A 70,693-nucleotide genomic window follows, 5' to 3' on the forward strand; every position below is an offset into this window, starting at 1 on the left:
GGGATCACCCTAAAACAGTGTTTCTCAACCTGGGGGTTGCGAGCCCCAGGGGGGGTCACGGGCAGAGCCGTCCCTTGGGTAGGGCGAATCGGGGCAACCGCTCCGGACCCCACGCTTTGGGGGCTCCGTGGGCTGGTGCAATTGGCCAGCACGGTCGGTCCCAGAAGGTGAATCTGTCACTTCCACAGGGCCCACCATCTTGTTGGCAGTTAGCAGAGACAGCGCCCGGCTCGGCCGCCCGTGTTTTGATGCAGCGAGTCCCCTCCCTCCCCCCCCCCCCCCGGCCGGAGCCCTGAGCCACCGTGGCGCTATGGCCAACAATAGCGCCACAGTAGCAGGCGGCCCAGCACCAGGCCGGATCCATCCCACCGGTCCACCCACCAATGCACAGGGTGACTAGATAGCAACTGTGAAAAAAGGGGACGGGGGTGGGGGGTAATAGGCACCTATATAAGAAAAAGTCCCAAAAAACGGGACTGTCCCTTTAAAAATGGGACATCTGGTCACCCTACCAATGCAGAGCAGGGCCCCTAAGCCGGTGAGGGTTGATTTGTCCCAGGCCCTGCACCGCCCTAGGGACGGCCCTGGTCGCGGGATGGGCTTAGGAGGTCACAGGTGCAGGGTCAGTGTTAGGGGGTGGCACGCTGGGCAATTGCCCATGGCCCCTCCTGAAGGGGGCCCCACGAAACTAAGTTACATGCTTCCACCCTGGGCGGTGGGGCTCAGGGCTGAAGCCGAAGGCCGAGCCCCACTGCCGAGGCCGGAAACATGTAACTTAACTTCATGGGGCCCTGGGCAATTGCCCTGCTTGCCACCCCTAATGCCAGCCCTGAGTCGTATTCATAATTTACTTAATGATATTTAAGGGAGGGGGGTCACCATTTTTCCAAGTCCTTATTTAAGGGAGAGGGTCACAATTTTATTTTAAGTCCAAAGGGCGTCACCAATACAAAAAGGCTGAGAAACACTCCCCTAAAGCAAAGATCATTCAATAGCAGTACGTGTTTCGAAATACTTTCACTTTTACTACTGATCTGAATCGCAAGCGATGCAAGGGGTCCCTCCCCCGCCCCCCGGTCTTCTCTTCGGTCTGAAACTGGTCGCAGTCCCCAAAAGAGGCTCAGGTTAGTAACCAGACCTGGCTCATTCCTATTCTTGGTGTCAATACTGCCTAGTACACCCGTGTGCGCTTAGATCATCCCCTCCCCCAACCCCTGTCTCTCCCCTCTCTGTCCCTCCCCGCCCCTCAGCTAAATCACCCCTAGGCTTTGCAATATGATTCAAATCCCCCTCTCCCCACTCCCTAAATAATGAACAAGTATCAGAACCGGGCGCCTGCTCCCCACTTCGCCCTGATCCCGGAGAAGTGAACTCACCAAGTCCGGGGACTGAAAGAGAAAGAACATTGTGGGTACTGAACTATATGTGGGGAAACTCCACCTCTGTGCTGGCGTATGGCCAAAAAAGCAGCAGCAGTGGATGGAGTGGGAGTTGCCTGCTGGGGAGGGGAGACAGACATCAATGTTATTTGTGGGGAGAAAGGGACAGCAGTGGAGTGAAGCGCAAAGCTGGTGCTGTGAGTAGGGAACTGGCCGGACACCTGGATTTGGGTCCCAGCTCTGTCCCAGACTCCCTGTGTGACCATTAGCCCTCTATAAGGACAACAGCCCTGCCCTGCCTTGCAGGGTAAATACAATAAAGATTGCAAGATGTCGACAGTGGCAAGAAAAGTACTATAGATGGAGAATTGTGTGGAGGATCAGGGGTTGTCTAAGAAGGAATGTTGTGACACAGTCTCATCCTTACTTGTTGGGAACAACGCAGTTCAGTGAGGAAACCTAATGGGGGAAAAGCAATTTTCAATTCTCTCTTCCAAAAACACCAACACAAATCCTGCATCAGGGCAAAATCAGGAGCTACGGCAGATGCAGAGCGCATGCTTATCACAGAGCACCGAGGCCCTGGCTGAGATCAGGGCATCACTGTGGAAGGTGCTGAGGTCGTGCAAAGCGAGAGGCGCTCTCTTCTCCAAAGAGCTTACAATCCAAACACAACATTGTCTCTTGGCAATAACTGCAAGTAGCAGATCCCCTCGTAGATTCCAAAGCCAGGAGGGACCATTGTAATCATCTAGTCTGACCTCTTGGATAATGCAGGCCAAAGACCTGCTCCGAAAATAATCCCTAGAGCCGAGCTTTTAGAACAACATCCAATCTGGATTTAAAAACTGTCAGTGATGGAGACGCCCACAGGACCCTTGGTAAATTGTTCCAGTGGTTAATTACGCTCACTGTTAACAAATGTCCTGTTATTTCCAGTCTAAATTTGTCTAGCCTCAACTTCCAGCCATTGGATCATGTCACACCTTTCCCTGCTCAATTGAAGAGCCCATTGTTATATATTTATTCCCCATGTAGGTACTGATAGACTGTAATCAAGTCACCCCTTAACCTTCCCTTTGTTAAGCTAAATAGATTGAGCTCTTCTATAAGGCAGGTTTTTGAATCCTTCAGTGATTCTCATGGTTCTCTGAACCTTCTCCAATTTATCAACAACCTCCCTCAATTGTGGGCACCAGAACTGGACACAGGACTCCTGCAGCGGTCACACCACTGCCGAACACAGAGGTAAAATAATCTTCTGCTCCTACTCGAGATTCCCCTGTTTATATCTCCCAGAATCATAGAATCATAGAATATCAGGGTTGGAAGGGACCTCAGGAGGTTCTAGTCCAACCCACTGCTCAAAGCAGGACCAATCCCCAACTAAATCATCCCAGCCAGGGCTTTGTCAAGCCAGGCCTTAAAAACCCTTAAGGAAGGAGATTCCACCACCTCCCTAGATAACCCATTCTAGTGCTTCACCACCCTCCTAGTGAAAAAGTTTTTCCTAATATACAGTGTCATACTGGGAGCTTATGTTGGCTGATTATCCACCATGACCCCCAAATCTTTTTTCAGAGTCCCTGCTTCTCAGGGTAGAGTCCTCCATCCTGTACGTATGGCCTGCATGCTTTTCCCAGGGATATGACTTTACCTTTGGCCATATTAAAATGTACATTGTTTCTTTCATCCATTTTACCAAGTAACCCAGCCCGCTCTCTATCAGTGACCCGTCCTCTTCATTGCTTACCGCTCCCCCAGTGTTTGTGTCACCTCCAAACTTTGTGAGTGAGGATGTTATGTTTTCTTCCAGGTCACTGATAAAATTGTTAAATAGTGTAGGGCCAAGAACTGATCCTGCAGGACCCCACAGGAAACAGATATGATTGGTGACAATTCCCCATTTACAATTACATTCTGAGACCCGGTGGAGGAGGTAATATCTTTTATTGGACCAACCTCTGTTGGGGAAAGAGACAAGCTTTCAAGGCACACGGAGCTCTTCTTCAGGGCTGGGAAATGTACTCAGAATTAAAAACTTTGAGATCTATCATAGAAATGTAGGACTGAAAGGGAACTTCCTAGGTCATCTAGTCCAGTCCCTTGCCCTGAGGCAGGACTAAGTATTATCTAGCCCATCCCTAGAAGGTGTTTGTCTAACCTGCTCTTAAAAACCTCCAATGATGGAGATTCACCACCTCCCTAGGCAATTTGTTGCAGTGCTTTGTTCAGTTAGACAATCTCCACCCACAAATGCTTAAGGAGACTCCGCTCTCAGGTCAGTGCAAACCTGGAGTAAATCAGAGGGAGCCGAGCTGATCCAAGTCCAGCACCCACCGGTCCCTAGTGAAAGGAGAGATGGAAGAGGGAGCAGAGCCCTCTGAGGAGAAACAGACGTTGGAGCAGCTCCTTAAGGGAAACAGACTTGGAGAGTGGAGGAGAACCAGCAATCAGAGCTTCCCTGCTTAGGAACAGGCTGGAGAGAGATGCTTTTGTTGGTAAAGGTGTGGGCAGTCCTTGCACACCCCCTTGTGGCCTAGTGTGGCACTCTGGGTGTGCCCCTCAATTTCCCTTGATTGGCAGCAGTACATTTGCTTTAACAGCCCAGGGCACGGAGAAGCCAACACTAATTAACAAAACAGCACATCCCTTTTTAATAAGGCTTCAGGACAGGAGCAATTACAATAAACAGCGCATACAGTCCTCACCTCAGGACCATGAGTCAGGGATCCCAAAGTTAACCCCCATAAAACTGACTGGTCTCTAGCGCTTGAAAAAGCCTGCTACAGCCTACATGGCTTCTGCTCTCCTCCAGCTCCCTCTTCCTCTTTATAAAGCCCAGGCCTAGGGTGGGGCGGGGCCTCCTTGATTACACCCCAGGCTGTCCCAGCTGTAGCCTCCTGCCTGTCCCTTAAAGGCATAGTTAGCTCCTTTCCCGTGTCCTCTTTGTTTCCTAACACAAGAACAAGGGGACATTCACTGAGATTAAAAAGGTGAGAAAAGAACCATTTTCCCAGCCAATGTATAATTAGACTGCGGAACTCACTGCCACAGGAAATTGAGAACAAGAATGTAGGCATTTATATGGTTAACATGAATATCCAGGGCTGTCATAATTAATAACAGAAGTTTGGAGGGAATTTTGGAAGAGAGCCTCTGGTCCAGGGAGCGTGAATCCAGGGAACCCCTGTGGGAGTTCAATCTTAGCAATACTCATGCCCAGCACCCAGAGTCACATTTCTGAGGGCATGATAAGTGCACTGGCAAAACACAAGTGAATGCGCTGTGGCCACAGCAGCTACGCCTGCTCCTCGCCCTGCACCGAGGCAGGGCTCTGCGTGTGTTAGGTGTGTACGCCTCACCCTGCCTGCTGCTCACACACGGGAGGGAGGATCTGACCCTTACAAAGAAACAGAAGGAAAGAGCAGTGCCAGGAGCGACCCAGGGAGACGTGAGCCAAATGTTCAAGGGGATACAACATGTGCAGTCCTAAAAACTCACGTGCAACAAAAGAGCAGCTGCAAGTACGAGTTGAGTCCATTGGAGCAATTAGGCCCCTGCTGTACGGGGGGGGGAGGAGGGGAGAGGGGGGTGGGGACAGTTACACCCACCACTGAAATTCTGCATCAGGAACTTTAAACATTGCCAGGGATTGCTCAGAGGTGACTTTCTTTGTAGTCAAGGGGTTAAATTTCAGGGAGGGACTTCGAGTGGTTTTGTTTAACCTTCTCCCTGCTGCTTTACCTCGCAAAAGAAACCTGGATCAAGGTGTAAATGATCTTTGGGCGCAAAACCCTCAGCGTTAAGGCCAGCAGGTCACCCGCAGTCATGGGGGTCTGATTTCCCCCTAGTGGCCATTCTGTGGAATTGACTGAATTACACACCACTCTTAAACCTCTTCCTCCCTCTCCTGTTGCATAAAACATGTAACTAGCAGCCTTGTGCCCAGGGTAACTCACTGCCACAGGCTATTACTGAGGCCCAGAGCTCAACAGGATTCAGAAAAGGATGGGACCTTGACATGGATAATGAGACCATCCAGAGTTATCCTGGAGAGGGTTCAGTGTCTCAGGGGTATGAACCCTCCTGCTTCAGGCCGTGAGCCAGCCACTGACAGACAGAAGTGTCCTCCTGACCCCTCCAGGCAGGTTATTCTCTCTGAATCAGGGTATGAATAGAAGGAATATGACCCTTCCTGCTTTGGGGCCTAGCCAGCCTCTGACTGCATTTTGGAGGAAACGTTCTCTGGAGCAGGCTCTCTCACCACTGCCCATGAGATAGGGTTGCCGGGTGTTGGTTTTTTGACCAGAATGTCTGGTCGAAAAGGGTCCCTGGCGGCTCTAGTCAGCACCCTGACTAGGCCATTAAAAGTCCGGTTGATGGCGCAGCAGGGCTAAGGCAGGCTCCCTGCCTGCCCTGGCTCCGTGAGGCTCCCGGAAGCGACCAGCATGTCCTTGTGGCCCCTAGGGGAAGCTCAGCGCTTTGCCCCCGCCCCGAGCGACAGCAGGAACCGCAGCCAATGGGAGCCGCGGGGGCGGCGCCAGTGGGCACAAGCAGTATGCACCACAGAGGACTGCCTGGCCACGCCTCCGCCTAGGGACTTCCAGGAGCCTTAGCCGTACTGCGCCACCAATCGGGAGCTGCCTGAGGTAAGCACCACCTGGCTGAAGCCCGAACCCCCTTCCACACCCTAACTCCCTCCCAGAGCCTGCACCCCCTCCTGTACCCCAACCCTCTGCCCCAACCCAGAGCCCCCTCCAGCACCCTGAACCCCTCATTTCTGGCTCCACCCCGCAGCCTGCACCCCCAGCTGGAGCCTTCACCCCCTTCCTCATCCCAAGCCCAGTGAAAGTGAGTGAGGGTGGGGGAGAGCAAGCGATAGAGGATGGGGGCCTGGAATGAGCAGGGCCTCAGGGGCGGGGCAAGGGGGTTCGGTTTTGTGCGATTAGAAAGTTGGCAACCCTACCATGAGAGGGCGTCTTGCCATTTCCTATGAAGCCCCTGGCACTGGCCACACTAAGAGCAACCCATCTAGGCCACTAGTCTGGTCTGGCACTTCCTGGTCCTGCTTGTTCTCCACAGAGATGAGATAATCTCTCACCCTGTGTCTTTTCTCACTTTTCTTTTTTTCCATGCCCCCCTGCTGCCTCCTGGTGCCCAGGCTGGTTCTGGAGCCAAGCAAAATCTAACTATTTTGCTAAGGCCGAAGGGAACTGAACCTCCAGCCAATAAATAAATGTGGATGCTCCGGATGGCAGTGGGGCGCACAGGCCACTGGCTGCATGGAGGTGGGAGGTTACCAGTGTTCCCTCTAATTTTTCCCAGACATGTGCAGAATGAATTTTATGTGCACCAATATGGAGGTGATGTGTGACACATCGCCTTCATATTGGTGCACATAACAAAATTCATGTGGCGGGGGTGGGGCCGAGGGGTTCGGAGTGTGGGTGGGGGCTGAGGGTTGGGGCAGAGGTTTGGGGTGCAGGCTGGGGATGAGAGGTTTTGGGTGCAGGAGGGTGCGCCGTGGCTACAGCGGGAGAGAGGACTCCCCCCAACTTTCTCTCCCCGCAGCAGCACCTGGGCTGTGGGGGAGGGGCGCCTCTCCCCACTGTGGCAGCTTCAGTGCTGGGGCCGCAGGATAGGCACCCCTCCCCCAGCCGTGGCAGGTCCGTGGCTGAGTTGGGGTCGGGGGAGGGGCGCCTCAGCAGGTCCCGGCCAGGTGGGTTCCCAGAGCACCTGCATAGTGCTAAATAGGCTGCTGCGCGGGCGCACAGCTTACAGAGAATTTAGATCAGCCAGCAGCCCCCTTCCCCTCCTCCCCCAGGACACAGATGTACCAGTGAGGCTGCACCCGACCCTGACAGTGCAAGGGTGGGCCTGCCCCAGAAACACCCTAGGGTCCTGCCCCCCTGCGCCGGGTGTGGGGCTCAGCCCAGCAGGATCCAAGTGTGGAGTGTGTGTGTGGGGGATCTAGAGGTTTCTGTGTGGGACAATCTGGGTGCGGGAGGGAGCTGGATGCACAGGGGCTCATGGGGGGGGGTTCTGGGTGCAGGGGCAATGTGACTCTGCAGGGGCTCCAGGTGAAGGTGGTTGGGGCCAATCAGGATGGTCCAAGTGCCAGGGGGGTAGGATTCATTGGGGTGGGGATCCAGGCACGGGGCTCGCTGGGGTGCAGGACTGGGTGTCTGGATGTTGGGGGAGCTCAGTGGGGGGGATCTGGGTGTCGGAGTCTGAGGCTCAGTTGGGGGAGCTGAGAATGGAGGGGTCTGGATGCACAGGGCTTGGTCGGGAGGGGGAGCAGCTCCCTGTACAGTGATCCCTCCCCCTGTGGCTGGGGGACAGAAAGTGGGGGTTGGGGGTGTGTGCGGCACTTCCTGCTGCCAGGGGACATTTCAGGGGGTGGGTCTGACCTGGCCCAGCTCCTCTGGGAAAAAGGCTGTTCCGTGCAAGGTAGAGGAAGGTGCAAGGTAGAGTTCAGTCTGCAGTTCTAGGATAACCTGTCCCCAGGGGAAGGTCCCTCCTAACCCCACTCCACCACCTCCTCCCTCCTTGATCCTTCATCTTCTCCCCCTTGGGCCTACAGGATTTTGTTCATGCAGCCCCCAGTGTCTGGATTGGCCTCTCTCTCCCAGGGCTTAAAGGAGCCTCTCAATCCACCTTCAAACCCCACTTCGCTGGGCCAGCTCCCATCACCTCCCTTTGCTCTGCTGCTACCAGCTCCTCCCCCTGGGCCCAACCTCAGTCTCGGGTTTAATGACCTGCCCTGTCATGCTACACAACTCTGGTTTGGCATCTTCCTGTCATTACCCTTCGCCGATCCCCACCCCCATTCCCTGCAGCCCTGCCTGTACCAGCAGTGACCAGTGGGTGAGGCTGGTCTTTGGGCCACAGGCAGAGCCTGGGGAGTGGGAGGTGAAAGCAGCAAATGGCAGCACCTAGCACGGACAGGAAGCGCTGATCTGAGCTAGCCTGCAGCACCAGAGGATGCTGATGGTGTGAACAACCCGCCCGGGGACTACGCAATTTCTTGACCAAAGGCAATTTCCTGTGAGAGCCCCTGGGTCCGGCTCATGCTCGTGTGTTTGATGAAGTGGCTACAAAAATTTCCAGCGAGCTCTCTGGCTGTCTGCAATTCTTCCTACTGTCGAACTGCCTGCACTAATTCCCAAAACCTCTCTATTGACCTGTTGGATTGTAGCAGCACGAGTTAGTCAAACAACATTCTACCAAATGAACGCAGGTCACTGATATATAAACACTGAGGGAAAATCCCCACCCCACAACACAACCTTAACTCTGCCCTCTTTGAGCCTTGCCCCAGCCTGCCACTAACACACATACCAGCACTCTGCCCTCACACGTGCTACAGGACACGCTGAGCACAAAGCCCAAGAGCGCAGTAGGACAGAGAACTTTGGGGGTCATGGTGGATGATCAGCTGAACACGAGCTCCCAGTGCGACCCTGTGGACAAAAGGGCTAATGTGATCCTGGGGTGTATAAACAGGGGAATCTCGAGTAGGAGCTGGGAGGTTATTTTACCTCTGGCTTTGGCACTGCTGTGACGGCTGCTGGAATCCTGTGTCCAGTTCTGGTGCCCACAATCCAGGAGGATTCAAGGATTGGAAAACGTGGGCGGGCGCATGTGACAAGCACCAGCAGGAACTGAACCAGACAGCTTGAGAGCTAAAAGCGTGAGCCCCTCCACAGTGTGAACCAGAGAGCCAGGGGCTGTACGTGGGGCTGTAACAGACCCACATCCTCTGCAGATTAAGCACAGCTGAGGCTATGGAACAGTGATTTATACAGGTCCATACATCCCCTCCCACTGCTGCCCCTCAATGCTCGGGGTGGGGTGGGTCTGAGTTTCCCAGAATGCATTGCTTCCGGGGGCTGAGCTGGGAAGAGCGGGATCGGTACCCAGAGGACATTGCAGTGGAAATGATTTAGGAGGCCGCTAGTGCAGACATAGGGCGAACTTGCATCAGTTTGAAACCCAGTTCAGCACGGCTAGCCGCAGGGCCCTGACCCGCTTGTATTCAAAGTCGTTCTGTCCAACCAGTGCAGGTCTCCAGCATAGTCCAGGGGAGGGTGGAGAGAGAGATGTAGCTAAGACCACACATGCGCTTGGTACCTGCATTTCCTGTGTGGTTTCCCTTGAAGAACGGTCAGTGCTCAGGGAAGCCCTGAGCTGCACAGACCAAGTCTGATGGCGAGTTAATGGGGGGGTGCTCCTTTCCCCTCTCTGAGCACCTGCTGGGAAATCAAACCAGGGACGCACTTGGCCAATGGAGGACGAAGAGGGCTACACGGTATTAAACCTCCGGCCGAAGGAGAGACAATCAGGCCGCCCCCCGGGAGCTGGGCCCCAAAGTAAGTGACTGAGCATCCTCCCGGGGCATCTACTTTCACAACACGGCAATTACAGGGTGCGGCTGGGGCTTCACAGAGACCCAAGGGAGCTAAAATTTACTAGGAGAGTTGGGCGCCCAACTCCACTGGACGGCTCTGACAGTCCCAGCCTGGGCCTTTGCATGCTGCATTTCAGAAGAGATGAGTGAAAGTGTCTCAGGGGGGAGTGGATGACTCCCTGGGAGTAAGAGTGGCAGAATCTGGCCCTTAATACTGTATTTCCAATGTCACAGCTAGGACTTGACTCCTTGGTGTAGGGTTCACTACGCTGCATAGCACCGTTCAGGGCCTAAACCTCAAATGATAACTAACATTTCTCACAAGCTGATGTTGAAACCAGTGGAGTTCCAGCAGTGTCTCCATAGAGGCATTAAGAAGAAGGCAGTTTTCAGCACAAGCCTGATTCTGAGTGAACTTCACCTCCCCTTGTAACTTTCGTAGAGGTTGGGAAATCTCGGTTTAGCCCGAATTGTAGGTATGCGTGTTGTTGTAGCTGTGTTGGTACCAGGATATGAGATAGACAAGGTGGGTGAGTAATGTCTTTTATTGGACCAACTTCGGTTGGTGGAAGAGACAAACTTTCCAGCCACACGGAGCTTTCCTTCAAGTCTGTGTAGCTCGAAAGCTTGTCTCTTCCACCAAATGAAGTTGAGCCAATAAGAACATAAGAACGGCCATACTGGGTCAGACCAAAGGTCCATCCAGCCCAGTATCCTGTCTCCGACAGTGGCCAACACCAGGTGTCCCAGAGAGAATGGACAGAACAGGGAATCATCAAGTGGTCTGATAAAGGATATTATCTCATCCCCCTTGTCTCCCTGAAATATGTGTGTCGTTCTGAGGCTAGGGGAGAATTTTCATTGAAAAGTTTGGAGCAAATTGACAAGCTGTATTTTCAATTCAAAGGCAGACAAAAAGGGGTTGTTTTTTCTCCATGCAGAATTCCATATAGTTTGTTCTGTAAAATCCATAATAGTTTTATTCTTTAGTGAGAAAACGGTTCTTGTGGCTAAGACATTCACCTGCTGCTGGGGTCAATTCCCAGCTGTGCCACTGGCTCCCTGGGCAACTTGGGGCCAATCACTGTATCTCTGCGCCTCAGTTTCCCCTGCAGCAGCATGGGGATGAAAACAAAGGCCCTTATTTAAAAAAAATATTTCCCGGGAATTTATCAGTGTTTATTCTAAAAATTTTTAAATGGGTTCAAATCGGTAAAAACTGAAAACAAAAGGCAGTGGGTGGCTCAGAGGGGGGTTTGGTCTCTTGGGGGGCAGGGAAAGGGGGATACTCATGATGTAGCTGTCAGGTAGTCTCCGCTATCGAGATCCTGCTCATCTTGTTCCCCCACAGCTCAGGGGAAGCGGACAGGGCCAATGTGAAGGGCTGGGGTGGGGAGGGGAATAGAAGGCTGCACACTGAGTACTGGCCCTCCTGCCAGACAGAGCCTCCTTCTGATCCGGGCCCTTCAGCACAGCCCCATCCGCTCCCTGGGGCCGTGCTGAAGGGTGAGGGCAGGAGGGGGCTCTGTGCAGAGCCAGGAGAGGTTTTGTGCGACTGGCAGGGCCGGCTCCAGGCACCAGCCGACCAAGCACGTGCTTGGGGCGGCACCTTGGGGCAGGGCGGCGCTCGATTTTTTATTTTATTTTATTTTATTTTATTTTGGATTCGGCGGCGTGGGGCTCGTAGGGGGGCGGGGCTTTGGGGCGGCGTGGTGCTCGGAGGGGGGGCGGGGGCTTCGGGCGGTGTGGTGCTCGGGGGGCGGGGGCTTCGGACGGCGCGGCGCTCGGAGGGGGGGCGGGGGCTTCGGGCGGTGTGGTGCTCAGGGGGCGGGGCTTCGGACGGCGCGGCGCTCGGAGGGGGGGCGGGGGCTTCGGGCGGTGTGGGGCTCGGAGGGGGTGCGGGGGCTTCGGGCGGTGTGGTGCTCGGAGGGGGGGCGGGGCTTTGGACGGCGCGGCGCTCGGAGGGGGGGCGGGGGCTTCGGACGGCGCAGCGCTTGGAAGGGGGCGGGGCTTAGGGCGGTGCGGCGCTGGGGGCGGGGCTTCGGGTGGCGTGGTGCTGGGGGGGCAGGGATTTTGGCGGCGCTCGCGGCGGGGGGGTACAGCAGGGCGGCGCTCTTCTTTTTTGCCTGGGGCGGCAAAAAAGTTAGAGCCGGCCCTGGCGACTGGGCTTGGCTGCCAGGACAAGGCTCCCTGCCCATCTCACTCTCCAATGCAGAGAGACCCGCTGCTTCCCCTGTCAGACAGAACCTGCGCAGGAGAAGTAGATGGGACTGCACCGAAGGGCCAGAGTCTGGCAGAGTGCTCAGCACTTAATGTGTGCAGTCTTCTCTCCCCCCCACACACACATCCTCCCACGTCCTTCAATTTAAGTTTCAGTTCTACTTCTTCTGCAAAAAATTCTTGGGTCCGAAAAAAGCCAAATTTGGGTGGAAAATCGGTACAACCTGAATCCTGGCTTTTCAAAACTTGGGAAACTTTCAGAGAAAAATGAGTAAATACTGAAAATGAAGGGGATCCTTGCATAAGGATTATAATCCTTTCTTTGCCCAGACTTAGGCAACCTATGGCACAGGTGCTGAAGGCAGCACGCGAGCTGATTTTCAGCGGCACTCACACTGCCCTGGTCCTGGCCACCGGTCCGGGGGGCTCTGTATTTTAATTTAATTTTAAATGAAGCTTCTTAAACATTTTAAAAACCTTATTTACTTTACATACAACAATAGTTTAGTTATATATTATAGACTTAGAGAAAGAGACCTTCTAAAAACGTTAAAATGTATTACTGGCACGTGAAACCTTAAATTAGAGTGAATAAATGAAGACTCGGCACACCACTTCTGAAAGGTTGCCGACCCCTGTCTATTCAGATCACATGCTCTCGTATTGTGTTTGTGTGGTGTGTAGCGCAATGATGTTCAAATAGCCTACTGATGGGTGAACTATAAGAATCCGAATGGGCTCCTGATATTGGCTGGCTCTTACTGTAACATTAGTAATTAACTAATAACTTGGATGTCAATAAACATTCAAACCAACACGTCCAACTTTTATGAATTATGGGCTCCAATTTTAAGATGAAGTTCAAAAGGAATACGTTTTGGGCAGGTCTCTGGCCTGGGTTAAACAGGAGATCAGATCGCAGTGGTGTCTCTCCTGGCCTTGAAATCTACTAATCCAGAAGTTACTCAAAGTCAGATGATTTAATGCTGGGAGCACTGTGACTTCTTCCAGGGCAATTATAAGCGTTGCTGGAAGGCCCAAGACTAAACAAGCTTCATTTAAAGTAGAGCTGGTTGAAAATGCTACACATTTTTTACAAAATTCTGTGAAGTTTTTGTTTGCTGGTTTGAAGGTGAATTATTTTTCTAATTTTAAAAAATTTTCATCAAAATAATTAATTGAATTTTTTAAACTTTTTTGGTAGTATTTCCCCCTCTTTTTCTTTTTCTTTCCTTTTCCCATTTTGCCACTGAAAATGGGAAGAAAAAAGGATGGAGGGAAGGAAGGGGGTGGAGGCGGAAAGGGTGAAGGGAAAAAATAAACATTTTCCCTTTCATCAAAAAAAAATTTTCGAAGCAACAAATTTTGCCAACTTTTCATTTAAAATTTGTAAAAAAAAAAAAATAGATGATTTTAACAAAAATTCCTACCATCTCTAGTTCAAAGTGAAAAGTAAACCTCTGGTACTGTTTCTATGGAAGACAGCCTTGAAAATTTGGAATTGCCAATTCTACATAAGCCAGAGTGGCTTTCTATACAAGTTGTTCACAGCATACACAAAAAGCACTTAGATAAAAACATAACTACTCTTGCTGGAAGGTTGCAATGTAATATGACTTTATTTCATAGAATTCAGAATGAGAATGCACAAGAACCAAAAACAGAGAGAGACAAAGCAGGCTGCTCCCTAAGACACACCAGCACAGCTCACTCCACCTTGCTCAAGCCTGGCTCTGTGCAGATTGACTGTAATGGCACATTTCCCTACAGCGCCCACTAGCCTGCAAGCAGGACCAGGAAAACCCCTGAGGATTTAAAGGGATAGCTTGTAATTTTAACACAGTTTTCCACATATCACAACTGGGATGGCTGAAGCACAGATTCGCTGTGTAGCCACATGGGCAAATACCCATCACCACCCCCTTTATGTAACACTGTCAGTGAGTCAGAGTGACTGTTAATTTGTTACCTGGCTGACAGTAGGTGATATTATTGTTTGCAGTGGTGGATAGCCGTGCTGGTCCCAGGATATTGGAGTGACAAAGTGGGTGAGGTGATACCTCTTATTGGACCAACTTCTCTTGATGCAAGGGACAAGCTCTGAAGAAGAGCTCAGGGTATCTCAAAAGCTTGTCTCTCACCAACAGAAGTTGGTCCATTAAATGATGTTACCTCACCTTCCTGTCTCTCTTTTAGGTATCATTAGTGTGTGCGTCAGCTTCCCTGTACATTATTCTGGTTATCCCCATACAGCTGAAACGGCTGCTCCTGATATTACCTGGATACCGCATAGGCTTCACAGCAGAGTCATAGGGCAGGTCTACACTAAACCCCCAATTCGAACTAAGGTACGCAACTTCAGCTACGTGAATAACGTAGCTGAAGTTCGAAGTACCTTAGTTCGAACTTACCTCGGTCCAGACGCGGCAGGCAGGCTCCCCCGTCGACTCCGCGGTACTCCTCTCGTCTAGCTGGAGTACCGCAGTCGACGGCGAGCACTTCCGGGTTCGACTTATCGCGTCCAGACAAGACGCGATAAGTCGAACCCAGAAGTTCGATCGCTCGCCGCCGAACTACCGGGTAAGTGTAGACCTCTACCCATAGAATCATAGAATATCAGGGTTGGAAGGGACCTCAGGAGGTCATCTAGTCCAACCCCCTGCTCAAAGCAGGACCAATTCCCAACTAAATCATCCCAGCCAGGGCTTTGTCAAGCCGGGCCTTAAAAACCTCCAAGGAAGGAGATTCCACCACCTCCTTAGGTAACGCATTCCAGTGCTTCACCACCCTCCTAGTGAAATAGTGTTTCCTAATATCCAACCTAAACCTCCCCCACTGCAACTTGAGACCATTGCTCCTTGTTCTGTCATCTGCCACCACTGAGAACAGCCGAGCTCCATCTTCTTTGGAACACCCCTTCAGGTAGTTGAAAGCAGCTATCAAATCCCCCCTCATTCTTCTCTTCTGGAGACTAAACAATCCCAGTTCCCTCAGCCTCTCCTCATAAGTCATGTGCTCGAGACCCCTAATCATTTTTCAGAGTAGTAGCCGTGTTAGTCTGTATCCGCAAAAAGAACAGGAGTACTTGTGGCACCTTAGAGACTAACAAATGTATTAGAGCATAAGCTTTCGTGGGCTACAACCCACTTCTTCGGATGCATATAGGTGGGTTGTAGCCCACGAAAGCTTATGCTCTAATAAATTTGTTAGTCTCTAAAGTGCCACAAGTACTCTTGTTCTTTTTGCTAATCATTTTTGTTGCCCACCGCTGGACTCTTTCCAATTTTTCCACATCCTTCTTGTAGTGTGGGGCCCAAAACTGGACACAGTACTCCAGATGAGGCCTCACCAGTGTCGAATAAAGAGGAACGATCACGTTCCTCAATCTGCTGGTAATGCCCCTACTTATACAGCCCAAAATGCTGTTAGCCTTCTTGGCAACAAGAGCACACTGTTGACTCATATCCAGCTTCTCGTCCACTGTGACCCCTAGGTCCTTTTCTGCAGAACTGCTACCTAGCCATTTGGTCCCTAGTCTGTAGCAGTGCATGGGATTCTTCCATCCTAAGTGCAGGACTCTGCACTTGTCCTTGTTGAACCTCATCAGATTTCTTTTGGCCCAATCCTCTAATTTGTCTAGGTCCCTCTGTATCTGATCCCTACCCTCCAGTGTATCTACCACACCTCCCAGTTTAGTGTCATCTGCAAACTTGCTGAGAATGCAGTCCACACCATCCTCCAGATCATTAATGAAGATATTGAACAAAACCGGCCCCAGGACCGACCCTTGGGGCACTCCGCTTGAAACCGGCTGCCAACTAGACATGGAGCCATTGATCACTACCCATTGAGCCCGACAATCTAGCCAGCTTTCTATCCACCTTACAGTCCATTCATCCAGCCCATACTTCTTTGACTTGGCGGCAAGAATACTGTGGGAGACCGTATCAAAAGCTTTGCTAAAGTCTCATGTCTCACTGTTATCCCTTCCCCTGGATGTTGACTATGCTTCAAATATTGACAGTTGCAGATTCCCGTCAGTGTCCCCACTGGATTCGCATTGCTTTAGGGGTCGGATGGGCTGGGAATATTGTCCTGCTGGCAGCTGTGATAGCACTGGGGCTGCGGGGTGAGTAGTTCCAGGACGCATATCCCTTTGCACAGGTATGTAACAGTGCGCCATGAATTCTTCTTCCTCCACAACACCATCAAGCTTCCACTTCTGCTTCCAGTGTGTCTGTGATTAAAACTCCAGGCACATCCTCATCATCAGGTGTATCCAGCTCTGATGTCCATGAGAGTCCTGGGACCTGCTTAGATCATGTCGCTGTTAAACGTGTAGGGAAAAGGGGACTGCACCTTACAATGTGTGATGAAAAAGAGTCTCGTTTGTTCTGTGTCTCACTCCAGCTCTCTAACCCTACCCTAGATTCAACAGATACAGTATTTAGTGGGTTTAACACTAGGGTTTGTAACACCTGACCAGGTTTTCCCAGGATCATCCCTTTAAATCTGTCCAGGTGCTCAGTACACACTGCCAGCTGTCTAGTTATACAGGCTCAGGATCATCCCAGATGTCCCAGGTTTTTGTTCCTCAAAGGTGACAACCCCATTAAACACTCAGTTTTCTCCAACCCCTCTTGTCATTGACGCTGGTGCTGTTTTGAAGTTTTCCAGTTACAAGTCCCTTGTGAAGAACGGACCAGAGCAGCAGTGAATACCCTGCATCGCGATGGGGCCAGTCACAGACCCACCAATGGAACTAAGTGCGACACTGGCCTGGAGGATTTCCTGTCTCACTTGAAACAATTTCTGTGTGAACCTCCCTACAGCAGCTCACCAGGTAACCTCAGTTCATTCGGTACCAGTGCAGCTTCCTGCATTGCAGTGACATCTAGTGGTGAATTTGTAATTCAGGGTGCACAGAACAGGTAACTTCAATAGAATGTTGCTTATGAATCTTGCATCTAGGGTGACCAGACGTCCCGATTTTATTGGGACTGTCCTGATATTTACTTGTTTGTCCCACGTCCCGACCGATGTTTGGTCGGGACACTGGACAAAGAAGCAATTTTTGCCCTCCGCTCCGACTCGCGCCCCCCCCGACTCCGCCCCCTCCTTCCCCCATTGGATAGCTCCCCAAATCCCCGCCCTGGCCCCGCCTCTTCCCCACGCACGCCGCTTGTGCGCTGATCAGCTGTGTGGCGGCGGCGCAAGCGCTGGAGGGAGGCCGGACACCAGCGTGTGTGGCGCGGCCGCCATGAAGATTAAGAGGGTGGTGTGGTGCAGCAGCTGCGCCAGGAGGCCAGCGGAGGAGGGATGTGTGGCGGGGGGATGGAGGGAGGAGGGTCGGGCAGTTGCGCCGAGTCCGCGCCTCTCTCTTGGCGCGGCGGCTGTGGGGGGTCCGGGGTGCGGGCGCTGTAACCCGAAACCTCCCGCCCGTGAGTGGAGCGCAGGCGGTGTTGGAAGAAGGAAGCGGCTCGGCAGTCCCACACACACCAGGGGGGGAGCGCTCCGGTTTGTTCACTGGCGCTTATGGCAGCTACAGGCTGGGGAAGGGGGGGTCTGTGCCTCCTTTGCGGGGCTCTCCCGGCCCTGGGTGGGTTCTCACTGCCCCCTGCTCCTGCGGCCTTCCCGGCCTCACCCCCCGGGACTTTGCCTCCTGCACCAGCCTTTGTGTGCGGAGGCAGGACCAGCCCGTGCCGGGAGGGAGGCTGGTTTTTAGGGCAGAGGAGCAGCCGAGCGCTGCATCTCTGATTGCAGAGCCGGGGGCCCAGTCAGCGGCTGCAGAGGGGGGTGGGTGGGGGCGGGGGCTTTTTTTTTTTTTTTTTTTTTTTGCTCCGCCCCCCGGCGTCCCGATATTTCATCTTTGGCATCTGGTCACCCTAGCCGCACCCCAAGGGTTAAGAGATCCCCTAACCCCTTTCCTGTATCCCATTTTATACACACCAGTGCCCTGCAGGGGAAAGAGATCGCCCTATGGCTTAGCTATCTGGCATAAAACATCTGGCAACAATATGCAGCCATCTCTGGGGCGAAACCTTCTGGCTCTTTAGCAGCACACAGCAACACTGTACACAATAGCTAAGGAACAGAAATGTCCAACTAAAAGTTCAGGGGGGAATTAAGGGAAGGGAAAGATGCAGCTACCCAAACCGGTAAAGCAACATCACTGTTCAAAAGAGGCAATGACATTTAATAACCTCGTTTTGATTTCACCATCTGAAAGACTGGAAGAGCTGATGAGATCAAAACACAGAGGTGCTAATTTTCAGTGCCCCAAGCCGTACTGCTGCGTTTGGAATGGCAGCAGCTGAGAGCCCAGAAACAAGTTATTTTTCTAAGAGTTGAACTCCATGAACTAGATTTTCTTTATTTCCAAAGAACAGCCTTCCCGCAACTCATCCGAAAGATGTGAGATGAGAGGGTCTGTAGAGAGCCCTCAGTGAGAAATGTGGCTTTGCTGTGCCAGGAAAGAATTGTTTAAGAAATAAGTGTAAGTTACTGATTGGAAATATCATCATGAGCAGGCAAAAAATGTGATCTTCATTAATGTTTAGCATTTAGATCCCCTTCCATTGGAGCATCACAAAGTGCTTTACAGTCTCAGTAGATTCAGCTTCCCAACCCCTAGAGGTCATTATCCCATTTTCACTGCAGGGGAAACTGAGGCACACACCGACGATGTGACTTGCCCAAGGTTAAGCAATGGATCAGTGTCAAAGCTGGGATTAGAACCAACCTTGCCCAGTTCCCAAGACCTCTGCTTGGACAGAGGTCCAAACTAGGCCAGTGCTGCCTTTTCTCCTGATTTTATGGGTGCAGCTATCCAGGGACATGCATGAATAAATGTATATGTATCTCCACACAACCCTCAATTGTCAGCGTGTTTCCTGCACACCAGCAGATCATCACTCTCCAGCATGCTTCCCCACCACCTACCTTTAAGATGCACCAGAAGAATGCCAACGGGAATGGCAACCTTTTTGCTGGACAGATCTAGTTTCCGATTCTGCATGATCTTTGGGTGGACGGGGGAGATTTCATTCACCGACAGTCCATAACTTGGATTTAATCGAATGATTTCCATGTTCAGATAAAAGCACCAGATCCCCACACCGTTCCACCCATGAACTGCCATTATCCAGTACCAGGGGGCTGGCGGACACCTTTACCAATGCACCTCCACCCTGGGCTGCAGTGCGTCCTGCCATGTGAATACTGGGCCTGACCTTAAAAAAAACTAGAGAGAAATGGCCTCGATGGAATTGGATTGGTCCTGCTTTGAGCAGGGGGTTGGACTAGATGACCTCCTGAGGTCCCTTCCAACCCTGATATTCTATTCTATGATTCATTGAATGTTGAAAATGAAGATTCTATCCAGACATCTCTGTCTTCATTCCCCACTCCAGAGGGCTCCAGGTGCAGACTCTGCCCCACGGAATGGCTCATGCATGAGGGAAAATGTTACTGGGCATCTAAAGAGAGTCGAATTTGGCACAAGAGCCATGATGATTGCTCAGCAAAGAGTTCTCGCCTCCTGGTGTTCCAGGATCAAAAGGAGATGGTAAAGTAAAAGGAAATTTACATCAACTTCAGCTGGGGTAATGGGTCACTAGTTATAATATCATTGCCCCTAATTCTAACAGCGCTGCTGCTCCTCTGCCAAGCAGAAGCAGCATGCCAGGGCCTTGTTGGGTGATTTCCAGTGCAGGAGAAGTCAACGACATGGAGTCTGGGACTACTTGCTATATTCACACATAAACACCAGTCCTGGAACAGAGATGGTCAAACAGCATGCCGGGCAATCCTTTCTCCCGGGCATCTAAGCCCAACACCAATGGCCAGTTCCCAGTGAGCGCCTCTGCCTCCAGAATTGACCTGTCTTTCGAAGGAAGTAGCTTTGGCTCAGGTTCAAGGGGAAGAAGTGCTGACTGTTTCTCCTGATAGCCCCTGAAGATCAAGAGCATGTGTCCAAAGGGAGTATGCAGGGAATTCTAGCAACTTATGGCATGTTCACCCATTCCCTTCTACTTTACAGGATTTCATATCCAGTGTTACACAGGACACAAATCCAGTTTGGCTGGGACTCACCATGACATCCCCAGAGTGGAAGTGGACCTGGCTGGACAACTCCCTTCTAAATCAAACACTGTGAGCATTTGCTATTTTCTATTAGCTTAGGGGAAAATAGTTTAATTTTCTTATTTGACAGGGACAAAAAGTGATACACTACCTCCTCTGTCACTAAGAGGAATTGAAGGTCATGACACAGGTCAGTAGGAAGGTAATTTTCTCTAAGGTATTACTATGTATTTTGCCCTATTTGAGTTGGTGCAAATCTGCCGGAGCTCCACTGGAGTCAATGGGGCCAGACCCCCAGTTGCTATGAATCAGTTGTACCTGTAGTCAATTCCGCCAGATCCCCAGCTGGTGTGAATTGCCCATAGCTCCACTGACTGAGGGACTGGTGACCCACTGTGCTAGGCATTGTACACACACCTATAACAAAGAGGGTCCCTCCCCCACAGAGCTCTCACCATAAAGGTATATGACTTAGTTGCGGGTTTCACCTATTACTTGGCTAACTATGCATCTAAGATCTTTCTTCTGCAGCTATCACGGGGGTACTCAGAGAGTGAGGCGGATACGTCTTGCACTCACTGTAGGAAAGGGGAACAACACTTGCTACGACTGACTAACTTCACCTTGTTACCTGCCATCCAGCCAGTTACGAAACAGAAGCTGACCAGAGCTTTCTTTGGTTGCAAGTTGGACAGGCCAGATTCTCTGGGCATGCGTATCCAGTACCCTCACAAAATGTCACATCTCTGTGTCTGTAAAAAGCGACAGAGTCCTGTGGCACCTTATAGACTAACAGATGTATTGGAGCACAAGCTTTCGTCAGACGCATCTCTGTGTCTGCAACTCAGCTGTTAGCTCACATAACTGGTGACCTAGATTCTCTGGATCTGATCTTGCCATTGGACTCGGAGTTACTCAGTCTGCTTGTGGACCAGCCCATATGCCCACGCTTCATGGCGGTGCTGATTGTGGTAACCAGTCTCTGCAAAGCTCCCTTATACGTCCATGTATTTACTACGCTTTTGCCTGTAACACATCTCCAAGTGGGCAAGAACCGCCCACGCCTTTCCTCACCCCGTGATGGCAAACAAACCCTAGACTCCTCTCAGCTGCATAATTCAAAACTCCCCCGCATCATTCGATGGCCTGTTTCCACGAAGTACACAAATGTTCTCCTATTTCCGGATTTTAAGAGAACACACCCATTAATGTGACTAGATCATGCATTCAGAACATGAAGGGGCCTGCATTTGAGTTTACCTTCTGCTCCCAGCACACAGCGTGTCAAGGCTGTATCCCCACTTTGAACTTTAGGGTACAAATGTAGGGGCCTGCATGAAAACTTCTAAGCTTATCTACCAGCTTAGCTCTGGTCCGCTGCCACCATCTCAAGAATTCCCTCCCGGGGAAGCCTTGAGAAACCTTTCACCAATTTCCTGGTGAATACAGATCCAAACTCCTTGGATCTTAAACAAGGAGAAATTGACCCTTCCCCCCTCCTTCCTTTCACCAACTCCTGGTGAATACAGATCCAAACCCCTTTTGGATCTTAAAACAAGGAGAAATCAATCAGGTTCTTAAAAAGAAGGCTTTTAATTAAAGAAAAAGGTAAAAATTATTTTTGTAAAATCAGTATGGAAAATAACTTTACAGGGTAATCAAACTTAAAGAGCTTAGAGGACTCCCCTCTGTCTTAGGTTCAAAGTGTAGCAAACAAAGATAAGCACTCTAGTAAAAGGTACATTTACAAGTTGAGAAAACAAAGTAAATCTAAGACGCCTTGCCTGGCTTTTACTTACAATTTTGAAATAAGAGAGACTTGTTTAGAAAGATGGGGAGAACCTGGATTGATGTCTGGTCCCTCTCAGTCCCAAGAGGGAACAACCCCTTAAACAAAGGACACACACAAAAGCCTTTTCCCCCCCCAAGATTTGAAAGTATCTTGTCCCCTTATTGGTCCTTGGGGTCAGGTGTTAGCCAGGTTACCCGAGCTTCTTAACCCTTTACAGGTAAAAGGATTTGGAGTCTCTGGCTAGGAGGGATTCCATAGCACTGTACACAGGAGAGCTGTCACCCTTCCCTTTATAGTTATGACACGCCCCCCAAATCACAGATAGTGTTGGACGTCCGGTTCCACACTGGCTGTGATTTCTTCCTGGAGCTCTAGGAGCAAACAGAGTTAATAAAACACATGTACCTTTAGACATACTACTGATTATATAAAAACTAACAATATGTTTTATTTTAAGAACAATTGTTAACCAGTTAACTCTGGGAAACTTTCCCGGGAGAGTGCATCAGCCACTTTGTTAGAAGCTTCCGAAATGTGTTGTATTTCAAAATTAAAATTTTGGAGAGCTAAACTCCACCGAAGAAGTTTTTTGTTATTTCCCTTGGCGGTATGAAGCCACTGTAGCGCAGCATGGTCTGTTTGTAGTTGGAACCGCCGTCCCCAAACATATGGGCGTAGCTTTTCCAGCGCGTACACAATGGCGTAGCATTCCTTTTCGCTGATTGACCAGTGGCTTTCCCTCTCAGACAGTTTCTTGCTGAGAAACACGACAGGATGGAATTCTTGATCCGGTCCTTCCTGCATTAAAACTGCTCCCACGCCTTGCTCGGACGCATTTGTGGTTACTAGGAACGGTTTGTTAAAGTTTGGGGCCCTTAGCACAGGGTCAGACATGAGTGTTGCCTTAAGCTGGTTAAAGGCCTTTTGACACTTATTAGTTCACTGAACTGCATTTGGCTGTTTCTTTCTGGTTAGGTCTGTTAGCGGGGCGGCGATTTGGCTGTAGTGTGGTACAAATCGCCTATAATATCCGGCCAAGCCTAAGAAGGATTGGACCTGTTTCTTTGACTTTGGAACCGGCCACTTTTGGATAGCATCCACTTTGGCCTGTAGGGGATTTATAGTTCCTTGACCCACCTGGTGCCCCAGGTACGTTACTCTGTTTTGGCCTATTTTAAAAAGTTCATAACTGTTCATGTGTTCCTTAGGCATTTCAGCCGCCACCTCTGCTAAGGGTCCACTGAGCTGCGGCCTCAGCTCTACCATGTACTGGGTTGGAGGGATGTTGTATCCAAGGCAGGCCCTTTCAAAATTTTCTAAGAAGGCCTCAGTATCATCGCCTGCCTTGTAGGTGGGGAATTTCCTGGGATGGGAAGTGGTACCTGGAGAGGAGTTGTTAGGATGGTCTGATGCACCCTGCCTAGTCCTTGCTGCTTCCAGTTCCATCTCTTTTTTTTTCAGCTCCATCTTTCTTTTATGGGCCTCCTGTTTGGCTTTTTCTTCTCTTTCATGGGCCTCCTGTTTGGCTTTTTTCAGCTCCATTTTTCTCTTGTGGGCCTCCTCTTTGGCTTTCTCTTCTCTGTCTCTCAGCTCCATCTCTCTCTTGTGGGCCCCCTCTTAGTCATTTTCCTGGTTTTCTTGTGCTGGGTCACACCCCTTTGCAGTTGACTGAAACTGGGATGTACTTAGCTCAGGCTCCTGCTGAGTGCTGCTGAGTTAACAGAGACTTTCTAACTAGCTACTTCCGAGGATGTAAAAAAGAAAAAAAACACAATTCAGCTTGTAAATTATCTTTACCAGTTCAAAGTTTGTTTGCTTATTTGAACACTTCTCTTAACAAAGGACCTTGTTGAAAAAACTTAACACCTCTGCCTTCAGGCAAGGAGAGATAAGATATGCATTTACCTTCAGCTCTGCTCTCCAAGCAGCTAGAAGGAAAAAAAAATCTCTTACTGGCTTTTGGGTTTAAAACGATCCCACCGCTGCCACCATGTCAAGGCTGTATCCCCACTTTGAACTTTAGGGTACAAATGTAGGGGCCTGCATGAAAACTTCTAAGCTTATCTACCAGCTTAGCTCTGGTCCGCTGCCACCATCTCAAGAATTCCCTCCCGGGGAAGCCTTGAGAAACCTTTCACCAATTCCCTGGTGAATACAGATCCAAACTCCTTGGATCTTAAACAAGGAGAAATTGACCCTTCCCCCCCTCCTTCCTTTCACCAACTCCTGGTGAATACAGATCCAAACCCCTTTTGGATCTTAAAACAAGGAGAAATCAATCAGGTTCTTAAAAAGAAGGCTTTTAATTAAAGAAAAAGGTAAAAATTATTTTTGTAAAATCAGTATGGAAAATAACTTTACAGGGTAATCAAACTTAAAGAGCTTAGAGGACTCCCCTCTGTCTTAGGTTCAAAGTGTAGCAAACAAAGATAAGCACTCTAGTAAAAGGTACATTTACAAGTTGAGAAAACAAAGTAAATCTAAGACGCCTTGCCTGGCTTTTACTTACAATTTTGAAATAAGAGAGACTTGTTTAGAAAGATGGGGAGAACCTGGATTGATGTCTGGTCCCTCTCAGTCCCAAGAGGGAACAACCCCTTAAACAAAGGACACACACAAAAGCCTTTCCCCCCCCCAAGATTTGAAAGTATCTTGTCCCCTTATTGGTCCTTGGGGTCAGGTGTCAGCCAGGTTACCCGAGCTTCTTAACCCTTTACAGGTAAAAGGATTTGGAGTCTCTGGCTAGGAGGGATTCCATAGCACTGTACACAGGAGAGCTGTCACCCTTCCCTTTATAGTTATGACACAGCGTCTCTGTGTCAAAGTGCCATCTGATCAAAGCTTGAAATGTTCAGGATTTCCGCCCCCCCACCGCCTCCCTTGCTCAACCTCTGCTCAGGCACAGTGGAAAGGGTGGGGTAGCACTCAGGGAGGCAGTCGCTGACCCCAATGTAACTTAAAGCTGAAGGGGGGGAAAGGGAGATGGCAAAAATCAAATGTGTCTTTAAACTTCAATTCCAGCTGGCTCAGCCACCATCTGAGCTTGATGCTGGAATCTCTGGGTGCTATTGTGTGGCCTTCATGATCATAATGGGTCTTTCTGGACACCAAAATGCAGACTAGATGATCCTAATGCTCCTTTTGAGACTTAAGATCTATTAATCTAAGCTAGGACTACAAATACTAAAATACCTTCATTGTCTGGTTCTTGCATGGTGTCACTACAGGGCAGTGTTAAGGTTGTTTCATTTGCCAACTCTGTATTTCCATGCCTGAACAGGTCTTTTAAATATAACCTTAATTGTGGATTTCCTGGGTTTATAACACTGATTTGGGGGATAATTGCAAATCCCTCTAATATATTTCACTCTAAATTACTGATGTGTGTACTCAACCTTCACTCCAGCTTAACCTGGTCATTTATGTCTGGGAATTATTACACATTTGTTGCTATTATTACTCCTGGGGAATTCTGTGCCAAAAAATAAAAAAATTCTGTACACAATATTTTAAAATTCTGCACATTTTGTCAAAATAACACAATATAAGCATGGCCATTTCAATTATTTTGGTAATTTATTTCAAAATACCTGTCAGCAAGTATGTCTGTAACAATACAGACAACAAAAGAGATTCAGGAAATGTTTTTTGACAAATTAATTCCTTACTAAGCATATTTATACAGAACTTTGAGTAATAATTAATTTAAACTACAATATATAAATGTATTTTCCACACCCCTCAGAAGTAGTGCAAAGGCTTGGGGAGTCAGGGGGTAACAGAGGCGCTGAGGGAGAGGGAAGGAGCCTGGAGTGAACCTGGAGGGTTGTGGGGTGGAGAAGTATGAAACAATTTTTTGGGAGGGGAGGAGAGGGATTGTTAGAGAGTTGGGGAGCCTCCCCCATGCAGACCCTGGGTGACCCCTAGCCTCTCCCATTCAGTCAAGCACATCTGCCCCTGTCTGTGTCCCTGCCCGCCCATTCATCCGTCCCCATGTGGCCCTCCACCCCTACTCCCATTCAGCCCCAGCTCAATGTTGTCACCCCACTAGCTCCTGTGCCCCTGCACCCAGTCTGTTCCCCCACTAGCCCTTCTGAACCCCAGTCTGTGTGACTTCCCAGCAGCCCCAGGCTGTCCACCCCTCTCCCCTCCATACCCTGTGCCTCCTCACCTGGCCCCACATGAAAGGCACCACGAGGAAGGCAGCCTCTGCCCCTCCCTCTCCACAGCTGGGTACTCCAGCCCTGAGCTGCTGCCCTCTCTTCTGGTGCCACAGCAGCCCCTGCTGGATGAAAGGTGTGATTGCAGCAACTTCCTGTCACAATATATTACTCTGTGGGGGAAAAGGTCTGCGGGCGATATGAATTCTGTGCGTACCCAGTGGTGCAGAATTCCCCCTGGAGAGATGGTGAATGGCTTTTTTGTTGTTGTTTTTTTTTTTTTTTGAACTAACAGCTAGGATAAGAGGACAGATGAAGTTAGAAACTTGGCTTAGCCACCATCACTTTAGGCCTGACTCTGGGCTGAAGGTCCTTTCTGGTTGCAGAAATACAAGGTCTTTAAAAAGACATCTGCATCCTCTGAGCATTTGTATTAAGAGAGCTGATTGCTGTAGCTTTAACACATGACTTACACCCACAACCAGGTCAGCCGGAGTAACTGTTTTGGTAATGTAGACAAGTGTTTTCTGCCGAGACATGCCTGCTCATCACATATCCCCTAGGACACCATAGGAAAAATAGAGGGGAAGGAAGAAAGAGACAGGTATCACAATGTGTGTTCTTGAAGTGAAAGAGCTGTTATCGATTTGTTTAGTACATTCAAATGCACAAATTATGAGTTTCTCCTTTGGTCTGCAGGTTCCCAGTAGTTGGCCCTGGTGAAAGGAACAGCTGTGGAGTGATAAAAGGGAAGCAGATTCATTCTGAAACCTGCAATGCTGTTGTTAAATGGATTTGTGAGAAGGAAGCTCTCCTGGTGTAATCAAAGGCATTAATGCCCCCCGTATGTGGAAATGAAGCAGGCTTAGTTGTAATCTATCACTGGTTCAATAGTTTAAGGGATTGTTGTTTTTTTTTCTTTTCAAAGCTGGAATAAAAAAGTTCAAAAGAAAAATGGTGCACTCAATGGAAGTTAGGAGCCTCAATAACTTTGAGGACTGGGGCCTTATATGTTAGCTCCACTTCTATTTCTCCGGCCCTACAGGAGCTGGGGTTGACTCCCTGAAAAGTCTCTCACCACATATAGGTGGGTGTGCACAGTTGTGGAAAGTTTGCATAATGGAGATGGAGACTGCCAGAGCATTTAGCACTTACTGTTGCATTTCTTTGAGTCCAGTGTTGGAAATAATTTCCCCAATAAGTTTAAGGTTACCCTGATTCACTTTCCATGCACACTCGCCTTTATTAGTCCCAAAGACCATTGGTGTGGGTTACCTCAGTACAAATCTAAGCATATACACCCATATTCTAGGCCCTAGCACCATTGCTGTTTAAGCACTGGCCAAAATACTTACCTCCTGGGCCTGAACCTACTGTATCTTCCCATCATGGCCTGACACCATAGGTGCTAGAACTAGGGGTGCTGCTCGCAGCCCCGGCTTGAATTGGTTTTCATTATATACAGAGTTTACTGCTTGGTTCAAAGGCTCCCATACAAATTGTTCCAGCTCCCCTGCCTGACTCCATAGGGGGTAAGGAAGAGCTCTGCTGAAGTACCCCTAGAAAACCTTGTTTGTTTAATACACTATAACAAACAAGTGATGTCATTACTGGTTATTGGACCTTAGCTGATGGACTTTAGGGCTGTACTCTGCTTTCTTCTAGGTTTTCCCCCTTACCTTACTTTGCTATATTTTTTCCTAAGGATTGGGCTAAGCATTTCTAGCCAATTATTTACTGCACCCCGTGCGCCATTAACTAGTGGTTCTTTATTTCCCAAATCTTAAATAAGATAACGCTGGTATGCTGAAGGGCCACTCCAAGTTTAACACAAGCAATCCTTTCGCCTGGGTTCGTTCTTTTTAGTCACATGCTTTGGGTCTATTGCTAGTGCTAATATCCAAACTCAATAACCATACTTCACTCAGACCCAACTTGGGCCTATATTCCTACATCAGAGTCTTCAAAAATATGCATTTGTAGTTACACAGAATATTGGGTTGTGGCTATAACTCAAGGGATGTTAGCAACTAAAAAACCCTTCCTTCCTAGAGCGTTTGAGCTCTAGCCTGCCCAGGATCTAAAAAAAGAAGAAACCATGGAGTAGTGCTGAATAGAAAGAATGAATCAGCAACTAGAGCAGGACTGGATCAGTGATTAAACCCTGCTCCTCAAATAAGGCAGATGAGGATGAACCAAAATGGCCGTGTGCTGTACTGCTGGGGATGTACCATCTGAGAAAGTCTCCTCATACCGTTCTTCCAGGGCCAGTGTTAAACCCCAGGTAAATCACAAGGCTAAATAAACCTTTAAAAGTTTGTGGCCAAGTTCCTCAAAACGACAGAACTTTTGACAAGGAAAAACACATACTAGATAATGAAAACGTAAGGCAGATTGGATGCCAGCATAGTATAAAATGGTTACTAACAGGAGCCCAAAGGCTTGAGTGAGAAGTGAAGCCCTGGTGTGGTAGCACTGCATAAACCAGGGGCGTAGCCACGGGTGGGCCCGAGTGGGCCATGGCCCACCCACTTACCATCCAGGCCCCCCCAAATGCTCCCAGGTGGGCAGGCAGAGTGGGGCACGTTCCCGTGCCTAGAGCCAGCTCCCCCATGGGCTGAGTGGGGCAAGCCCCCAATCCTGCCCTGGGGAGAGTGCCAGGTGGGAGGATAGGGCCAGCCCCCAGACACCATTTTCCCAGCAGGAGTGTGTGTGGGGACTGCACCATTGGGCCTGGACCAGGCCCCACAAAACCATAAGCCCCATGGGGGGGGGGGAGGCAGCCCACATCATTGCCCACCCACCTGAAAGCTGGGCCCACCCCATTTTTCCTAGTCTAGCTACACCACTGGCATAAACAGAAAGGAAATGATCCCTGTCCAGAAGGGCTTACAATCTAAAGACACAGCCAGACGAAGGGTGAGCAAATGAATCTGATGAAGAACAGGTAGTGCTTTATTAGAGGGACAGTAGCATTTGTTTAGTTGGGTTAGAGGTAGAGAAAAGGAAGAAGCGTAAAAGAATAATCATAGCTAGTGGTCTATAAAATCCAGCCTACTGATCAGAGCTAGGAACGTGTTATAGAAGATGAGCTCTGGACAACCAGAGACGCTGGCTGGGAAGGCTGGCAGAGGTCAATGTCACACTAGGTTACTAGATCATCTGGGTAGGGTGCAGCTAAAGTCATGAAGGGCCTTCCTGAAGCCTGAATGGGTTAGAAGGGGGCTTGTTGAACACCAAATGTCTTTATCCCTAAAATTACTAACATTTAGTCCAGGGACTTGAGACGTGGTAGGGGCCAAATCTTAATGGTGTCTCAATGACAATTCAGGGCTGACTCCACACTATGTTAATCACACGGGGTTCTCTGTCTTGCCTTAGGGGACACCATGATTAAAAACAAACAAAAGTAATCAGAAATAACATTGTTTTATTAAACAAAAACCAAACAAAGACACATCCCATTGGTGCTTCAGTGACAATCTCTGCTCTAAGTTTGTAGATAACTTCTTTTGCTCAACTGAAGGCTAGTTTGGTTTATCATAAACAAACAGTAAAATTTAAATTTATAATCTATGTAAACTTTGTAAATGTGCAAAGGTAAATGAGCTTAAAGACTTAGGAAGCTAAAGAAAGCACTTACATTCAGTTACTTAAAAGAAGCCACTCAAAGAGCTGCCTTGAGACAAGTTTAATATTTTTTGCCTAATATTCAAATTAAATCTGCTATTTCTCTCCCTTTAGCAAGGTTAGTGTAGGTCTCCTCTCCAGGAGCACAACCTCAGCCATTTTAGTGTTGAATAGCAGTGCAATATCCCATTAAAATAATCCCAAGGGGAAAAAAAAATACAAAATCTAGTTCCTCGGCAGTGCTTTGGCAAACTCACCTGTCATGCAAGAATCTTAGTGAGGGGAGGTGTCTAAAGTAGTGCTGTAGTGGAAGGCTGTAGGGTGGCTTCTTTGTTTTGTCTTCCTGATGCTGTTTGCTTACGTGAAAGAGACAGGTGAACTGGCTGAGATGAGTTGAGACAGCAGCAGAGAATGTTTGCTTAATGGGGAGAGATTTACATTCTTCTCCTTTCCTAGTGTCAGTGGAGGCTGCTCTGGGGCACCCCTGCCCAGGCAGGCCAGCAGTGTCTGCTCTCCAGCAGCCCAGTTCTGCAGGCAGAGTGGTAGCTGCTATTTGGTGGCTAAAGCAAGCTTTGGGGTGGCTATAGCCCCTGCAAGTCTGCCCTCCTCCCCCCGGCGCCACCCCTGCTTAAGACCTTCATGACCGGCTACTGGGGCCAACTCTGTTTGCATATGCAATAGGGTGCTAAGGTCTTTGATCTTGTGCAGGGAACGCTCAGAACAGGTTTGGAGTCTAGTGTTTTAACTCTTGTATGTAGTCCATTTTCTGGGATAGGCCTTTAGTTTTATTAGGGCTTGATAGGAGTTTAAATTCTGCTTCAGCTACATAAAAAGTAAAGGTGTTTGGATTTAAGAAGTAAGTCTTTATTAAAAAAACAAAAAACAAAAAAAACCCCACAGGATTCTTATAAAAAGTCTTTAGCTTAAACTGGTTTTCAAAACCAGCATCGACTCTTCTTAACAATTCTTGGGGAGATGGCTCTTGGCTTGTGAGTTAGGTAGGAAAGTTGCTTAAGCACTGCCAGATAATTAATTACCCAATTAACAACAGTACTTGATACTGAAATGGCTTCTTTCAATAAGTAACTAGTGATCACATAAATAAGGCAAGGTCATATAATACTTAAAACATCTTACTAAAGTGGCGACAGTACATGGAGCTTCAGAGTTATGAGCCCCAGAGTTACAAACGGACTGGTCAACCACACAGATCTCATTGGGAACCCAAAGTACACAATCAGGCAGGAACAGAGACCAAGCCCCCCCCCAACACTGCAAATACAGTACAGTGTTAAATGTAAACTACTAAAAAAAGGGAAAGTTTAAAAAAAAGATTTGACAAGGGAAGGAAACTGTTTCTGTGCTGGTTTCATTTAAATTAAGATGGATAAAAGCAGCATAATTCTTCTTGTGCCTTCCACTTTGAGGAGAAAGCAGAAACATTTCCTAAAAATGCCCTTCATTAACCTGAATATTTCATTTAATAAAAATTATATAAATATATTAAAAAGCTGTTCTCCAAAGTGCTATGTATTTAACAATACTTTTCCTCACTTTTGAAATAAAGGGACTAGCTTAATATTACATTAAAATAAATTATTATGAATAGCACCAAGGTTTATTGCCTACACTTCTGTTTGCTGATGAGGTGAAGGAGAACCCAGTGTAGAAACTCAGCAGGGACTGTTGTGGTCAAAGCAATGAACAATGATCATCATAGTAACAGCCTTCTGAATAGACTTGAGATGAAGAAGGCTACTACAGTCAAAGCCAGGCAAGGGGAGGCTGCAGTAGCCAGTACGTGAAATGATGAGGGCTTGGATGAGTTTTGGCCATGTGGACAGAGAGGAAAGGTCAGAGTTTAGAGAGGAGTATGACACAAGTGGCAAGGTTTAGAAGTTGTCTGCATGGGCAAGTCCAGTGAGAGGGCGGAGTCACAGATGATACCCAGGTTATGAGCCTGATTGGTGTGGCGAAAGGGGGAGAACGGAGTTCAGTTTTGGCCCTGTTGAGTTTAAAAATGAGTGAACAGCCATCAAGAGATGGTAGAAAAGCTGAGATAAGAAAATATATGGAGGGAAGAGACGGAATTTGATGTTTGTGGATAGGAGCACCTAAGTATACAGGAGAAGAGAAGGGAGCCAAGGACAAAGACTTGAGGGATACCCACAGAAATGGGGAAAGGAAGACCCACCAAATGAGACACAACGAGTGATCAGAGAGGTTGGAGGAGAACCATGACAGGCCAGAACCAAGGAAGATAAAACATGAAGCAGTAGGGACTGGTCAGTGATGTCAAAAGCCACCCAGAGGTCAAAGGAGACGAAGATGGAGAACAAGTCCTGGCCAAGGTGGTGTCACTAGAGACTTCCATGGACTGTAAAGACCAGAAGCCACACTAGAGAAGGTCAAGAACAGAACTGAAAGAAAAAGTGCAGACAGCACAACAATTTGCAGTTGTCAAGCCAGCAATTAGAATACAGCTCTGGAGGGGATGGACCACCCTGCAGTATTCCCTAGACACCCCTCTACCACAGAAAGCTCAGGTAATACTTCATCACAAAGGCAGCTGAAAAGTTAAAGGGTCACCATTGTACACAAGAATGTTGGAAAGAGTTCCAAGAAGAGCCACAAGAATGATTTAAGGTCTGGAAAACCTGTCTTATCGTGAGAGACCAGCAGCCCAATCTATTCAATTCAATTCAATCCAATCCAAGAGAGGAGTCAAAGGGAATAGGATTATGACCTATTGGTACCTCCACCTTGAGGAGATTTCTGATAGCAGGGGGCTCTCTGATCTAGCAACTGAAGGTGGAGCAAGCTCTAAAGGCTGGGAACCGAAGTTGGACAAATTCAGACTAGAAATAAAGTGCGAATTAATACAGATTTTAACAATGAGGTTGATTAACCATTTGAACAACTTGCCTAGGAATGTGGTGAATTCTCCATCTCTTGCAGTCTTTAAATCAAGATTGGATTGGTCTTTCTAGAAGAGAGATGCTACAATTCAAACAGAAGTTATAGGCCTTGATGCAGGAGTCAGTGGCTGAGGTTCTCTGGCCTGTGTTCTCCAGGAGGTCCGACTAGATGATCATAATGGAAAAATAATAATAATAATAAATCTATGAATGGGTAAAAGTATCACAAAACCTATACTGGTCTCACTACAGGTAATGTTAGAGGATAGATCAGTGGATCAAAAAGCACCAATATTCCAAACAGAGCAAGTTGTGGGGAGGAACAGATCGAAAATCCTCCCAGAATCAGAGGACGGTTGGCACTTCCCCTTCTTAAGGCACTGATAATACCCGTCAACAAGAGCACCACAGTTTAGCTACGTTAAGCAACCAGGGTGAGAAGAAATGACTACTTACTCAAACTGTGGTTCTTCGAGATGTGATGCAGACGTATATTCCAAGTAGGTGTGTGTGCGCCTTGCAAGCTGGAGACTTTTGCCTAGCAGTGCCCGTAGAGGAGTGGTACTTGCACCTCGTGCCTGTAGCCCTTCCCTGGCTATATGAGGCAGTGCCACCCCGACCCTCCTCTGTTCCTTCTCGCTGAATGCTCAGGGGAAGAGATGCCAATGCAGAGGGGTTGGGGAACACAGGCAGTCCTCGATGTTTATAAATGGACATCGTGTTTCAACTTTACGACATCGGTTACAACGTTACGACTCTCGATCCAACATTGTTCCTATGGGAAATTCAAGTTACGTTTTCAACTTAAGACGCGATTTTCAGGAACCAATGGTGTCGTAAGTTCAAGGACTGCCTGTACATATCTGTATCGCAACCTGAAGAACCACTGTTACAGTAAGTAACCATTTCTTCTTCAAGTAGATGCAGATGTGTATTTCAAGAAGGTGACTAGTCAGCAGTAATTTCATCCAAAGGCAAGACCTCTATGAGGGAGGAGCCTCCCACTGGTGGCCACAAGGTGGCCACTGGTATGGATAAGGCATCAGTGGCAAGTAGGTGCCGGACCAGGGACCCCCATCCTGGCCTCGAGGCGTGTGCCAACTCAGGTAGCTGTAGTGGTCCACCGGTGGCCCCCAGACTCCCTCAGGTGAAGTGGAGTGGGGGGGATGAGGAGCCTGACTCTGAAGCAGAGGAGTCCTGGGACCTCAGAAACATGGGAAGAGCGACTTCAGAGGGAGCCAACAGGTGATCTGACCCATCCGTAGCCCAGAACGAAAAAGCAGTTGGTACGACTGGTACCGAAAAGGTCGGTGCCATAGGCAAAAATCAGTCCTGATGCAAATGATGGTACCAGAGCGCCCACATGCTTCACCACTGAGGACGGTGACAAGCTCCATGGGACCATCTGCAGCACTGACTGCATTGGTGCTGAGGAAGGGCCCCATGTAACACACAGAGTAGCACCCTGGAACCCCCATATTCACCACTGTCATATAATTATGCTATGTTTGGTACAAAGTTTGCCTTGTGAGGTATCATTCTAAAAGTCTTGATCTGTTGAACTTTAATATCCTGTTTTATTGTATGTGAGGTTATGAACTATTGCTGTATGTGTTACTGAAATGTGCTGTGAGCTTGGGAACACCCACAACCAGCCTTTCAGGTACAACAATGGAGTAGTCAGATAGCAGTTAATGGCTCATCAACACCCATCAAGGAAAGAATCCACTATCCCAGAGACTGTATGCAATAGAGACTATTTGACCAATGGGACTGCCTGATCCCCATGTCACAGGAAAAGATCTTTCCAGCAAGGTGGAAGAAAACATAAAAGAGGGGAAGTGACATCATCACTTGGCCTCTCTCCCCTCCCCCCACCCAATTCAACTTGACAACAGCACCACAGTGTGAGAGGGACCCCAGGTTGGTGGGACAGAGGGCTCAGTGCTCCCACAGTCCAGGTTGCACCCTAGGGACCCTGTCACACCAAGTACTGAAGAACCTTGTACTGTCTCTGGTACCATGTCCATGCCAAGCCCCGGAGGGAGGGTATCATGGTGCGGAGCTAAGACTTTGGGAGCACACTCTGAGAGGTCCTTGTGGGGCGGCAGCCTCGGCGAACTCTTGGACCAGGAAGGAGGATGGGACTGAAAGGCAGAGTAGGGCTGCCACAACCTGGTGCGCTGACATCACCGATACTGTTTGTACTGGCATCGTTCCCGTCGGTACTGGATTCAATGCATGCCTGGAGGCCGGAACCAGAGTTGACAGTTCGGGGCATCTGCCCTCCCTACCCTGTACCAAGGGAGGGTCAGAAGCACCCGCATCATCCCGCGCGCCAGAGCCAGCACCATGCAGGTCCACGCTCTTATTAGGGGAGGCAGAAGAATTGTTCTGGACTTGGAACACTCCCGACTGGTCTTATGAGACCTTCTTTGGTGCCCATGCTGGAGAACGGCTCCTGTGTCTCTTCGGAGAGGTCCCTGCCCCGGAACAGGAGGCAGTAGCACTCTCCAAGCCAGAGGGCGAACTGCTGCCCAAGGAAGGCCTCAGCACCGGGTCAGGCCTCGTGGCCTACTCAAGCAGGGGCTGCTTAAGGAGAAGGTCCCGTGCCACCCAAGTCCGCTTCTTGAATGATCTGCAGATCGAACACCACGCCTTAAGGTGGGCTTCACCAAAGCAGAGCAAGCACCGTGTGTGGTGGTTGCGATTGGGAATCGCCGCTCTGCATGAAGAGCAATGCTTGAACCCCGGTAAAGACATCACCAGGGAGCACTACCACCGACACCAATACTACACTAAAACTTTTAGCAACTATATACAACAGAGTAGGCTAAAATACAAATTCACAAGGCTGTAAAGCAACAAGCACACAAGACTAACTCCAGCCAACGGGCCATAAGAAGGAACTGATCCGGGGTTGGGACAGCACTGCCTCATATAGCCTTAGGAGGGTTTACAGGCACAAGCACCACCTCTCTATGGATGCTGGTAGGCAAGAGTCTCTGGCTCCGGGGCACACGCAGATCTACTTGGAATACACGTCTGCATCTACTCAAAGAACCACACGTCATGTGTCTTCTGCAAATCCAGAAACATCAAGGACAACCTGGTCCCACACCTGGAGAGCAAGAGCATGAAAACTCTCAGACAAAAGGCACTTCCAGCGAGACTAGAGGGGTTGATTTAAGAGGAATGATTAAATGAGAACTGGCCTAAAATCATCACTGGTGTAGTATCAGTATTGTACCTGAGGCCTGAATCAGGACCAAGGCCCCATTGTGCTGGGCACTGCACCTGCAGCAAGACAAGGAACGGCAAGTAGCTAACCATCTAATTGTATAACAAAAGTGCAACAAGTGCGTTTAATAAATAGGAGGAAGAATTGAGAGGAGGAGAAGGGTAAGAGTGGGAGGAAGTTAAACTAATTGGTTATATTAATGCAGTCACTGGGTTCTTGGATTTGATCTGAGGTAACGGATGGTCTACTTAATACTGTATTTATAAAAGATTGTCAGACACAGAGTTGGATGGGTGCTCATGTGTTGCAGCACAGTAAAAATCCAAATAAGTGAAAAGAAAAAAATAAGATCAGGGGTTACACAAACTCATGAATGCACAGTTTGATCGGTCAAAAAAATGTATATGAAGATGTATCTAATCCGCTGCTTACTTCCATTTAAACAAATTATTGCTATTTTGAACTCCAGTTTCCTTTCCCTTTAGCTCGGCCTTCACATTACAAATCAGTGATGAGGTAAACCCAACGTCTCCAGAAAACAGCCACCTATAAGCATGCGCCTAAGGGGAAGAGGCTTGACCTAGAGCAGGACATGGGGAAAACACCAGAGATTGTGTACACATGGGGTATAAGCAGGAGAACTGAGTAAAGAGGGTGAGTTAATTTCAGGAAAGTTTCCCTAGAAAGTGACAGCTCTGTTCCACTTTCAATCAAGCAATAAAGAACATGGAAACCCCACTGTTGAGGTATTTAAAATCAGAACCAGGACAGACCCCGGGGGAACAGACTGTAGGGAATAAATACTCATCCTGCTTTGTCTGCAGGTGCTGGGATTTCAAGCTTTTCCAGATCACATTTCGATGATTCTCAAACTTTCATATCCCAGGCTGTGCAATTCCCTTTCCCATCGTATACGCGTCATGTTTGCTGCAAATCCAGTTTGTGAATGAGGAGCACCTTGAAGAGCCAACAAATCCATCACTCAGATAAGCACAGTGTCCGCCTCCTCTAATTTCAAACCTGCAACACAAAATCCAGGAGCTAGAGTCGGGCAGGGACTGGGCATTGCCTGCCCCGCCCAGAGGGAGGGAGGTGCTCCACATTAATGCAACACCTCAATTAGCGAACAAGCCCCCATTGTACAGGGAGCAAAGAGGCCCATTGCAATTCCTTCCTGGCAGAAAGGGAGCAAATGGGGAAGAGAATGAAACAGAGCCAGTTTGGGGTTAGCAGGGCAGCCCCAGCTTTTATTCCAGATAGATGTTTTTATCCCAATTCCTGGTCATTTCTGCCCCCACTTGGGACCTGTGATTGGCTCTTGCAGGCCCAATTTCCAGCCAGAGTGCCCCAAAAGGAAGGATTCCAGGGACCGTTCCCACATGACATTGAACATGGAGCCTTCACACACACACACATACACACACTAGGACCTCCACAGCAGGGATGCTTCTTAGACCAGCGGCTCTCAAGCTTTCCAGATGACTGTACCCCTTTCAGGAGGCTGATCTGTCTTGCGTATCCCCAAGTTTCACCTCACTTAAAAACCAACTTTCTTACAAAATCAGACATAAAAATATAGCAGTGTCACAACCTCTATTACTGAAAAACTGCTGCCGTTCTCATTTTGTCTGTATGAAATTTTAGTTTGTACTGACTTCGCTGGTGCTTTTTATGTAGCCTGTTGTAAAACTAGGCAAACATCTAGGTGAGTTAATGTACCCCCAGGAGGATGCGTACCCCTGGTTGAGAGCGACTGTCTTAGAGCACTGAGAGTCCGTTTCAACCCCTGAGGCATGCCAGGGCACACTGGATTTGTTACCGAGCTAAGGTCTGCTATCCTATTCGGCTCCTTCACCATGCCCAACACAGATTGCAAAGCAACAACTCCAGGATTAAGAGTCCCAGGCTCCACCCAGCGCCTTCACACAGTATCCCAAGAGTCGGAGGAGTCCAGAGACAGACCCCGACAGAGCTCAGGGCCAGGTCACAGAGCCTCCAGCTTCACAGCCAGTTCCATGGAGGGCTGATTGGGATGCTTGTTATCCCGAAGCCAGGGTTTTAGTGTTAATATATAGAGGAACTCACAGGTCGTTCAATTTGGCGCCATTGAACCATTTCCAGGGCTGGTCCTGCTCTCTCCTGAGGCCGAGCCAATGGTCAAGTTTGCCTTTATAGCGCAGCAGGAACATCTGTATTAGAAATACAAAAGCAAAGGGACAGCATGAATGAGACCCGGAGAACGTGGTACTGAACCTCACCCACCCCAGCACAGCAGGGAATCTAAGGGCTTGCCATGCAATTTTTTCAAAGGGGAATTTCCACTCACATTCAAGGGGGCTGAGGTGTTCAAAGGACGAGCATTCACCCTCTCCATTCACAGTTCTCCCCACTCTTGTCTCCCAATCATCCTCCCCCCAACAATTTCCTTTAGGGGAGGGAAAGCTGCATGGCTCAACATGGGTATAAGCTCCAGTCCCTCTCTGCAAGGCCTTGTACCCTCTCTCCCCATCACTGGAGTGGGGCTAGGAGGAGGGAGGTGGGCCTGGAGCAGAGCGGTGACCCCTTGCAGAGCCCAGTGGGGATATGCGCGGGCATAAAGCAGGCATTCTGCTCAGCTGGACATTCCTCCCACTCCAAGCATGGCAGCACAGCAGTGGCAGGTTCACAATCCCTGCCTGACCTGCAGCCAGCCCCCGGCTGACCCAACCCAACCCAACGGAAGTGCTTCTCCTGCCTGGAGCTATGAAGAAAGGATAATCGCATACTGACCACAGCTGGAATTCAGCTGCTGGACTTTCATTCCCTTTGGCCTAGCCCTGTCCCACTGCAACCATGTCTGTCCTGCCAAGGTCATTATCAAGCACCCGTGCTTGTCTCTCTCTCTCACCATTTCCTGTTCGCTGTCAATCCCAGCCAGGGAAGCGCTGAGCGCAGAGCAGTGTCTCTGGCTGTTGTTCCAGTTTTCTCCAGCCTCTGAGAAATAGTAGCATTTCCTTCCATACCCGACCCAGTTGTCTGGGCATGAGGGGCTAGCAAAGGGATCTGGAGAGAGGACCACAGCGGAGCCAGGATGGACTGAAATATAGGAAATGAGAAAGTAACATGTAATAAGAGCTTGTCCCTTCCTGCACCCAGAGGGAACAAGCCCCTCATATCCAGAGGCTCCTTAACCCTCTGCCAGATGCTCAGAGGGAGGTAAGAGGACATTAGAACTTGAGCTCCAGCAGTGAATTCAGTGACAAATGGATATAACCAACCCACAACCCAGTGCCCTGCACAGAGAGCTAGGCCCAAACTCAGAATTAAAGCAGGAGGATGCCAAAACCCAATTAAAGGTCCGAGTTCAGAATAATCAGCTGGGATGGCTACCCCTGGGGCAGGCTGGTTCTCTTGAGGAAAGGAGAAACCCCCTTTTGCCCCCCCCCCACACAAAAATCCCTCTCCCACACAGAGTTCTGATTCCATAAGGGGAAGAGTGCCAGAGACTCAGGAAGTTCATGAGGGACTTCACTATTGCTGATGATTTTACATGGGAGGCGCCCAGATACTGCAGTGATGAACATCAGGATAAAATGTCCTAAAAAGCATAGCATCATTCTGGTCGTCTACTTCATTCCTCACTGCAGAATCTGATTCTGAATCCTAGGCATGAGACTGATAGTGGTGTGCTTAATACCATAATAGAGAGCCAATCAGTGCTTAAGAACAGTGCTGTAGTTTCATGAAATAAATAGCCACAAGGTGACATGAAATAAACAGCCACAAGGTGATACCAGACCTCAAAAATGGGACTGGCCGGTTTGAGGACATCAGTATAAAAATCTAGGAACTAATTAATTTGTTTCACTTTTTATTTAAGAAGACTTTGCCTGCCAAAAGCAGCAGCAGACAAAGAGTTAAACAATAAAAGCTCCTTGAGAAAGCCATCAGTGAAATGTAACCCTATCAGTAAACTAATTTAGATTTTTAATTAAACTGATGTAAAATTCTGTATGGCGGTTGGGTCACAGATTAATGCTCAGATTTAAAAGCATGACCAGTCCCCCTCCACGAATCACACACAGGGGCCAGTTAACATCAGTGAGCTTTTCCCTTTGAAAAGTGTCCCTTTGGACACTTGACTCAGCAATCTGCCCTTTCCTAAAAAAGGGCTTTTGCACCGAATAATAAAGCACACTGTAGTTGGCACTGTAGGGGCTGCCTCTCCTGAGAGCAAGCTCTGCTTGGGACTGACTGAGGAGCTCACGGGGAGAGGGAGATGATTCGGTGCAAGGGTAAAGCCGGTAGAAAGGCAAGGCCAGCAGTCTCATAATATCCTTCACAGGGGTGGCACAACCGCCGCACAGCTGGGCATGGGGTCTAAATTCAGTCCATTAAGCCCAATATAGCTCCATAGAGAGCCAATATTTCACAACAGGGAGTTGGGAGACCAGAAGCAAGAGTTGAAAGTTTTCTGTTTAAAGCTGAGGAGAAAAGAATTAGAGACTGTGATGACTAAAGGGAGGAAACAGGACACAGAAACCTGGCCAAGGAGGCCTGGGACTCACCTGAAAGAGTTATCAGAGCTGCTACCAGCACTCCTACCAGAGCTACTATGATGATCAAGGCATAGACTGGGATTGTGACTTGCTTTGTTAGACATTCACAGAATGTAGAGTTAGCTCGATCTGAAAAAGAAAAGCCATTAATGGTCCTAGGTACTGCGGCGGGGGGCGGGAGGGGGGGAGGGAGGAGCAGTATTTACAATCAAGCCTCCTCTGCACTGAGGAAATTTACAAGATCAGAAGGGATCATCAAGATCATCTAGCATTCTAGCTGGACCTCCTGCACACATTCTATCTAGCTTTGCTGCTGGCTCCATCAGATTTGCTTTCAGAAAGGGTAAATGGTGGTGGTGAAAATAGCTCTGACTGAGCTGTCTCTACACTACAGATCCCCACCGGCCCTTCCATCACCAGTTCAACTAAAACCCCAACATTTGAACCCATGGGAGTTTCTCTTTGTGTTTTCCCAGCACACTAATGGCTACAAAGTCGGTGCCATGGCAGGAGGAAGGATTTAGCAATGCGCTCCCTGCTCTGTAGTGGGATACGTAGGGCTATTTTATTACACCTCTACATCGATACAACGCGACCCGATATAACACAAATTCAGATATAACGCGGTAAAGCAGCGCTCCAGGGGGGCGGGGCTGCACACTCCGGTGAATCAAAGCAAGTTCGATAGAACGCGGTTTCACCTATAACACGGTAAGATTTTTTGGCTCCCGAGGACAGCGTTCTATCGAGGTAGAGGTGTACGTAAATTATACTTGTGTGCAGCGTCAGTCGGGTTCAAGATCTGTTGTGATAGGTGCTTTACAAACACATGGGAAGATACGGTTCCTTGCCCAGAGAGTTTACAATCTAAGAAGACAGATGATCGGAAGGGATACCAAAATATACCAATATTTTTCTTCACCCCTTTCCCCTCCCCAAACCACCTGCTCGCTGGGCTTTTAGTTGAAGACATCACAGTAGCAAGTCTGGATAAGGGACCTATAGGAGGATGTCAGGTAATTATGGATCAGTTCCACTTCACCACCACCACCGCCTCCTCCCTACAGTCTTCTAGAGCGGTTACCCAGAGCGTGCCAGGTCACCAGGGCACAGAGTGGAGCAGGGATGGGAAATGTGTCTGTCGCAGACGCGCCCTCACTCTGCAGCCTCTGCCCCCTTGTCTGGGGATCAGAATCTCAGGCACTGTGTCCAGCTCCCTGCATTAGACCAGGTTGCTACAAGACCAGTCAGAGGGTCTGGCCATACGATTGCCTGACCCCGCCTTAGGGAAGGCAACGTATCGGAGATCAGCACTTTCTGAGGGGCTGCATACAACAGTAGCTGCAGGTACGAGCTGGGAAACTGCCTGATGGACTCTAGCAGAGGGATCAGGTCCCTATTGAGAAGAAGGATTCGGGGAGTCACACCCACCAATAAAATTACAGATCCGTCTATATAAGCCTTGGACCCTCTCCATGGCCTGTGTCCACACAAAGGTGCTCTGATTTCTCGGGTCCTCTTCTGGGTCTCCACTGCAATGAGTATATTCCTTCTGCTGCAGTTTCTGCTCCATGGGACCCTCTCTTTTCTTCATCTCCCCACTAGCGAGAGACACGGGGGTTCCTGTGCTGGGCTGTGATCAGTTTCCTCTCACTGGCTGCAGGGAAGGCCTCAGAATCAGTATCAGCAGGCGTGCCAGCAGTCAGTACCGTCCCACCCCACCAACCCCACCCTAGAGCACTTCCAGAGAGCGAGGGTGATGCAAGAGGCAGACACAGGGACCGAAATGCAGACATCTCTGGGGTGGGGAGGGAGAGACCGCACCTCCACAGGCTGAGCATGTGCAGCACTCCTGGAGGACAGGTGAGAGGAAAAGCAGCGCGCACATTATGTGCAGTGCTGTTGTAGCTGTGTCAGTCCCAGGATCCCTGTTATAGTCAGTCAGTAAATGTCACTCTTCCCCTCCCCTCTGATGTTAGTGAGGGCAATGTGCCCCCATGTGTCAGCGCTCCCCCACGCATGGGCACAAAGAGAAGGGGTATGCGAGGTTAGCCGGAACAGCCCTGGCCGGGGAAAGAGACGCCCACTGCAAACACCTTCCATCCATTCCTCTCTGTTGGTAACCAGCGATCTGACAGGGGCTGATGCCAGCTGGCTCTGCAAAGCAAACCATGGCTTTACACTAGACAGTTGGCTACAGGAGATGGGGCAAAGGAACTAGAGACCAGGAAGTGGAAGGGGGCATCTGCCCTGGCAGTGAGAGGGGGAAGGCATGTAAATATCTGACAACGCCAGCTACAACAGTGCCATGTGAACACCTGTTCTCACTGTCAGTGTTAGGATATAGATATTTAGGCCTGTTTGTAAAGGCCTATACTTTAAGAATTTAGGTGTATTTTTATTACTTAGCTAGTACAGTCAGGTGACATTGTAAATAAGAAGCAGGCAGCATTATCTTCCGTAAATGTAAACAAACTTGTTTGTCTGAGCGATTGGCTGAACAAGAAGTAGCACTGAATGGACTTGTAGGCTCTAAAGTTTTAGATTGTTTTATTTTTGAATGCATTTTTTGGTACATAATTCTACATTTGTATGTTCAACTTTCATGATAAAGAGATTGCACTTTGGTATTTGTATTAGGTGAAAAGAAAAATACTATTTTTTTTTTTGTACAGTGCAAATACAGTAAAAGCTTTGTTATCCGGCATGTTGGGGGAATGGGGAGTGCTGGTTAATCAAATATTCTGGTTAACTAAGAGTAACACTTACCCATGGAATACCAATTTTCAAAGAATTAGAATACAATAAAAATGAATTAAGTATAAAATAGTATACAGATACTCACCAATACAGTAGTAGTACTACACTGCAGAGTGCTTGGTTTCTTGAAGCACTTAGGTGTAGACAGGGAAAGTTTTCTATACAGGAGGTTATCTTATGACACTACATATCCCTATGGGCAGCGCATGGTGTACACCCAGATCACTAAAAATACACTGAACACTAAAACTATACTGAACATCATTTAATCTTTGTTTGATGATTCAGAAGGCACTTAAGGATCTTGCAGTATCTCAGGGTCATCATTATATCATTGTAGATGTAGAAAGTGTAGGAGATAGGGTCAGTACAGATTCAGCCCAATGACAAACCCTGGAAGCTGCTTTTTTGAATAAATCCCCGATATCAGCTTGCTGATTTGTCTTCTGCCTCTTTTGCATAAAAGTAGAGCGCAGAATGTGCAATTGCATAACCTCCTGGGCCGTATACTAGTCCCAGTTACTAGATTGACGATTTGTATTGGGAAATATCAGAAATGCCGGTTAATAGAGCTTTCCAGATGGTAAAGTGCCAGATAACACAGCTTTTACTGTATTTGTAATAAAAAATAAAAATATAAAGTGAGCACTGTACACTTTGTATTCTGTGTGGTAATTGAAATCAATATATTTGAAAATGTAGAAAACATCCAAAAGTATTTAAATAAATGGTATTCTATTAGCAGCACGATTAATCATGTGATTAATTTTTTTTAATCGTGCGATTAATCATGATTAATTTTTTTTAATCGCTTGACAGTCCTAATAAAAATTTACAATAAGAATTCTAAATTAAAAATCACAGTAAAAACATAGGAAGTGCTATCCTAGAAACACAGATGTCATTGCTAAAACTATTAGCAACTATTTACTTATAAATATTTTCAAGGATTATTTGCTATTAAAGTATAAATTAAATAGCCCAATGACATCCATCTGCACAATGGTGACAAAGGAGGAGTGCTAAGGGTAATAAAAACAACATTTTAAAAAGTAAACAATTAAAAGGAGAAAAACTATTTAATATGGGTTACAAGGAAGGGAGTCAGGTTTCAGAGGGGTAGCCATGTTAGTCTGTATCAGAAAAAACAATGGGGAATCCTTGTGGCACCTTAGAGACTAACACATTTATTTGGGCATAAGCTTTCGTCGGCGTCATCAGATGCGTGGAGTGGAAAATACAGTAAGCAGAATATATTGTATCTCACAGCACATGAAAAGATGGAAGAGAGCGCAACTCAGGGGAATCACAGCAGCAGCAAAGACAAATGTGTGAACTGTTAGGAGACTGTACACAGACATATAAACTCATAAGGGAGTCTTCTAAACACCCAAAATATGAGAGATTTTTTGGGCGTGCACATAAAATAGTCCATTGACTCAAGCAGCACCTCCCTACGTTAGATCAGATGGAGAGGAGCTGCGCGCCCAGGCACTGGAATGTCCTGTGCCTCTAAGCACACAGCATCCCGTGCGAGGGGAAATAAAAAGCCCCGCTTCCCCACATACTATTTTTGCAAACACGACAGGTGGCTCAGCCCACGGGGTAACTGTTACCCCCTTTGCCCCTCCCTGTGCCGGATTTTACCCTCTGCCACCGTCTGGCAGCCCCTCACCCCTGGCCTTAACCCAGCTCCTCCCCTCCCCAATTTTGCCCCTCAGCCCCTCTCCTGCCTCCAGCTGTTTGACCCCCCCACACACAGTCAGTTTCCACCCCCTGCCCATCCCCCCCTCCAATTTGCCTCCTTTTAGCCCCTGATTTTAAACCCAAGTGAGGGCAGAGGCGTTATCAGCTGTTACTGAGTTAAGTACAGTACCAGCCAAGCAGCAAATGCTGCCGGGTAGCAGCAGGGTGCTACGGGGTACCGGGGGGGGAGGGTAAGGCAAAGGTTGGGGTGGCTCTAGCCCCACGAGCCCCCCCCGCCGTCCCTGCCCCAGGGCTCCCTGTCCCCAAGCGCGTGCCCTGGGCCGCTTCCTACCCGCTGTGCCCTCGGGCAGCAACACGCCGGCTGTGGCACCTCGTCCCCTTCGGCCCAGGCGGCGATCGGGCTTCCCACGCGGCGATCGGGCGCCCAGGCTCGGCAGTGCGGGGCGTGGGAGCTGCTTGGCAGGAGCCGGTAGCACCCAGGCGCTCCCCTCCGCCGCCAGGCAGGTCTGAGCGAGCAAGTGAGTGCTGCTCCCAGGCCCCCTCCACCGGCATCCGGAAAATGTGCATGCTCAGTGGCAAGGGGCGCGGCCAATTGGGGCGCGGGAAGTGCTGTTCTCCGCTGGTTTTCTCACTGCGCGGTAACTGTTGGCCTTTGATTGCAGGTGGAAGTTCCTCAAAGTTTCACAAAAACAACAAGGAGTCGGGTGAACCGCCCCCCCCCCAACCGCCACCACCTTTCCCTGTGCCACCGGGATGGAGCCTGCCTCTAGCGCCCGCTGGGCACAGGAGGGGAGCCGCCAGGGCAGCCCTGCGCCCATTCCCCACCAACACCGGCTCAGCTAATGCCTCTCCCGGCACTGACAGCTCCCCTGTGGGTGCTGAATGCAGGCGGCAGCAGAACAAGGCAACTTCTCCGCAGCCCTAAGGGTAGGGGGTTAAAGGGACTGAGTCCAGGTGCCCACCCCAGCCACGGGGCTGCAGTCCTGGAGGGGATTTAAAGGGACACATTCCAGCCAACACCCCCCAAACACACACCAGCAAAGGGGATGCAGCGAGCAGTTGAAGGGACAGAGTCCAGCTGCAGGGCTTCCTTTGTAATGAAAGAGGTGCCAGGGATCAAGCAAATTTTTTTACATTCATAACTGATGCAGCAAGCCCAGAGGTGCCGGGGCTCTGAACCGCCAGGCCCAGAGGTGCCTGTCCAGGCACTGTCCAGCTGCTTTCTCCCTTCCCAAGCCGTAGGGGTTACAGGGGCAGAATCCAGCTGCTCCTTCCACCCCCTATCTCCATCCATGGGGCTACAGCCCTAGATGTTAAAGGGGCAGAATCCAGTTGCCTTTTCCCATCCTCAGCCATGGATACATTTTAGTCACAGGTATTTTTAGTAAAATTCATGGACAGGTCATGGGCACTAAACAAAATTCACAGCCCCCTACACCCACCAACCCCCTGCCCCTAGCTCTGAGCCCCCTCCCTCACACCCAAATTGCTGCTGCTGGCCCAGGGGCTGCCTCAAGCCAGCACCAGCCATTGCAGAAATCACGGAGGTCACTGAAAGTGACTTCCGTGACAGACTCGCAGCCTTACTTATAAATTAGTATGTGTATTATGGTAACACCTAGAGCTCAGCTCCTGAGATCAGGGCCCCGTTGTGCCGGGCGCTGCACAGACACACAGAGAGAGACAGTCCCTGCCCCAGCTGAGATCAGGGCCCCGTTGTGCTGGGCGCTGCACAGACACACAGAGAGAGACAGTCCCTGCCCCAGCTGAGATCAGGGCCCCGTTGTGCCGGGCGCTGCACAGACACACAGGGAGAGACAGTCCCTGCCCCAGCTAAGATCAGGGCCTCGTTGTGCCGGGCGCTGCACAGACACACAGGGAGAGACAGTCCCTGCCCCAGCTGAGATGAGGGCCCCGTTGTGCCGGGCGCTGCACAGACACACAGGGAGAGACAGTCCCTGCCCCAGCTGAGATCAGGGCCCCGTTGTGCTGGGCGTTGCACAGACACACAGGGAGAGACAGTCCCTGCCCCAGCTGAGATCAGGGCCCCATTGTGCTGGGCGCTGCACAGACACACAGGGAGAGACAGTCCCTGCCCCAGCTGAGATCAGGGCCCCGTTGTGCTGGGCGCTGCACAGACACACAGGGAGAGACAGTCCCCCTACGCACAACCTGAGATCAGGGCCTCGTTATGCCAGGCTGGGGAACTGGTCCCTTGGCCTCCAAACTCTTCCACAAATGGGTTGTCAGTGTGTTGCCCTGTGGAGTTGATTTTTTTGTTTATTGTTTCAATTCACTTCCTCTCCCCTGGGCGGGGGAGGAGGGGCAGAAATAAAACAATTCATGAAATGGAGTATGATTAGTCTTTGAAAACGGTGTAAGGAAACCTAACGTTTACCCTGTAACCTCCATTTCTGGGTGGGATCTGGGCAGGGCTGGCTCCAGGCACCAGCCGACCAAGCACGTGCTTGGGGCGGCACCTGATAAGGGGCGGCCAATCTTGGGGTGGCGGGGGGCGCTCAGGGTTTTGGGGGGGGGTTCGGTCGGGCGGCGCTGGGGGTGGGGTGGGTTGTTTTTGTTTTGGCGGCTGGGCGCGCGGGGGGCGTTGGGGGTGGGATTCAGCAGCGGCGCTCCGCGGGGGGGGGTGGCGGGGCGGCGGGGTGCGGGGGGGGGGTTGTTCGGCAGCCCAGCTTGGCAGTGTTTGGCAGCGCTCAGCGGGAGGTGTGTGTGGCGGTGCGGGGGTTCAGCAGCGCTGCGCTCTGCAGGGGGGGGGGTGTTTGGCTGCGCGGTGCTCTGCGGGGAGTTGGGGGGTTCGACAGCGCTTGGCGGGGGGTTCAGCAGCACGGCATTCGGCGGTGCTCCACGGGGGGGTGTTCGGTGGTGTGGCACTCCACGGGGGGTTGGGGGGTTCGGCTGGGGGGTTCGGCGGCGCGGCGCTCCGCGGGGGGGTGTTGTCGCGGTGCTGAGGGTGTGTGTTATGGCGGCGCTATGGAGGGCGGCACTCTTTTTTTTTGCTTGGGGGGGCCAAAAAGTTAGAGGCGGCCCTGCCCTGAGCTGGAATCCAGAGTAGAGGGTCTTATTGGAAACCTGGGATGCACCCGCCCACTTCTAAAGGCCCCTCCCCCAGCCTAGTGGGGGGGACCACTGGACCCAAGGACCAAATGAATGCGGGGGACAACTAATGAGAAAAACAGGGACTGAGGTGAAGGTCATAGGTCCAAAACGAGGGTACCAGATGGGGACACCGAGCAGAGAACCCCGGGCAGCGCCCACTGCTCCTCAAAGCTGTCAAGGGAGCCAGCGGACGCAGCCCAGTGGAACTCTGCCCGGATGCGTGAAACTAGGGAGGAACAGAAATAGGCCCCACAGTTGCAGAACACCCCCTCGTCCAGCATCCTCCTCCTGGTAGTGTAGATGGAGAGTTTGGCCAGGGCCGGGAGGAGGTTGACGAGGAGATCTCGTGACTTCATGGGGCCACCGGAGTAGAGGGTGGGCCCGGGTTCCCCTCCCAGCCACTGGGGAACTGGCACTGTCTGGGCAATGAATTAGAAGGCTCCAGAGCAGAGGTGGGCAAACTATGGCCCGGGGGCTGCATCCGGCCCTTCACACATTTTAATTTGGCCCTTAAGCTCCAGCTGGGGAGTGTGGTGGGGGCTCGCTCCGCTCTGTGCATGCCGGGGCTCCGCGTGGCTCTCGGAAGCAGCTGCACATCCCCCCTCTGCCTCCTACGGGTAGGAGCAGCCAGGGGGCTCTGCACACTGCCCCCACAGCTCCCATTGGCCGGGAACCATGGCCAATGGGAGCTGTGGGGGCGGCACCTGCGGATGGGGCAGCACGCAGAGCTGCCTGGCCGCGTCTCTGCATAAGAGCTGGAGGGAGGATATGCCACTGCTTCCGGGAGCTGCTTGAGGTAAGCGCTGGCCGGAGCCTGCACCCCTGACCCCCTCCTGCGCCCCAACCCTCTGCCCCAGCCCTGATCCCCCTCCTGCCCTCCGAACCCCTCGGTCCCAGCCCGCAGCACCCTCCTGCACTCCCAACCCCTCATTCCTGGCCTCACCCCAGAGCCCGCACCCCCAGCTGTAGCCCTCACACACCTCAAACCCCAACCCCTTGCCCCAACCCTGATCCCCCTCCCACCCGCCGAACCCCTTGGTCCCAGCCCCACCCCAGAATCCACACCCCCAGCCAAAGCCCTCACCCCCTCCCGCACCCCAACCCCCAATTTCGTGAGCATTTATGGCCCGCCATACAATTTCCATACCCAGGTGTGGCCCACCCCTGCTCCAGAGAAACTGTCTCAGGCAAAGACTTCGATGTCCTGGGAACAGTGACCTGGCCGAGCCAGGGAGAGAGAGCACCCGGTATCTCAGAGAGTGAGGGAGAGAGGTGGCAAGGTGCACAAGCAGCGGCAGAAGGGAACGTCGGACCTGGAAAGAGCTAATCCCCAGAGCAGCCAGGAGGAAGCGCCTTAGCAGTAATTAACCTGACAACCGCTGACTATTTGTAACAAAAATCAGAACGTGGCAACATCAAAAAAGAAACCCGGCAGCCACCACATGCAAAACAGGACCCTGGAGACAGAGTCACAACATACAGAAAACCCACCAATGAAAGCAGCAGAGATCCCAATTCCAGGGATCCTGCCCTGTGAGAACCCAAGCCAGAATCGGCTCCAGAGGCTGACTGCTTGTCTATAGCCTGTGTTGCACAGATGTAATTAAGTCCTTGTCTACATGAGACAGGGTACGTCTACACTAGAAACACGACAGTGGCGCAGCTGCTGCGTTGGCACCATAGCAACGCAAGTGGTTCTTCCCTAACTGTAGATAATCCACCTCTCCGCGAGGTGGTAACTAGGTCAGCGGAAGTATTCTCCTGTTGACGTAGGGCTGTCTACACCTGAAGTGAGGTTGGCTAAACTATGTATCTCCGGGGGGTGAATTTTTCAGACCTCTGAGCAAAATAGCTACAGCGACCTAACTCTCCAGTGGAGACCAACCCAAAGTTGCACCTAATTTAAGTCAGTTTCTAAACTGGTTTGGTTAACGCCCCCCCCCCCCCTTTTGCCCCCACCCCACATGGACACTTGTTTGGAGTTTAAGGACAGTTCATTACGGGTAGTTTAAACCTATTCCTATCTGATCTGAGACAAACTGAAACAAGCCACTCAAACTCTAAAAAGAGCAAGTTGAGTTAAACTGAAGTAATTTTTAATCTGATTTCAGTTCACGTAGATAAGCCCCGCGGCATCTTTATTATTATTTAAATTGCAGCAGCACGTAGGAGTCGCAGTCATGGACCAAGATCCCCTTGTGCCAGGTGCTGGACAAACACAGAACAAGGATGGTCCATGTTTCTAATGTAAGTATGAGACAAGACAATGGGCGGGTGCAGGCAGACGGACGGGGGAGTACAAGGGAACAGCAAAACAATACTAGTCATTTACTGCTGTGCATCTAGCCATCTCCGTAGCGCTATTACACATCTCTGTAACCTGCTTCTAGCATTTACTCATTTATTAACCATTTATAGACAGAATCTTTAGCTAAGAAGTGTGACGGTTTGATGTACGTCCTCCAACCTGACAACACCACCGGGGTTAAAGCTGGTTCAAATCCCCCCCTTTCAACACTCACCTGGAGATGTCACAACCTACCCAGAGACAGGCTCTGCCTTCTACCCTCTCAGCCAGCAGTGCCACTCACACAGACTCTCTTCTCTATTAGCCACGAGACAAGCCGTTAATTTTCGATCATGTCTCTCACCTACTCACGGAAAGAGACCGGAATGACCGATCCATCTGCTACAGACCAGAGACTCCCTCTCCGTCAATTAGACACGATCCCAGCGACAAGCTCAGGATGAAACTCAACCAGTCTCTGGTACGAAGCATCCCGCTCAGGCATTGCCACATCCCTGCTCTGGGAAAGCTACACAGCTCCGGGCATCTGGAAGCAGGAGATTCTAATGGCAACTGGTTTGTAAGTTTAACTACAGCAGCTGCTCCTGCTACAACCCCCGAACTCCCAGGGATGATGCCGAAGGAGCTCACTCACCAGGTTATCTTCTGCTGGGGCCAACGGAGCCTGCCTCAAGAGAAAGAAGAAACATCCTCTAAAGAATCAATGGGACTGAACTGTGGGGATTGGGTCAGTTTCATTGAGAAAATGGGATACTTATCTCTCTGAGTCAGAAGCACATTCTGTCAGGCAGCCAAGCCACATGGGCTGGGAATTTTCTAAAAAGGATAGTGATAAAGAGAGGAAAGACCCTGACTAGCCAGGACATTGTTACTAATCTGTCAATCCCCCATCCCCAGGGCCGGCTCCAGGCACCAGCCGACCAAGCACATGCTTGGGGCGGCCCCTGATAAGGGGCGGCCAATCTTGGGGGGGTGGGGGGGTGCGCAGAGTTTTTTGGGGGGGGTTCGGTCGGTCGGCGCTGGGGGTGGGGTGGGTTGTTTTTGTTTTGGCAGCTGGGCGCGCGGGGGGCATTGGGGGGTGGGATTCAGCAGCGGCACTCCGCGGGGGGGGTGGTGGCGGGGCGCGGGGGGGGGGGGTGTTCGGCAGCCCGGCTTGGCGGTGTTTGGCGGCGCTCAGCGGGAGGTGTGTGTGGTGGCGTGGGGGTTCAGCAGCGCTGCGCTCTGCGGGGGCGGGTGTTCGGCTGTGCGGCGCTCTGCGGGGGGCTGGGGGATTCGGCGGCGCTCTGCGGGGCACTGGGGGGTTCGGCAGCGCTTGGCGGGGGGGTGTTGTCGCGGTGCTGAGGGTGTGTGTTATGGCGGCGCTATGGAGGGCAGCACTCTTTTTTTTTGCTTGGGGCGGCCAAAAAGTTAGAGCCGGCCCTGGATCGGGGGGTTCCAGCTCAGGGCAGGGGGCCCAGGAATGGGAGAGGGATATTGGTGCCCAAAGCAATGCAGACAGAGAGTGAAGGGAAGGTTTCTGGCTGTAACGGCCACACAGCACAAAATGTCTGCTGGAAAGTGAAAGGGGGGGGGGAACAGGTGGGGAGAGATTTCGGTGAGGGATAGAGAGGAAGGATTGAGAAAACCAGGTGATGAAAAGGGGGAACAGGAGAACGCAGCAAGGGGCGGGGGAGAAAGAGAAAGAATTGGGGTAGAAGGAGGGACTGGAGGAGGAAAGAGAGAAAGGAAGAAAATCAGAAAGAGAATCAGGGAGGGAAGGTGGGAGCAGCCCCCAGCGACTGCAACAAAGAAAACACAGAGCTGGGAATGAACCCCTCAGTCATGGCCCCTGGAATCTGCACCTCTGAGAGGTGAAACACTGATGAGGGGGGGATTGGAGTTGCACCCCTCAGTCTACCCCATATATGCACCATGTAACCTAAACCAACTCCCCACGTCAGGCTGCACGGGGAGGTGTTTGCTACTAGATAGGGATATGTTAGCAGAAGGTAGATCTGAGGTTTGTAATGTATTTATAATATATCATTTTAATATCTAGCCTGTGACGTTGTGCAGTCTATATGGTTTTATAAAGATTTGATAGTAAGTGAATATAATGTAACTGGGATATGCTTCATGCAAAAGGTCTCTTATAAGCTTTGTAATCTACTGAGTGTGATCATCCTATTTGTAGAAATGTACCACTCTTGTATCTCAAACTAGAAATATAAAATATAACTCTGAGGGCCAAATTTGTTAGTCTCTAAGGTGCCACAAGTACTACTGTTCTTTTTGCAGATACAGACTAACACGGCTGCTACTCTGAAACCTAATTTACTCAGAGTATGTATTAATACCTGGCGGAGCAAACAATTGTGTATATCTCTCTATCAGTGTTATAGAGGGCGAACAATTTATGAGTTTGCCCTGCATAAGCTTTATGCAGGGTAAAACGGATTTATTTGGGTTTAGACCCCATTGGGAGTTGAGCATCTGAGTGCTAAAGACAAGCACACTCCTGTGAGCTGTTTTCAGGTTAACTTGCAGCTTTGTGACAAGTGATTCAGACCCTGGGTCTGTGTTTGAGCAGACGGGAGTGTCTGGCTCAGCAAGACTGGGTGCTGGAGTCCTGAGCTGGCAGGGAAAACAGAAGCAGGGGTAGTCTTGGTACGTCGGGTGGCGGCTCCCAATGGGGTTTCTGTGATCCAACCCGTCACATAGCCCAGAGTGACTGAAGGCAGGAATCAGGGTGGGGCAGCAGAATAGGGCAGAGCTCGGGGTGAAATATAAGAACACTGACTGCACGCCAGAATCAGTGAGGTGGGGGGGGGGGGGGCAAGGAAGGCACACCAGAGAGACTGCACCCTGGGATAAATGCAGGAGGGGTGGGGGGGCGGGTCATGCAGACTGCAGTGTCTGTCCTTTGGCATCTGTGCACATGTGGGGGACTGTGCACCCTGCAGTGACTGTACCACAGAATCAGTGGATGGAGGGGGCAGTGCTGCACCCCACAGTTAGTGAACCCCAAGGTCACCGTGTAACCAGGCTGGTGCTTTTGAAATGTTGACATGAGCACCGGAGTGTAACTAGGGTTTGAACGCTCTGACCACTGCAGTTGTTCATGTCAATGCTAAAGTGTCTTCAGCCTGGATTACACAATGCAGAGTGTGTGTGACTCATACCACTGCCTGCACTGAGCCTGCAGTAACCAGTGGGAGAGTTCTTATCTGGCTCTGTGCTAAGATTTGGCAGCAGATGGAGTAAGTTCATTTTGAATGTTGAAAACATCCAACCTGGCTCACACAGGGCCTGTAATTCCACCGTCCCAAAAGTCAGGGACCATTTCAAGGTATGATTTCTGGCTAACCAACAGGGATTCTTTTGCGTACAGACTGTCTTTTGTGTAAATGGACACAAATCTGACATCAGGAATCATAACATTCAAAAACCAGTGGGAGAACACTTCAACCTCTCTAACCACTCAGTGACAGACTTGAAGGTGTCAGTTTCGCAACAAAAAAACTTCAAAAACAGACTCCAAAGAGAGACTGCTGAACTCGAATTAATATGCAAATTAGACACAATTAACTTAGGCCTAAACAGAGACTGGGAATGGTTGGGTCATTACACTAATTGAATTACCCCCCCCCCCCATGTTAAGTTCTTCTCACACCTTCTATGGGTCATTTCGATTATCACTTCAAAGTTTTTTCTTCTGCTGCTACCGATAGCTCATCTCAATTGATTGGCCTCTTACAATTGGTATGCGTACTTCCACCTTTTCATGTACTCTGTATGTATAAATATCTTCTGTCTGTGTGTTCCATTCTAAGCTTTCCTGTACTGAGATACCGTGTCCTTCCACTCATTCAAATGAGCTCTTTGACTGCGGGTGGATTCCATGATTTCTGTGAACATCTCATCTCGCGTCCTCTTTTTACGACGCCTTATCTGGGATAGCCTTCGGGACGGAGGAGGGAGGCTAGAAACATTTGCAGCTGCTATAGGGAGGGAAAAAAGGAGAGAATTTTTTTAAAAGATACATTTTGCAGAACAATGCTTATACTCTTTCATGGTGACCAACACTATTCACATTACATAGCACATGTGATTTCTGTACAAGGTCGCATTTTGCCTCTTATTATTGAGTGTCTGTGGCTTTACTGCTAGAAATCACAGACGCTGGTCCGGGCAACAGAATTCGGCTTGCATGCGGCCATGGTAAGCCATTGTCTTTCGGCTTCTGCGCCCTCCTTTCCCACATACCAAGCAAAGCCCGTTGAGTGCTGCAGTTTTCCGGTTAACCTTCAGAAGCAGAAATCAAACTAACCACCCCCCCCACCATCCAATTCTCTGGATGATCGCTTTATCCCTCCCCCCACCGCGTGGCTGGTATCAGGGAAGATCCCTGCTATCCAAACACCCCCCCACCCCGCCATGAATTCTCTGGGATGTTCGCTTTACCCCTCCCCCCACTGCGCGGCTGGTATCAGGGAAGATCCCTGCTAGCAAAACACGAAAAGCTCTGGGCCAATTCTCCCCCCCCCCCCCCCTGCACTTGGCTAACTGCTGGGAAGGATTTCTTTTCAGCCACAGGAAAACTGCCCAGTAGGAACGGCCACCTCTGTCCCCTGAATTAAGTTACCATGAGCGATATCACTCTCCTGAGGATTACACAGCGAGATAAAGAACGGATGTTGCTTGAATGCCAGCAAACACCGGGACCATACGCTGCCAGGCTTTGTCATGCAATGATACCAGATTACTTGCTACTAGCATGGCGTGGTCAAGTGTCCTACCATGGAGAACGGAATAAGGCTGCACTGCCCAGAAACCTTGTGGCAAGGCTTTTGGAGTACCTCCAGGAGAGCTTCATGGAGATGTCCCTGGAGGATTTCCGCTCCATCCCCAGACACGTTAACAGACTTTTCCAGTAGCTGTACTGGCCGCGAATGCATCCCAAGTCCTCAGGGCAAATTAATCATTAAAAATGCTTGCTTTTAAATCATGTTTTATATTTTAAAAGGTAAACTCACCTGAGGTCCCTTCCATGGGGTCATGGTCTTGGGTACCGGCTTGGGAGGGTACTTCAGTCAGGCTGAGAAACCGATCCTGGCTGTTGGGGAGAACGGAGAGCTGGGTGCTCTCTGCAAGCTCGTCCTCCTCCTCTTCCCCTTCTGCAGAATCCTCAGGTGTAGCTGATGAGATTATCCCCCCCACCTCGGAATCCACAGTCAGAGGTGGGGTAGTGGTGGCGCCCCCCCCTAGAAATGCATTCAGCTCGGCGTAGAAGCGGCATGTCCGCGGCTCTGACCCGGAGCGACCGTTTGCCTCCTTTGTTTTTTGATAGGCTTGTCTGAGCTCCTTGACTTTCACGCGGCACTGATCTGAGTCCCTATTGTGGCCTCTCTCCATCATGCCCTTGGAGATTTTTTCAAAAGTTTTGGCATTTCGTCTTTTCGAACGAAGTTCTGCTAGCACTGAATCCTCTCCCCATATAGCGATCAGATCCAGTACCTCCTGTACAGTCCATGCTGGTGCTCTTTTTCGATTATCAGCCTGCATGGTTACCTGTGCTGATGACCTCTCTGTGGTCACCTGTGCTCTCCACGCTGGGCAAACAGGAAATAAAATTCAAATGTTCGCGGGACTTTTCCTGTCCACCTGGCCAGTGCATGCGAGTTCAGATTGCTGTCCAGAGTGGTCACAATGGTGCACTGTGGGATAGCTCCTGGAGGCCAATACCATCGAATTGCGGCCACACTAACCCTAATTCGAATTCACAATACCGATTTTGCCCCTACTCCGCTCGTCGGGGTGGAGTACAGAAATCGAATTAAAGAGCCCTTTATTTAGAAATAAATGGCTTCGTTGTGTGGACGGGTGCAGGGTTAATTCGATTTAATGCTGCTAAATCCGAATTAAACTCATAGTGTAGACCAGGCCTAAGGTGTCACAAGTACTCCTGTTCTTTTTGTGGATACAGACTAACAGGGCTGCTACTTTGAAATCAGTCACAAAATGGAGATTTGGAATCACATGGGCAAGTCACATGCCCATGCATGACTCAGGACTTGCAGGTAGCAGCCATTACCCACATGCTACCTTGAACATCCTCAGGTAAACTTCTTATGTGGATTGGAGTCTTCCAAACTTTTTTGTCTGTTAAGTGCTTCCTGATTGAGTACCTAATTTGCATATTCCTTTCCCAAGAAGTGACCAAATGTTCTAACTAAGGCTACTTAGAAATCACACGATTGTACAGCCAATGGTTATAACTTTGAACACACAAATGATGCCTGCATACAATTAGGATGAACATAACCATTAGATCATAACCTATACATAGATATGTTACATGGCATATATAGCAAAACCCTATTCCAGTTATATCATACATACATTTATAAGCACTCCCCCATAAAGCCTTATGGGGTACACTGTCACAGGGGGATCCCACTGACAGTGAGGCCTCCTTTCACACTGAACCTTCCCTTTGAGGCTCCCTGCCCCGCTGTGGTGGGAGAGAGGATAGACTCTCCAGTGAGCAGGGTTGGATACCTGGTTCTCCCTCTGCTTTCCTCATTTTCCCAAGGTTTTCATGCTGCACTATGAGGGTTTCCCTGATCACTGGGGATCGGCCTCTGGAGGACCCAGGCCAGCCCTGGAAATGGGCCACTGGCACTGAATTCGAGCACAGGTGAGTTCCTCCTTCCCGGTTCCTGAGGGCAGAGCGAAGGGGAAGGAGAGGGATTGAATCCAGGGCTGCTGTGCTGCTGCCAGGCAGGAGCGAGCGGTGGGATCCCTCGCCTGGGACTGGGGAGAAGATGAAGGGCAATTGCAAGCCCAGGAAGCGCAAGAGTCCTGGGATAGAAATTCCCGTTCAGTCCATTATTTATGGTGTGCAGCAGAGTTATGAATGTAAGCGCCCAAGCTCGGCTTTGGAAGGTGTCGGGCAGGTTTCCTTTGAGGATGAGGATGGAAAGATCAGACATGTTATCGTTGTGTGACAAGTGTTTGCCTATGGGTGACGGTCTCTATCATTTGTCTGTATCATTTGGTCCAATAAAAGCTATTAACTCACCAGCTCTCTCTCTCTCCAGTCCTGGGACCGACAGGGCTACAACCCCACCACAAACAACACAGGAGCCGTCTCTTTTGGCCCAGTGAATATTTCATTATTTATACAAAATGGCCGAGCTCCGATAGGAGAGACTGAGCAAGCCAGACTCTAACTCAGGCAGAGCAGGGACGTGGAGCTGGGTCTCCTACATCACAGGTGGGCTCCAGAACCACCAGGCCAGGCCGGGGGGGGGGGGGAGGGGGGGGCTCATGCTGTTTTCAGAAAGGAACCAAATTTAATTTTTTTTCACCCAGTGGAATAATTGTTGTTTTCCAGCCAGCCCGAGCGCCAGGCCAGGGGAACATAGAGGCCGGCTTTGTCCTCCGCTGATATTTGTAGCCTGGCTCTTACTCCCCACTGCGTTTGCTGCTCTCCTGCAGAACCATCCGACGCCCTCCCCGGCCCATTCATCCTGTTCAGATAGGAACCGTTCTAGAGGTTGTGCCAATGCGGCAGCTTCAGGGACATTCACAGCAAGGGACAGGGCCATTTAGACAGCCCAGGAGTTACCCTGTTCCAGCGGATGGAGTTATGCTGGGGTAAGTGAGAGCAGAAGGGGCCCTGCACTTTGCATGCCCGGTGGCCGTGTGAATCAGGGACTCATGCCAGGGCTCCATGCGCTGCAGCATGCCGGCCTGTCTGGCCCATGGGGCTGAGAAACTTGGACATCCGGTGACTGAAGCTCTGAAGCAGGAGTTCCTGGCCACGCACAGCAGGGACAAGGCAGAGCTGCAGCGGCTCAGTGAGGGCTGGGCCAGCTGCAGCGAGAAGGTGCCCTACCTGGAGCAGCCGAACGCTGCGCTGCCCACAGAGCGGGGCCAGGCGTGTGCGTCAGCCTCTGCCAGGAGGAGCTGTGTGAGCGGTGGTGCCAGCTGGAGCTGCTGGGCAGGGAGCAGGATCCCATCCGGGGGGGCACGACAAGGAGATGTGACCAGGATGGGAGGGGCACTGAAGCATCAGCTGGAGGGGTGCCAGGGGAATGGGGTGAGGAGGGGATCTGAGAGGGGTTGCCAGGGGACTGGGGTGCAGGGATCTGGGAAAGGAGGGGGTGCCAGGGGGGAATGGGGGTCTAGATGGGGAACGGCTGCCAAGGTGACGGGTGTGGGAGGGAAGGGCTGCAGGGGAACGGGTGCAGGGATCTAGGAGGGCTGCGTGGGCAGGGTGGTGGGGGGATGTGCTGGAATGTAGGGGGAGGACGGGGGATGGGGGTGCAGGAAGGCAGGGGGGTGCGGCAGGCTGCGCAATGGCTGCGAGTGCGAGGAAGGGAATGGGGAGCCGGGAAGGGGCCCTGGCTGGAGCTGACTTTCTGCTGTCTGCTCTGCACCACAACCCGACATCCGTACAACTGGGCGTGAGACAAAGCCACGCCCCTGAGTGACAATTGACCGAACCCCCCCCCCCGAGAGAGGGTGCCTATTTCCATTCCCGAAGGAAAACGGGACACCCTGAGCCCCGCCCCGCACGTGGGGCTTGCCCGAGCCCGGCCTGACCCCACGCGAGCCTGGCATCGCCGCTTGCCCCCCCCCCCGCGTTTTGACCCAAGTGGGGATTTGCCTCGTTGGCTCCTCCCAGCTGAGCGAACAGGACAAACACCCGCTTTCGCCCAAACGCTCCGGACTGGCGGACGGAGCTCAAGACAAGGCCGGTCCCGTCCCCTGCCAGGAGAGCGCCCAGCCGGGGGCGCGTCTCCCGGGGCGGGGCCGCCTCATTGAAACGGGCCAGCGCCGCAGCCGCGCGGAAAGCGGCGCCGGGCTCCGTAGGGGCGGAGCAGAGCGCAGCGCAGCGCAGCGCCAGCCCGTGACCGGCCCGCCGAGAGATTAGGCCGGAGCGGAGCCTGCACCGCGCCGCGGAAGGGGTCGGCGGAGACCGAGCGGAGTCTCTGTCTGGGGGCGGCAACCTCCGGGGGGGAGATCGCTGGGCGCTAAAGCGTCCCCGCCCGGCCCGTCGTACAGCCCCGCCCACGCGGCGCGCCAGGGGACCAGCCCAGGATAAAAGCATCGTCGGACAGCAGCTGCTGCCCGCCCGGAGCCCGCGGGACACCGGGTAAGAGGCCGGCCCTGGCCGGAGGGACCGCAGGACCGCGCGGGGCAGAGAGTCCCGGGAAGCCGCCGTTAGACACGTCCTGGCGCGGGGCTAAGAGCCGCTTGTGAAGCGGAGGCGCTGCAGTGCCCGGGGTCCCCCCCCGTGTGGGGGGGTGGCTGGGCAGGGAGAGCCCCCCGTGTGGTGGCGAGGCTGGGCAGGGAGGCCCCTACCTGCCCCCATGTGTGTTGGGGTGTCTGGGCCCTAATCATAGAATATCAGGGTTGGAAGGGACCTCAGGAGGGCATCTAGTCCCACCCCCTCCTCAAAGGGGGACCAACCCCAACTAAATCATCCCAGCCAGGGCTTTGTCAAGCCGGGCCTTAAAAACCTCTAAGGAAGATTCCACCACCTCCCTATGGAACCCGTTCCAGTGCTTCACCGCCCTCCTAGTGAAACAGTGTTTCCTAATATCCAACCTAGACCTCCCCCACTGCAACTTGAGACCATTGCTCCTTGTTCTGTCATCTGCCACCACTGAGAACAGCCGAGCTCCATCCTCTTTGGAACCCCCCTTCAGGTAGTTGAAAGCAGCTATCAAATCCCCCCCTCACTCTTCTCTTCTGCAGACTAAACAAGCCCAGTTCCCTCAGCCCCTCCTCATAAGTCATGTGCTCCAGCCCCCTAATCATTTTTGTTGGGGTAGCTGGGCAGTGAGGCCTCCACTCCCCTACCTGTGTGTTGGGGTGGCTGGCAGGGCCGGCTCCAGGCACCAGCTTGTCAAGCAGTTGCTTGGGGTGGCCACTCCGGAGAGGGGCAGCACGTCCAGCTATTCAGTGGCAATTCAGCGGACGCCTCCGAGCGAAGGACCTCCCGCTGAATTGCCGCCGCAAATCGCGATCGTGGCTTTTTTTTTTTTTTTTTTGGCTGCTTGGGGCGGCCAAAACCCTGGAGCTGTGTGCCATGATGGGAAACACCCCGGGGCTGGGCACCGTGGTTCCCTCCCTCCAGTGCTTGCCGGGTGGCTGCCCCCTTTGCTCTGCTCGCTCCTAATTCTGGGGCGGCTTGTCTCTTTCTAGAGTTGCCAATTAATGGAAGAAAACAGAACATCCCTGCTGGCTTGCCCTGCCCCTTCCCCAAGGCCCCACCCCCTGTTCACTCCCTCCCCCTCCCTCCCTCACTCATTTTCACCAGGGTGGGACAGTGGGTTGGGGGGGTGAGGGGTCTGGCTGGGGGTGCAGGCTCTGGGTGGGGCTGGGAATGAGGGGTTTGGGGTGAAGGATGGGGCTCAGGGCTGCTGCTGAGGGTTCAGAGTGTGGAAGGGGGCTCAGGACTTGGGTTGGGGTTGGGGTGCGGGCTCTAGCTGGGGGTGCGGGCTGGGAATGAGGGAGCTCTGATCTGGGATGGGTTGGGGTGTGGGAGAGGCTGCAGGGTACGGGGGGGCTCAGGGCTGGGGCAGGGGATTGGGGTGTGGTGGGGTGAGGGCTGTGGCTGGGGGTGCGGTCTGGGAATAAGGGAGCTCTGGTCTGGGACAGGTTGGGGTGTGGGAGGGGCCGCAGGGTGCGGGCTCAGGGCTGGGGCAGGGGATTGGGGTGTGGGGGTGTGAGGGCTCTGGCTGGGGTTGCGGGCTCAGGGATGGGGCTGGTGATGGGTTTGGGGTGCAGGAGGGGGCTCGGCTGGGGCAGGTGGTTGGGGTGCGGGGGGGGAGGTTGGGGTTTGGGCTCTGGGAGGAGCTGACCTCAGGTGGCTCCCCGGGAAGCGGCGACTTGTCCCTCTGGCTCCTAGGTGCAGGGGCAGCCAGGGGGGCTCTGTGCGCTGCCCCTGTCTGCAGGCGCCGCCCGCACTGCTTCCATTGGTCGTGGTTCCTGGTCAATGTGAGTTGTGGAGCCAGCGCTCGGGGTGGTGCCTGTGCCCACAGGTAGGGGTAGCGTGAGGAGCCCCCCTGGCTGCCGCTGTGCCTCGGAGCTGGAGGGACATGTCGCCGCCTCCTGCAGCTGCATGGGGCTGGCTGCTGTGGCCAATTGGACTTTTGCCACCAGGGTCCCTTTTCGACCGGGCAAACCAGTCACCTGGCAACCCTCTCTTCCCCCCCCCCCCACTTCCAGATGGGTGGGTTCCGTAGCAGATCATTTCTCTGAAGCTCGTGGAGGAGCCAATGGGGCTTAAGGGGGTTTAAACTTCATGGCACCATCTCTGACAGGGGTTTGGGCTGCTGGGCAGGGAACGAGAGACCACAAATCACCCCCCAACCCTGTCCTCTCCTGCTGGGTCCATCTCGACTTTCAGATCGTTTGGAGAGTCTGGAGCAGGGAGGGAGCCGGGGCCAGGACCTCCGCCCCGGCTCGGCTTCGTTGCTGCTGAATTGGACCCAGTCACACAGAGAGGAGCCGATCCCAGCCCAGCGCCTGCAGCAGCGTCTGTAGCCTGAGTGTCGCTCAGAGACAATGGAGTCAGCAGCTCGGGACAGTGAGAGCCCACAGGCACTGCGGGGGAGTGTTAATAGCGGTGGACACCAGAAGAGTGGCGGGGAGCCAGGTAATGGGGCGTCGCTGCCTGGGAACAGGCTGGAGAGAGACCCTGAGGCTGCCCCACATGGGGCCATGTTCTCAGTGGCAGCAGCCAGTGCCCAGCAACCCCCCGTCTGTGGGCAGCAGGGGCTGGATCTCCCCCAGGGGCTCTCAGGGCACCGATCCCGGCTCACAGCTGCTGTCTGGCGCACACAGCGGTGGCCGTGGGGCTGTGCAGGGGCCTTTTGGGCTGGGTGTGTCAGACCCCCTGTGACAGCCCTGGCCCATCTCTGCCTGGTTCCTTCTCCCCCCTTCTGCTGTGTATGGCCAGGGTGAGACCCCAGTGTGCGGGGACAGGCGCACTCGGCAGTGTGGGCCCAGCCAGCGCTCGGCAGGGGGCAGAGCGGGGGTGGGGATGGGGGGGGGGGCAGCTTGAGGTCCTGCCACCGGAACATGCAGGTCCTTGTTCCTGTACCCCTGAGCTCACCAGGCCCCGTGACAGCTGGCTGGGGGTGCCCGGGGAGGCACTGGGCTGAGGGGAAGGAGGGTCTGTTCTGCCAGCCCCAGCCTGCCTGACCCTCCGGCCTCCTCTCCCAGAGCGTCTGACGGGAGGAGCAATCAACAGAACGGTGCATGTTCTAGGGCAGCTCCAGCCCTGGTGCTGTCAGTGAGACGTGTCCTCGCGGCCCTGCCTGACGGGTCTTTGTGTTTCAGAACCTCGTGGTAACCGCAAGAAAAATACAATCGCCCTCGCAGTCGCCCTCACAGTTGTGTCCTTGGGTCTCATCAGCGCTGTTATTGTCCAGGCAGGTGAGTTCTCAGCCCTCCCTCCCCGCTCTCTGCACATCCCATTCCCCCTGGAGCCACCACAGACACAGTCTCTCCTCCCGGCCTGTCTGGCTTCTGCCCCGGGACAGAGGATTCCTGGGGGATGTTCCTCCATGACCCTCCTCCTGCTCCCTCCCAGACTCCTGCACCTGGGCACGCTCTGTGTCGGGACTGAAATTAGTTCCCCCAGCAAATCTCTGAGCACTTGGGGTCTAAGTGACTATTGCCGGGCCCCAGGCACAGTCATTGATACCCCCGTGCAGAGTGGCGGTGATTGACAGGAGAAGGCGCAGGGCAGCGATGAGCTGGGCCCTCTGCCTGCAGCGTGTCGCCCTGAGGTACCAGCCTGGCCTCCCTGCGTCCCCGGGTCATGCCCAGGGCTGGGCTGGCAGGTGCTGGCATGTCACTGAAACGAGCTGTAGAACGCAGCACAGACACCTCCATTAACGCTGTGTGAAACCCACCAGTTAGTGACCTCGGCAGTGCAGGGTCCCGTAGCGCTATTGACTCCCCCACCTGCACAGACAGCGTGTGTTAGCGCAGAGGGCGGCTGTTTGTGGTGAACGTGAGCCCGGCTGTATCTGCCAATCGTCTGGGGCGGGGGGGCTGTGAGACTGTCAGGAGTGGGATTTATCTATTGCTCTGGGATCTGATCACTGCGCCCCAGGAGGGTTTAGCAGCTGGCAGAGGGGGGTGAATCCAGGTCTGTCTGCATTAGGAATCCTCTGTGCAATGTAATGACATTAATGTAATTGATGCAACTGCTCACATAGATGCACTGCAGTGGTGCAGAAAGGGGCTTTCCCTGGTGCTGTTCATGGCAGTAAGTTACCAGAGCAGGACATGATGCACAGATGTATCTGCCTCACCATCCTTACACTGGTGCCAGCTGCCCTGCTACAGGCGGGCCGTGAGTCCCAGCTCCCTGCTGGACTGGCCGGCTATTGGAATGGGCAGCATTGGCTCACCCAGCGTAAGGTGAGATCTGTGATGTTGGGGTTCCCCAGGGAGCCCCCAGAACACAGTGGGGTCAGATGGTGGCGATGGCACCAATCAGAGGCTCCCAGAAGTGAAAGGCTCCTTGCTGTGCCCTGTCCCTCCTAGGCAGTATTGGAAGGATCTCACAGGCCTGGCAGCCTTTCTCCTGGGGGGGCCTGTGTATTCCCTGTACAGGGTGTGAAATGTGAAATTGTGCCGCACACAACTGAGTTGCTCCCTGAAATGAGTGACACAAATCACACACTGAGCAGGACTATATAGCATTATATGCACTGACTGCCCTGCTCCGTTCCGTGCGTGAGCACTAGTGCGTACGACACACTGCACCCATTACAGCTCCAGGGAAATACATGCCTGGCGCATGACCTGCTCATTCTTTGATCACCACTGCCTCAGCTGCTAATGTTCTTCCAAATCCCAGCCACGGGGGAAGGCTTAAAAACCAGCTGCAGAGCTACTGCGGTGCAAAATGAGAGACAAAAAAAAGTGACTGGAGGGATTTGAGTCAGACTCCTTCCCGCTGCGAAAATAAAATCACACAGCAGGGCGCAGATTATCCAAGTTCTTGGAATGTATTGGAGACAATTTTTTATTTCAGAAGGTGAAGATAGTAGGGAAGAGACTGTTCTAGATTTGATTTTGACAGATAGGGAGGAACTGTTTGAGAATTTGAAAGCGGAAGGCAGGTTGGGTGAATGATCATGAAATGGTAGAGTTCATGATTCTGGATTTTAAGGATTGGTAGGAGGGAAAACAGCAGAATAAAGATAATGGATTTCAAGAAGGCAGACTTTAGCAAACCCAGACTTGCTTCCCATGGGATCTTACCTAAGGGGAAAACCAGTTCAAGAGAGTTGACAGTTTTTCAGAGACACATTATTAAGGGCACAAGAGCAAACTATCCCATTGCGGCGTAGGAAAGATAGGAAGTATGGCAAGAGACCACCCTGGCTTAACCAGCAAATCTTCAACGATCTGAAACTCAAAAAAGAGTCCTACAAAAAGTGGAAACAAGGTCAAATTATAAAGAATGAATATAAACAACTAACACAAGTATGTAGGGACAAAATTAGAAAGGAAAAGGCACAAAACGAGATTAAACTAGTTAGTGACACAAAGGATAACAAAAACATTCTACAACCACATTAGAAGCAAGAGGAAGACCAAGGACAGCGTAGGCCCATAACTCAACGAGGTGGGGTGAGGGGAGCAATAAACAGAAAATGTCTAAATGGCAGAAGTGATAAATGACTTTTTTGTTTCAGTTTTCACCAAAAAAGGTTAGTAGCGATTGGACGTCTAACATAGTGAATGCCAGTGAAAATGAGGTAGGAGCAAAGGCTAAAATAGGGAAAGAACAAGTTTTAAAAATTACTTAGACAAGTTAGATGTCTTCAAGTCACCAGGGCCTGATGAAATGCATCCTAGAATACTCAAGGAGCTGACTGAGGAAATACGTGAACCATTAGCGATTATCTTTGAAAATTCATGGAAAATGGGAGAATCCAGAAAACTGGAAAAGGGGAAATACAGTGCCCATCTATAAAAAGGAAAATAAGGACAACCTAGGGATCTACAGATCAGTCAGTACCCAGAAAGATAACGGAGCAAATAATTCTGTAATCGGTTTGCAAACACGTAGAACTTAATAATGTGATAAGTAACAGTCACCATGGATTTGTCAAGAACAAATCATGTCAAACCAACCTAATAGCTTTCTTTGACAGGTAACAGGCCATGCGGATGGGGGGGGGAAGTGGTAGATTTGGTATATCTTGACTTTAGTAAAGCTTTTGATATTGTCTTGCATGACCTTCTCACAAACAAACTAGGGAAATGCAATCTAGATGGAACTACTATAAGATGGGTGCGTAAGTTGTTGGAAAACCATTCCCAGAGAGTAGTTATCAGTGGTTCACAGTCATGCTGGAAGGGCATAACGAGTGGGGTCCCGCAGGGATCAGTTCTGGGTCCAGTTCTGTTCAATATCTTCATCAATGGTTTGGATAATAGCATAGAGAGTACACTTATAAAGTTTGCAGATGATACCAAGCTGGGAGGGGTTGCAAGTGCTTTGGAGGCTAGGATTAAAATTCAAAATGATCTGGACAAACTGGAGAAATGGTCTGAAGTAAATAGGATGAAATTCAATAAGGAAAAATGCAAAGTACTCCACTTAGGAAGGAACAATCAGTTGCACACGTACAAAATGGGAAATGACTGCCTAGGAAGGAGTACTGGGGAAAGGGATCTGGGGGTCATAGTGGACCATAAGCTAAATATGAGTCAAAAGTGTAAAGCTCTTGCGGCGAGGGGAGGGAAAGCAAACATCCTTCAGGGCTGTATTAGCAGGAGTGTTGTGAGCAAGACATGAGAAGTAATTCTCCCGCTCTACTCCGCGCTGATACAGCCTCAGCTGGAGTATTGTGTCCAGTTCTGGGTGCCACATTTCAGGAAAGATGTGAACAAATTGGAGAGAGTCCAGAGAAGAGCAACAAAAATGATGAAAAGTCTAGAAAACATGACCTATGAGGGAAGATTGAAAAAACTGGGTTTGTTGAGTCTGGAAAAAAGAAGACCGAGAAGGGACATAACGGTTTTCAAGTCCTGTACATGAAAGGTTGTTACAAGGAGGAGGGGGGAAAAATTTCTTCTTAACCTCTGAGGATAGGACAAGAAGCAATGGGCTTAAACTGCAGCAAGGGAGGGTTATGTTGGACATTAGGAAAAACTTCCTAACTGTCAGGGTGGTTAAGCACTGGAATAAATTGCCTAGGGAGGTTGTGGAATCTCCATCATTGGGGATTTTTAAGGGCAAATTAGACGAACACCTGTCAGGGATGGTCTAGATAATACTTAGTCTTACTTTGAGTGCCGGGGACTGGACTAGTTGACCTCTTGGGTCCCTTCCAGTCCTACGTTTCTGTGATTCTATGGAGCACCACCAAATCCCCCTGAGGCTGAGAGCGAGCAGGAGTGATTCTGGGGGGAGGGAAATCACTCACTGACATGGTGTTTGGAATGGCTTAGCAGCTCTGCCCATAGTGACTCTAATAACCCTGTCTCTGGTTATTCACCTACTTTCCACTAGCTCCTTGGTGTGTGTTGTGTGGCCCCACTGCTGGTCTCCCATGGCACTGAAAGGGTGACACTGCAGTGAGGGCTTCCAGCGAGTTTCCTTCTGGCTGCTGTATTTGGGGGAAGAAAGGTCTGTAGGTAAGAGGTGAATCAAGTTATAACATTCCTGGCTGCTCAGGGGACGTCCACACTGTGATTAGACATCCGTGGCTGCCAGACCCCATGAGCCAGAGTCAGCGAAGGGGCTAATTGCCATGTAGATGTTCAGGCTCGGGGTGCAAACGTACCACAACAAGCGTCTCCATCGCCCTGCATCTGGCTGTGCTGGGCGGGCCCGGGCAGCAGGTGTTCAGTCTCCTGAAGGGAAGGGAGTTTGTTCCCATCTTCATCTCAACATGCTCCCCAGATGCAGGGCCGGCTCTAACTTTTTTGCCGCCGCAGGCAAAAAAGAAGAGAGCCGTCCTGCCGTACCCCCCCCCGCAAGCGCCGCCGAAATCCCTGCCCCCCCAGCGCCATGCCACCCGAAGCCCCCGCCCCCTCCAAGCGCCACACCGTGCCAGCTCCCGCCCTCCAAGCACCACGCTGCCCGAAGCCCCGCCCCCTCCAAGTACCACGCCGCCCAAAGCCCCGCCCCCCTCCGAGCATCGCCCGAAGCCCCGCCCCCCCCTCCGAGCACCGTGCCGCCCGAAGCTCCTCCCCCCTCCGAGCACCACGCCGCCCAAAGCCCCTGCCCTCCCTCCGAGCGCCGCCCGAAGCCCCCGCACCCTCCGAGCGCCGCGCCGCCCAAAGCCCCGTCCCCGCTCCGAGCGTCGCGCCGCCGAATCCAAAAATAAAAAATCGAGCGCCACCCTGCCCCAAGGTACCGCCCCAAGCACGTGTTTGGTCGGCTGGTGCTTGGAGCCGGCTCTGCCCAGATGCAAAGCGCAGAGCAGGGGGAGGGGGCAGCAGCCCAGGTCCCAGGCTAGCAGGACTCCTCGGGGTAACAGACCTGGCAAATTGTGTTTGAATTTGACCTCTTGTCTATTAATTATTGTCCCCCTCCTGGCCCCCTGATAACTGTCCCCTCCCTCTGCAGCTCCCTGGCCACCCCCTGCTGTAACACTGAGCTTGGGCCCAGCTCTCTGTGCTGGGTCTCATGGCACGAGCTCTTTGTCAGCTGCATCCCCATTGAATGGGAACCCGAGAGAGCGAGACCAGGGTCAGGTAACCCCCCTCTGGGGCTGGATTCCCAGCACCCTCCTGGCTCCCTCCAGCACCTGCCAGGGTTCGAGGAGTCTCAGAAGCCTGGGGCGCAGGGGCTCATTTCCCCATGTTCTCCTCATGGCCGGGCGGCAGGCCCCTCTGACACCACAACAGTAACAAATGTTACTGTCTCATTTTCAGTGCTGAGACCTAAGCTTCTGTCAGATGATCCGGGCCCCCCTGCTGGCCCTGCATGCCCGGAGGGCTGGATCGGGTACCGAGGGAAATGCTACTATTTCTCCGAGACTGAAGGGAACTGGACCTACAGCCAGAGCAACTGCTCTTCCCTCAGCGCCTCCCTGGCTGGGATCGACAGTGAGCAGGAAAAGGTGAGTGACTCTGTGATTGCGATACACTGGCCTTGGCACAGCTGTTGCTGCAGTAGGACCTGGGCCCTGCCCCAGGCAGGGCGAGGAGCAGCTCTGAGCCCTCTCATGCTGGGAGGACAGAGCGAATGAACTTCCAGCAGCTGAATCCCAGCCCTGGCCAGACCCAGGGCTCCCCTACGGTCACACCCAAACTCTAGAGATCACCCACGCTCAGCCGTCCCCACCCTTCCATAGGAGGGCTCTCTAGGGCTGGGCTGGCTCGGGCATCTCCTGGCCTGTGGCTGCCTGGAGTGGGATGGAGAACAGGGCCGTGCTCCTGTTTTGGGGGTGGGAAAGGAGCGGCCAGCTGAGGATGGGGGGGCTCCTCTCACACTGGCTGAGGATGTAGAGCAGTGACTCAACCTGTCCAGACCACTGTACCCCTTTCAGGAGGCTGATGTCTTGTGTACCCCCTATTTCATCTCACTGAAAAACGACTTGCTTACAAAATCAGACATAAAAATACAAAAGTGTCACAACCACTATCACTGGAAAAATTGCTGCCTTTTTCATTGTTACCATATAATTATCAAATAAATCAATTGGAATAGAAATATTGAAAATACATGTCAGTGTACAGTACATAGAGCAGTGTAAACAAGTCAGTGTCTGTATGAAATGTTAGTTTGTGCTGACTTCACTAGTGCTTTTCATGTAGCCTGTTGTAAAACTAGGCAAATCTCTAGATGAGTTGATGTGCCCCCTGGAAGACTCCTATGAAGGACATAAATCCACACCGTGTAGAGGTCAAGCATAGGAGTTTATTACACATAGCGCTGGCGGAGTGTCACCTGGCTTATTAGGCTCAGAGACCCTGTCAATCAATTGATTACAATGGAATATATAGATTTTCCATGTGCGGGGGAAAGTGACAGGGTAGGCAGTTCCACACCCCGGGATAGGTTTTGCAGCAAGACAAGATTAACCATTGGCTAATGGTTAACAGGTTACATAATGTCTCCGCCCATGGTCTCAAGTTAGCAAGTTAACATTTAATTAATACTTTGATAAAATATATATGTTGGATTCTGATTTGGGGTCCATAGGAATGGAGTAACTCCTTTGATTGTCCAATAGGTACATTCCTAGGGGTTAAAGCAAAGAAACAGTGAAAGTATATGACCATAAAGATTGTCTCCTTTATGTCTTAAGGCAGGGCATTGGTCCCTGGGAAGGGAGGTGGAAGGATGCCATATTTTATACTGACGTGCCAACTTTTCATAAACTCAGGGTTGGATCTGTGGGAAGAACATTTGCCTACAGAAGAGACTAACACAATAGGAACAGGGTGTGACGAAGTGGGACTGTTCTTAATGTTTCCTCTGAATACTGTGTGGGTGCCTCAGTTTCCCCTATGCATTTCTTAAGTCTCTAGGTGGTGGGGAAAGGCCAGTGTACATAAATCACTGACACTCTGTCTCCCTGGCAACAAATGGCCAGGGCCCTTCCCCCCCCTGCAAGGAAATAGCTAAAGGTGAACAAAGAGATCAGGTGACCTCCTGGCCCAGGAAAGAGACAAAGCCCAGAGAAGGAGGGGCTGGAGGGGGTTTCAGAGTTGGAGCTAGCTGGGGACGAGGAGTGAGGGCAGATGTGGGTGTCTGGCTCTCTGAACCCCAGAATGGACCCGGCCGAGGGGTCCCGTTCGCTGCTGTACCTACGAGCTCTGTTTTAGACCGTGTTCCTGTCATCTAATAAACCTCTGTTTTACTGGCTGGCTGAGAGTCACGTCTGACTGGGAAGTGGGGGCGCGTGCAGGTCTTCTGGCTTCCCCAGGACCCCGCCTGGGCGGACTCGCTGTGGGAAGCGCACGGAGGGGCATATTCTGAATGCTCCCAGGAGGTGAAGCCGTGTGAGCTTCTTGCCCTGAAGACAGTCTGCTCCATGGGAGAGGAGGCTCCCCAGCGTCCTGACTGGCTTTGTTGGGAGCAGTTCCAGAGCATCACCCGGGGACTCCGTGACACAGGGATCCTTTGTTCAATTTGAAACATTGGATGAAACATAATTATTCAGTTATTGCTTCTACATCTGGCATTTCTACTGACCAAGCCTATCTTAGCAAAGCCAATGTTATCTTGTTTACTCCAGCTTTCTCTTAGCTGATCACTGTTTGCTAGGCCTCTGGTCCCTTGACCATACTCTGGACTTTGGGTCTGGAAAAGAGCTGGCACAATCCATATACCAGGTTGTTATATCAAATGCACATGGATTTTAACCCTTCACCCTGCATGCCCCCAGGGATACACGTATTCCTGGTTGAGAACCACTGATGTAGAGGGTCTTCTCGC

The 70,693-nt window shown here is 51.1% G+C and overlaps 3 protein-coding genes across 4 annotated transcripts in view; 2 read left to right on the top strand and 1 right to left on the bottom strand.

The window, feature by feature from the left end:
* The window catches only part of LOC135887320 (C-type lectin domain family 2 member D-like), a 7,565-nt gene extending 6,168 nt beyond the window's left edge, over window positions 1–1,397 (bottom strand). Inside the window, exon 1 of one of the 2 annotated variants that reach the window (XM_065415082.1) lies at window positions 1,373–1,397. The gene's annotated coding sequence lies outside the window, so the exon portion shown is untranslated. The remainder of the gene's footprint in view (window positions 1–1,372) is intronic. The other variant, XM_065415083.1, reaches the window with a different exon arrangement.
* Window positions 1,398–9,669: 8,272 nt separating this feature from the next.
* LOC135887313 (killer cell lectin-like receptor subfamily F member 1) lies at window positions 9,670–26,879 on the top strand. Its single transcript, XM_065415074.1, has 6 exons — window positions 9,670–9,754; window positions 16,037–16,141; window positions 16,682–16,855; window positions 19,425–19,579; window positions 20,054–20,166; window positions 26,749–26,879. Exons 1-6 carry the CDS (start codon window positions 9,670–9,672, stop codon window positions 26,870–26,872), a joined length of 756 nt encoding a protein of 251 aa, XP_065271146.1. The 3' UTR covers window positions 26,873–26,879.
* Window positions 26,880–61,830: 34,951 nt separating this feature from the next.
* The window catches only part of LOC135887326 (C-type lectin domain family 2 member D-like), an 11,343-nt gene continuing 2,480 nt past the window's right edge, over window positions 61,831–70,693 (top strand). The window contains exons 1-3 of the mRNA XM_065415089.1: window positions 61,831–61,921; window positions 62,608–62,703; window positions 68,182–68,369. Coding sequence (XP_065271161.1) covers window positions 61,831–61,921; window positions 62,608–62,703; window positions 68,182–68,369 — 375 coding nt within the window. The remainder of the gene's footprint in view (window positions 61,922–62,607; window positions 62,704–68,181; window positions 68,370–70,693) is intronic.

Source organism: Emys orbicularis, chromosome 13, assembly GCF_028017835.1.
Source record: "Emys orbicularis isolate rEmyOrb1 chromosome 13, rEmyOrb1.hap1, whole genome shotgun sequence".
NCBI classification, from domain to species: Eukaryota; Metazoa; Chordata; order Testudines; family Emydidae; genus Emys; species Emys orbicularis.

Bases quoted from the DNA above. Each gene is read 5' to 3' on its own strand.
- LOC135887313 (XM_065415074.1), top strand. From the start codon at position 9,670: ATGGAGGACGAAGAGGGCTACACGGTATTAAACCTCCGGCCGAAGGAG. The intron at 16,856-19,424 runs GTAACCTCAGTT...TCCCCACTCCAG, and splicing joins TCCCTACAGCAGCTCACCAG to AGGGCTCCAGGTGCAGACTC. The intron at 20,167-26,748 runs GTGAGCATTTGC...TTTGGTCTGCAG, and splicing joins TCCCTTCTAAATCAAACACT to GTTCCCAGTAGTTGGCCCTG.